Below are 72,089 nucleotides of genomic sequence, written 5' to 3'. Positions count from 1 at the left end.
ATCAAATCGGTCGGGATTCTTGATTCCTGGCTATTGAAAATTTGCAAAATTGTTGGAATCCTTGTTGGACCTCTTCAGGGAAAATTTGTGGAATCGGACCGAAATAAGTCCACCATTGGGTAAACCAATTCGGAAAATTGTAAACAGTATTATTTTTGAAGTAGATTAGCCATGAATGTTTGTATTTGTTGTTCTGATGCCAAAACACATTAGTCCAGGCATCAATATAGTCCTAATAAGTATATCATGCTGGGTCAAAGGGTGCAGAAAACTTCTTGGGCTGGCTGAGATTGGATCCGTAATGTCTAGGTTACATTACTTTTAGGATTTGTATTGTAGAATGGGTATTTAGGTTTTGGTCTTTTGGATCTTTGAAGTGTTTAATGGATACTGAGTTTGTATCCACTAAAATAAATTCATAAAACTTTCTTGTCTTGTTGAGGGATGTTGGTCTTTTGGCTTTTTGGATTTGTATTAACTGTTTTGGTCTGTTTGGCTTTTTGGATTTGTTTAAAAAGATCTATTTCAGAATCATCGTCTGATTCTAAGACCATCTATGCCCAAGTTTTCTTTGCTAGTTTTGGGATTTTGTAAGACCCATATCTTCAAGGGCTTGGAGGGTCTAGATTGACCAGGCATAGTCAGCCACAATCTGTTTTATTGTTATAGGTTTGGGGGATTCCTGAGTTGATGACTCAGATTTGTTGGTGGCTATTTGGGTCAATGACCCTTCAATTTTTTGTTTCTGGGTTGATGACCCAGCCTGGGTAGGTGACCCAGAAGATGATGATGTTGACTTTTTGATTACTGGCTCTGGTAGAGCCAGGAGAACTTCTTTTCCTTTGCTAACCGACTTTCCTCCTCTCCCGGAGGAGTTGGACGCCTTAGGTGGCATCTGGAATTTTCTGTAAATATTCACGTGTGAGGTAGTCAGGTAGAGAATTTGAGGTGCCCTTTATGTACTCAATTTGAAAATCAAAGACACTTAAAATTGCTTGCCATCTGGCAAAAATTTGTTTTGATGCAAGATTTTTCACATCTTTTTGAAGAATATCTTTGGCTGATTTACAATCAACTCTAATTAAAAAATTTTGATTTAATAAATCAGATTGGAATTTGGAAATGCACAAAACAATTGCTAAAACTTCTTTTTTAACAGTTGAGTATTTTTCTTGTGCAGGATTCCAATGCTTTGATGTGTATGCAATGACATGTTTCTGGGAGTGGATTCTCTGTTTAAGAATACCACCATATCCTATGTCTGATGCATCTATTTTGACTATCTTGAATGCCTGAGGAATAGGAAGATACAAACATTTAATGGACTGGACTTTGAGTTTGATATTTTTAACGGTTTGAGTATGAATATCTGACCATGGAGGTGGATTTTTCTTTAGCCTGTCATGTAAAGGCTTGACAATATTATTTAAGTAGGGAACAAAATCTCCTACATAATTTAGACAACCTAGAAATCTTTGTAACTGGGTCTTATCTGTTATTTGATTTGGGAATTTATTTGCAAGTTCAATAGATCTGTCAATTGGAATAATTGTTCCTTGATATATATTATGACCAAGAAACCTTATTCTGGTTTGGAATAAATTGATTTTTGATTTTGATACTGCTAAACCATTTTCTCTTATGACATTGATGAAAGTTTGAATGTGCTTGAAATGTTGATCAATATTTTGGGAAAAAATTAGGACATCGTCTATGTAGACTATGACGAATTTTGAATAAGGATTAAAAATATCGTTCATGATTTTTTGGAATTTTGAAGGGGCATTCTTCAAACCGAAAGGCATTACATTCCACTCGTACAGCCCAAAAGGTACTGTGAAAGTTGTTTTGTACCTATTAGATTCCTGGATTTGGATTTGCCAAAATCCAGATTTCATATCAAATTTTGAAAATATTTTAGCAGAATTTAATCTGTTGAGTAAATCCTTCTTATTTGGGATAAGATATCTAATCCATTGTAATGCTTGATTTAAAGGTTTATAATTTATAACTAAGCGGGGTGTTCCTCGTTCAAGCTCAGCTTGCTTGTTAACATAAAAAGCCGCACAGGACCATGGGCTTTTACTTTTCCGGATTAGACCATTGTCAGGAAAATCCGTTACTTCTTTTTGGCAATATTGAAGAAGTTCTTCATTCATTTGGATTGGCCTTGCTATGGTGGGAATTTGGTTTTCCCTGAACTATTTCTCATAAGGGAGATCGACAATGTGTTTCTTTCTGTCCCAAAAGGCATGGGGCAAATCAGAACAGACACTTGATTCAATATGTTTTAACAAAGATTGAATTCTTTCTTTTACTTGGGGTTTTCCCAATTGTATTTGAATATTATTAAAAGATACTTCTTCTTTTAAGAAGTTAATTTGATTAATCTTATTTTCTATAAGATTTATATTTCTAGAGATTGGTTTAGTAGAAAAATTAAATATAATTTTTCTTCCTAAGTAATTTGTGGTTATTCCTTCATTAGATATTTGAATAGGAAACAAGGCTCGAATGAAGGGGGTTCCTAGGATTACTTCGTTCTTAAGGTTTTTTACCAGAAGAAAGTTTGTGTTAATCCTTAGACCTTGGTTCTCAATGATTGCATTTGATAGCTTAAAATTAATTTTTAATTTTGAGTCGTTTGCCGTACTTAATTTTTCTGAGGTTTTCTCAAAGAATTTTGTAGGAATTAATCCTTCTAAAATGCAGTTTGAATCAGCCCCTGTGTCAAATAGGGCCATCGTTTCTAAAACAAAATCATTAATAATTATTTTTATGTTTATGTAAAATTTTTGGATTTTAATCTTGTTGATTAGTCTCATAAACATATCATCTTCTAGATTTTCTGGTTGGTTTTCCTCACTGTTGTTGGCACTTTTAGAATCACTATCTTCCTCAAGCTGAGAAAAAATGATTTGATGAATTTCTTGTTGTTGACGAAGTTCTTTTACCTCTTTTTAGATTGTTTATCTCTGTTTGGAGATCTTGGATTGTCGTTGGTTTGGTTAAAGAATTTTCTAATCTTTTGAGTATGTTACTTACATCAAATTTGTTGTTTGTAATAAAATCTTTTTGTCTAGGTTTTACCTCTAATGTTTTCTTGAGTTTTTCCAGAAAAACCTTCTTTTCCTGGGGGTCAGGTATGGAATTGATTGCTTCAAACAAGAGATCTTGTTCTCTCGTTAGAGTATTGATTTGCCCATCATCATCATCTGTTGATGATGGTTGGTCATCTTGTTGGATTAGGTTTAGGTTTTAATCGGAAAGCACGGAGGATGAAGTTTTTGTTTCTTCCTCCGAGGTTTCTATAAGCAAATTGTTTATTTGCTCTTCAATTGCGGGTTCTAGGTTAAGGTTCCTTAACTTCTTTTTTAGTCTACAATATTTTCTAATGTGGCCTTGTTTTCCACAATTGTAACACGTTATTTTTTATTTTATTTTTTGTTTAGGATTTTCCATTTCTCTACTGGTTGATGGTTTGTGTGAGTATCTCCTCCTTGGAAATCTCTTTGTATTTACTGGTTTATTCTTATGGATTTCTTTTCTAGAGGATTGTTTTTTTCTTTGTTTTGGACAGGCCTGTAGACCAAATTGTTTGTAGAAAGAACCTAAATCTTTCTTTGTTTGAGCCTTTTCTTTGGCTAATTGCCTCTGAATGTTGTCATCCTGACAAATTTTTAAGGCTACCTTTGGGACATAAGAAATTAATTGACCATAGCTTAAACTTTCATATGGAATATCTCCATTGGCAGATTGACTACGGATTTTATCTCTAACCTTGTCTCCTAATGATCTAGGAAGACCAGCTAGAAATTTTTCTTTCCAAAAAGGTTGTTGACTATCTTCTCTGGTGTAAACCCTAGTTAGGAAAGTATCTCTGTACCACCTAAAGTCCGCTAAGGTTCTACACTTAAGATTTGATAATAATTATGCAGATCTATCTTTCCACAAGGATGAGTCTCCAATGAAAATGTTGGGCTATTGTAAAAATTAATGTATTAACAGCGTCAGGAATCTCTTTATCATCGTCATTAGTAATGACTTTTCCATTGAGATCCGTCTTAACTGCGCTGTAAATTTTTTATTTTTCTTCATTTGTGAGATAATTATCCCACCATCCTTTCAATTGTCCAGAGAATCCTGCCACTAAAATGTCTATAATGGTTTCTTCTGAACATTCATGGGAGGTTTGGTAGGCTGTAGCTACCATGGTCATATGTTGGAGTGTATTCATGATGTTATACTCTGTTTGTGCATCTATGTTCCATTCATAGATGTTATTTGCACTAAAACTCTTAAAATTGTTTTCACCTCTTTCTTCTAATAGAAGGTCAAGGGCAGTTGGACGTTGATAATATAATTTGGAGGGTGTTTTCCAGTGTTTGGAATTAATTGGATTTATATTCTTTTCTGACACTGATCCTATCTTAGTTGTGTTATCTGAGTTTTGGTCACTATCTTCATTAATAACATTGATTAATTTGGAGGTACTTCATGTTACCATTTTGGAAGTATTTTTTGAAGTTTGGGGAGTTTTTGGGATGACCTTAAGTAAACTACCAATTTTGTTTAGTAATTCACTATGATTATCACCTACTCCTTCATTTAAGGATTTAGTTTTTCTAAGTTCCCTAATCTTTCGTTTAGCTTTGTCACTAACTTTAAAGGTTTGAATAATGGTTTTTCAATAGGAATACTTGGTGAATCTTCCTCAATTGATTTTTGTTTAGGAACTACCTTAGTTTTAATGGTTTCTCCTAAAACTTGTAAATATTTATTGGTGTAATTTGCCTGTTCCATTAGGCTTTTAATATCTTTGGAGGTTACTTCTTCATTGATATCCTTTGTCTTGAATGGAATTGCCATGATAGTTTTATTGTTACTGTCTTTGACATTTGGTAGTTGATATAATGTTGCGGAAGGTAATTCCGATTGGATTAACTCACCATCTTTTATTTGCCAATTTGTTATGACATTTGTTGATGGATCACCTATGATGTCTTGCTTCCATGGGTAATCTATATTCTTTCTGATGGTATAAGCATGGAACCAATCAAAGAAAAGGACATTAATTCTGACTCTTTCGACAAATTCATAGAACTTGTCTTGGATCTATTTTCTGTTTGTACCCTTGTAATGCTGGAAAAACCATCTCCTTTGAAGATCATTCTCCGAAGAATAAAAATCTTTCCTAAGGGTTTCCTTATCAATGTTAAAGTTGTCAGATAACGTCATAAGCTTCCATAGAAGAGTATGTTGGGGATTGGATCGACTTTTGGTCGTCCTCTTGTTCTTGGTTATAAGTTGTTCTAGGTATGCTAGAAGTAGTATCTAATCCTTGGAGATTTTCAGTAGGGAACTGGTTGTGTGACTCAGATCTGGCTAGTCCTACTGGAATTGAACGAGTTCTTACTGAAAAGGACCTTCTAGCTGATTCATATTCAGACCTAGAGGCTTCTATTCTTGATGAAAATGAATTTCTTCGGTTGAAGGTTATTTCTACCTTTCCTGAGTTGTCTTGTTTGATTTTCTCAATAATTGGAGCGGGTCGGGGATCAGACGGTGTGACCTTTTCCATAACCCATTTTTCAGGGAGAGTAACTTCATCCCATTTTATTATTCTTTTTAAAGAAACATTGACTTTTGTCATATAAGTGATAAATAAGGTTGTTTCTCCCTTTTGTGGTTGTAATAGGACTCTGGACGCATAAGTATTCATGACCTTGTATTGGATCCTATAAATTAAGGCTGCTGGAATTGATCCTTCTTTCATGTCAAGGCTATGAAAGTGGATGTTTAAGAACAGAGAGTCAAGAATATTTATGTCCATTAAACTCACTGTTTTGTTTGGATAACAATTAAAATATACTGGACCTTGTCCTAAGCTGGTTTCTACTGTTCCAATTAAGGAGTCTTCAAATTTATTATGCCTAATATCTCATAGACACATTAAGACTGCTGCATCTATGCCCATGTCAATTAAGGGCTTGATGGCTACTTGTACACATCCGATGTGTAAATATTTATACTTACGGCTGTGTTCATAAATTGAATTTTTTGAAAGTAAATGAAATTCTTCTCCTATATCCTGTCCTAGAGGAATATTGTTTTCTACTGTTTTGATTATGTAACCAAAGTTGTGTTTATCTTTAATTGTTTCGGGGACATATAGTTGATCCTGTGGAATTTCTGGAATGTTCCAGTCATCCATGTTTTGATTGATATCTTCGAATCAGACTTCCTCATCGAAGAGATTGTGTTTAGTGTTGGATCGAGTGACCTCAGAATAATTAAGAAGGGGGGGTTGAATTAATTATTCCTAAACCTTTACCAATTAAAAATTACTCTTTTAAGGCTTTTACTAAATTGTTAAGAGAATGAGGAGTAGAAGAGAATCTTAACAGAAAGTAAAAGTGGAAATTAAATTGCACAGCGGAAAGTAAAAGAGCAGGGAAGAAGGAAACAAACACACAAGAGTTTTTATACTAGTTCGGCAACAACCCGTGTCTATATCCAGTCCCCAAGCGACCTGCGGTCCTTGAGATTTCTTTCAACCTTGTAAAAATCCTTTTACAAGCAAAGATCCACAAGGGATGTACCCTCCCTTGTTCTCTTTGAACCTAGTGGATGTACCCTCCACTAGAACTCATCCACAAGAGATGTACCCTCTCTTGTTCTCAGTCAAACCCAAGTAGATATACCCTCTACTTGTACCACAAAGGATGTACCCTCCAATGTGTTGAGACAAAGATCTCGGGCTGTTAAACCTTTGATACTTTGTGAATGGGGATACAAAAGAATTCTCAGGCGGTTAGTCCTTTGAACACTTTTGTATAAGGGAATGGGAAGAATCAAAAGAATTCTCAGACTGTGTCGTTTTGAATTCTTTGACAAGGGAGAAGGGAGACACAAAAGAATTCAGGCGGTTAGTCCTTTGTTCTTTTGGAAAAGGGAGAAGAGAGACACAAAAAGAATTCAGGCGGTTAGTCCTTGGCGAATTCTTTTTGGCAAAGGGAGAAGAGAATGAAAAGATGAATAGCAAAAGTTTTCAAGGTTTGGAAAACCAGAAAACTTCAGAAAGCTTTTGGTACAAAGAAGAAGAAGAAGTTCAAAGAGATTCAAGGCTTGTAAAGGATTGTATTGAAATGATTGAAAAAGTATTCAAGATTATTGAAATGTAAAACAAAGCCTTGCTTTTATATACTCTTCATGTCTGGTCAAGAAGACCATTTAAAAGAGTTATAACTTTTAGAAAAACTTAAAACCAATTTGAAAAGTCAAAACCTTTTTGAAGAGTTACATCTTTTGATTTTTTCAGAAACAATCACTGGTAATCGATTACCAAATTAGTGTAATCGATTACACAAAGCTTTTAAGTGAAAGGATGTGACTCTTCACCTTTGAATTTGAATTTCAACGTTCATGGGCACTGGTAATCGATTACCAAAACATTGTAATCGATTACAGCCTTTTAAAATAATTGGAACGTTGTAAATTCAGTTTGAAAACTTTTTCAAACTCATTTTGCTACTGGTAATCGATTACAACAATATGGTAATCGATTACCAGAGAGTAAAAACTCTTTGGTAAAGGTTTTGTCAAAAACTCATGTGCTATTCAAAGTTTTGAAAAACTTTTTTAATACTTATCTTGATTAAGTCTTTTATTCATTCTTGAATCTTGATCTTGATTCTTGAGATCTTGAACCTTGAATCTTGATTCTTGATTCTAGGCTTTCTTCTTGAGTCTTGAATTCTTCTTGATTCTTTTCTTGAACTCTTAACTTGTTCTTGATTCACTTGAGATGTTCTTTGATTCACTTGAGTTGTTCTTTGATCTTTGAGCTTTTTGTTCATCACCTTTGTCATCATATTTTGTTGTCATCATTGTTATCATCAAAACACCTTTGAATCACATTCACCATGAAGCCTTGCTTCTACATTTAGGGGCGACCTCGTGGGTCTGGTTATCTTGATCATTTAATGAATTTGTATTTCTAGAAGAGGACGATGAGAAAGAATTGGATCAAAAAGAGATACGAGAAAAAGAGCGTAAAAGTCTAGACATGATTATAACATTCTCTAATATCTTTGCCTTTATTTGGTTCCATAGAAATATTTCTGTAAGTAAATATGTAACAAAATTCTTTGGATCTGAAATATTTTTAAAGAAAAATTTTTTTTTAGAAAATTGTTTGAACGGCATTTCTATAGCCACCAGTATATATATATATATATATATATATATATATATATATATATATATATATATATATATATATATATTTATTTATTTATTTATAATTTAAACCGAACAAGAAATAAAACAAAGATAAAGGAAATCCTGGGTTATCTCCCAGTAAGTGCTTCTTTAACGTCACTAGCTTGATGCTAGATCCCTCATAGGTCCTGAAGATAGATGACGCTAGTCAACCTTTCTAGGTGGCCCCCATTATAGACCTTCAAGTGTTGTCCATTCATGATCGAGCTCTTTACTAGTTCACTTGAAGTTGGATCAATGAGTTCCACTACTCCATGAGACTTGACATCTTTTATCACAAATGGTCCGGACCATTTTGACTTGAGCTTCCTTGGAAAGAGCCTAAGTCTTTAATTGAAGAGTAGCATTTGCTGACTAGGCTCGAAGTTCTTCTTTTGTAGTTTCCTATCATGGTACACCTTTATCTTCTGCTTATAGATCCTGGTTGATTCATAGGCGTTTAATCTCATCTCTTCTAGCTCCAACAACTGCAGTGTCCACTTCTTACTAGACAATTCATCAAAGTTTAGCAATCTGAGGGCCCATTAAGCTTTGTGCTCCAATTCCACTGGCAAATGAAATGCCTTTCCATAGACCATCTGAAAAGGTGAGAAGCCTATGGAAGTCTTGAATGCCATCTTGTAAGCCCACAAGACATCATCCAGTTTTGCTGCCCAATCTTTCCTTGAAGAAGCGACGGTTTTCTCCAGAATTCTCTTCAGCTCTCTATTTGATACTTCTGCTTGGCTGTTGGTATGAGGATGATAAGGTGAAGCCACCTTATGCCTGACGTTACAATGCCCCCAAACCCTCTGCAGTTGTGCATTGCAGAAGTGTGTGCCTCCATCACTGGTCAACGCTTTGGGAACTCCAAAATGGGAGAAGATATTCCTTTTCAAAAATTTAATCACGGTCTTGGCATCATTCTATGGAGTGGTTATGGCTTCCACCCACTTAGACACATAATCAACAACTACCAAGATGTAGACATTCTCGCATAAGGATGGTAGAGGCTTAACAAAATCAATCCCTCAACAGTCGAAAACCTCTACCTTGATGATGTTCTGCAAAGGCATCTCGTTCCTCCTTGAAATTCCCCATGTTCTCTGGCATTGATCACAACAAAGTACATGGTCATGAGCATCCTTGAAAATGGAGGGCCAAAAAAATCCAGCCTGAAGTATTCTAGCAGTTGTCCTATCTCCATTATAATGGCCTCCATAAGGTGAGCTGCGACGGTGCCACGGTATGCTTTGGGCTTCCTCATTGGTTACACACCTCCTTAACAAGTTATCTACTCCAATTTTGAACAGATAAGGATCATCCCAGATGTAGAAGCGAATATCATGAAGAAACTTCTTTCGCTAGTGCCAATTAAGATCATGTGGAATGACCCCAATAACTTTATAGTTGGTGATGTCTGGGAACCAAGGCCTTTCAGCTATAGATAAGATGGATTCATTTGGAAACTCACCCCTCACTTCTCGTTTCTGCTGCGTCACTTCTTTATTCACTAATCAGGAAAGATGGTCAACTACTACATTCTCAGATCCTTTCTTGTCTCTGATGATGATGTTGAACTCTTAAGTCAATAGGACCCATCTTATCAACCTTGGCTTTGAATCTGCCTTGGTGCAAAGATATTTGATTGCTGCATGATCTGTGAAGATGACAACCTTGGACCCCACCAGATAGGATCAAAATTTTTCTAAGGCATAGACAATGGCCAACATTTCCTTTTCAGTGGTCGCATAATTCAACTGTGTGTCGTTCAGGACCTTGCTGGAATAGGATATGGTGTGGAATATCTTGTCTTGTTGTTGTCCTAGAACTACACCCACAATATAGTCACTGGCATCACACATCAGTTCGAACTCCTTGCTCCAGTCAGGTGCAACCATTATTGGGGCAAATACAAGCTTCTCTTTCAAAGTCTGAAAAACTTCTAGGCATTCTTCATCAAACTTGAAAACTACATCCTTGTTTAGCAAGTTACTCAATGGTCTGGCAATTTTGGAGAAGTCCTTAATGAATCTTCAATAGAACCCTGCATGTCCAAGAAAACTTATGATACCCTTAGCATTTACTGGTGGTGGTAACTTCTCAATGACATCAATTTTTCCTTTGTCCACCTTGTTGCAACCTACCCTTCGACGGGGGTGCAAAAAGGCCCAAATGGATGGGCCTAAGCGTTTGTCTCCAAGGGGAGAAAATGAGCAAAGTCACCACCAACGTTTATTCGAGGAAAACATTAGAAAAACCAAAAAGACAAAGGTCTGCGGATTTTTTTGAAAAGAGGGTTCGGGAGTTGTTTATGCACGAGGAAGGTATTAGCACCCCATGCGCCCGTCACAAGGGACGGTAGCCTTTAATCGAGTGTGCAAGACATGACTTCAAAATTATGTATTTTCCATTTTTATGTTTTTTTATCTTTTCCCTTTTTTATGTTTTTTTTTTTACTTTTTGGGGTCGACAAGGGTGTTGCCCTTGCTCCTACATATCTTCGGGTGCGATGAGAAAATCAGACCTACATTGTTCTTTAAGTCTGAAATTTTGTGTGTTACATTAATTTTATCTTTTTTGAAAGATTGATTTTAATTGCAAACAAAAATCATTTAAGGCGTTGAACCTTGAAACGATCTTCTCAAGTTTGAAAAGCGAAGAGAATCGTTAAGGCGTTGGACCTTGAAACGATCTCTTTATTTTTTATGAAATGAAGAAGTTTATGAGTTGGTTTTTTTTTGTTTTTTTTTATTAACCTTCAATCCCTTAATGATAAGTTGCGGTACTAACGATCGGTTAAAACTTACTTTACAAAAGAAAAGCGATCACTGATGATATAAGAAGGAGATGAAGATGCACAAAACAATAAAAAGGACACCTAAGGGTCCATAGAGTGAATTCAAAACATAAAAATAAAAACTAACCGGACGAAGAATGAAGAACGATGTAGAAATCGATTGCAGTCGCGATTTGGCGGCGTTTTAACTTCTTTTTCTCTTCTTTCTTCTCAATTCTGGACCTTGGGACCCCTTTCTCAGCCTCCCTTCACACCTATTTATAGCAAAACAAGGCATTTGTGATGAAGGTAGCTCGCCCAAGCGAGCTAAGCCCACCCAGATGAGCTGTTACTTCATTCTGAAGCAACTTTGCTCGCCCAAGAGAGTTGGTTACTTCACCATGAAGTAATTTGGTGGCCAGGCGAGCCAGGGGTCTGAAAAAGGGTAAAAATGACCCTTTTACCCTTCCTTTTGAGTATTTTCCGCATTCTTTTCTGAAACGTGAAAAGACCTTTTGGATTGCATGGCAACTAGTGTTAAGCAACTCAATTCGGCTGGCAAGAATCCAAATGTTTGCAAATAATTGTCCCTAGATGAAATTATGGTATGACAGTTGCCCCTCTTTACTTATCTTTTATTGGAAATAAAAGGAAAGTAAAGATAAAGACACTAATTTCGTTCGAGCGATCTCACCATCTGATCGGGCAACTAGTGAAAGCCAAGGAAGTGAAACCGAGAAAACATGAGGACATTGAAGTTCTTTTTTTTTTCAAAAAAAAAAGCATAGAAACAGAGGACGTCGAGTCCTATGAAACACAAGGATAAAAGACGTTGAAGTCTTTGAGATGACTGAAGACATTGAGTGAGTCACCAGGTGTTGCATAGCGTGGTCAACCTCTTGCTCAATTACCTCCACCTTGAAGCATGGCTTGTTATTGCTGGGATGCTTAATTGCTTCAAATAGGTTGAAGGTTACCTTCTGATCAACCACACTCAGCTCTAAGTTGTCAATCCCCATGCCCACCATGCATTAGATAGTCAACATGAATGGTCGCCCCAAGATCAAGGGAATTTCCTCATCTTCTTCAATGTCCATGATTACAAATTCCACTAGAAAAGTGAAATGGTGGACTTTGACAAGGACGTCTTCTACCACTCCGAATGGTCTTGTGACGGAGCGGTCTGTGTAACACCCTGAAATATTTATAGTTATAAATTGATGTTTTTATTTATGTTGTTATTTGACTATATGGTTTACTTGAATGATTTGAGGTATGACTTGAGTTAGTCATGTGTGAATTTCTTGATGTGGATGTTGAGTTATGTGGAATTTTGTTGAGATAAGTTCAAATTATGTGATTTTAGATTTTACCTAAACCTAGTTCAGTAAAATCGCAATCCTGAATTTCTTAACCGTTGGATCGTCCTCAAATTTTGTCTGGAGCTTCCTAAGACATGTTTCCACAGTCTGTCTGTTGAGCTTTTGAAAATAACAACTTTTGGTCTCTCGCTAAGCGAGAATGGCGCGCTAACTGCAATTCCAACCAAAGAGGGAATTGTGCTGAGTGTCTAGAGGTGCGCTAAGCCAAATTCCAACCAGAGAGGGAATTGCGCTTAGCGACCAGAGGTGCGCTAAGTGAGCCCTAGTGCAGAGGGGGCAACGCTAAGCCTAAATTCTTGCGCTAAGCGCAAGAAGTGGACTTTGGCTTAGCTCGATAGGTTCGCTAAGCGAAATCTGCAACTTATAAATGCGTTCTTAGCATGAAAAACATGATTTTTCACTCTCCTTTTCTTCAAAACATAACTCAAACCCTAAAACCTCATTTTCCACCACCCAAGACCACCGGTGGCCGTCATTGCTTACCGTTGAACCCCCACACCAAGAGGAACACTTTAATCAGAGAGAAATCCTCAGAATCCTCCTCAATCCTTCATTCCAAAGTTTCTTTGAGGTAATCTTGACTTCTAAACCTTCTCCTAGTTAGTTTGAGTTCCCCTTAGTGTCTCTTATGTGTTGGGTACCGTAATAGGGTGTTTTTACACTTCATTTGAAAAACCCTAGAGAATGAGACATTGTAAAAGTTATCTTTTTATAACATTGAGGTTATTTTTGCGGCATTCACTGAACCCCCATCACATTGGCATGATCAGAATTTCAAAACGATGTTTCCTTTGTGTAGAACCCAAAATACCCCTCAGCCCTTTATGTTTTGACAGGGGTATTTGACTTTGAATGTTTTCATTGACCTTGTTTTTGATATCTATATTGTTTTTCCTTCAATTTGGCATATAGAGCCTTACGTTTGGACTGAAGAACATGAACAAGAGAGAGAGACCTTAGAGCGACGCAAATAGGAACTGAAGGAGAGATCACGATAGGTGAGGGGAGTTTATTATAAATTTACTGTTTTGATGCCACGGTTAGGGTCAGGGAACCTAACTATGGGAATATATGCCTATCCCTGTTGCATGCTGATTTTTTTTTAGAAAACAATGTTTTTGAGGAATGGGATACGATATATTTATTGTTGATGAATAATGTTATTGTCTTTATTAGACTTGTGTTGTCTGAAGACATGGGGAGTGTGAATCCCAGGCATGAAAGATATATGTATATGCGGAATGCGACTTACTGTTGATGTTGCTATTGATGACTTAAATTGATATGTGGTGATGTTGATATTTATGATGATATTGATTTGAGATGACGTTGTTAGTGATGATCAGGTCAACATGAATTGATGTTATTATTGATTATTATGTTGATATGGAATGAGGTTGTTGTTGTTGTTGTTGATAATGTCATTGAGATGAGATGATGTTTATGTTGAGAATGATGTTGAAATGAAATGTTGATGATGTTGGAAATGCATTGAGATGATGCATGTTGTGTATGTTCATGCGGGGGTGCATTGATCTTATCGAATATCCCTAGTGGGGGAAAATAGAGTGGTTAAAGAGTTTAAGCATCTCCGAGGGGATGTCTTAGGATCTTTAATTCATCCATGGTCAGTGTACTTGATGGTGCCCATGTTTCATACATTGGATGTTGTGTGTGTTCGTGGGGGGGTGCATTGACCTTGTCGGATGTCCCTGGTGGGGGAAAATAGAGTGGTTAAAGAGTTTAAACATCTTTGATGGGATGTTTAGGATCCTTAATTCATCCATGGTCTTTGTACTTGATGGTGCTCACATTCATACGTCGTATGTTGTGTATGTTCATGGGGGGTGCATTGACCTTGTCGGATGTCCCTGGTGGGGGAAAATAGAGTGGTTAAAGAGTTTAAACATCGCTAAGGGGATGTTTAGGATCTTTAATTCATCCATGGTCTTTGTACTTGATGGTGCCCATGTTTCATGCCTCATATGACAAGGGAAATAGTATAAACTATGGCAGTATGTACTTGTAGTTCCTTGTGAGGAGGACTACTTGTACTAGAAGGTGTGTCACTCAGTTTGAGAACTACCTTGTGGCCTAGGCTGATCACCATGAGGGGGGGGGAGTTACGGTGCATGATAGGTGGCCTCGACACTTACTGCATAGTTTCCCTAAGTGAGATGTCGTGGGACACGCTTAGGCTATTTCCTTGGGGATGGTACGGTACCACATTGCATCTGAGGGTTGAGGTTGGGTGCATGCATCATACTGACCAATGATTGATGGGATCCATGGATGGATAATGACTGACTCTTGAGTGTGTGTGGATCAATGAATGTTTGTGTATTCTTATGATAATTTGTTAATGTGTTTCTTCTAGTTGTGATTGTTTGGTTTTTGTGTTAATTCCTTTTATAATGAACTCACCCTTGCAATTTTGTATTATGTGATTGATACCTGTGATGATCGCGAACCATGTTCATGGGAGCAAAATGACAGCAGTAGGGTGCAGGAAGTGAGATTCTATTGAGGAGTCGCCGAGCCGACGTGATAATGTTGGGATTATTTTGGGAGAGAGTTGTGTTTTGTTAATCAACTCCTCTATAGCTGGTTCATGATTCTTTTGTTGAACTAAAGATGTAAATCACAAATTTAATTATATGTATGAACAAATGTACTTTCCATTATGTGTATGACGCGTACTGAGTTACTATTCCTATATGTATATGTATTCACTTAAGTAATGATGTGTTGTTTGGTGAATGTATATCGAGACAAAAATTACTTTCATTTTTCATAAGCAAATTAACGGAATTTTCATTTAAAATTTGAAATAATCGCGATTTAGAGTGGTGATATCATAGCGACGAGGCGGGTCGTTACAGTCTGCCAGCTAGAGCGTCATCCTTGTAGGGTTAATCTTTAGGTTCCCTATTCTCCTACACATGGAAAGAGGCATCAGGTTGATACTAGCTCCTAAGTCAATAAGAGCCTTACCTACGGACACACTCCCAATAGAACATGGGATGGTCACGTTTCCTGGATCATTGAATTTTGGTGGTAGCTTCTGGATTACTACAGTGCAATTGCCTCCCACCATAATGGTTTCACTATTGATGTACTTTCCCTTTTTTGTGAGGAGGTCATTTAGGAACTTTGTGTATAGCGACATCTATTGTAGGGCCTCTCCTAAAAGGATAGTAATCTCCAGCTTTTGGAATATGTCGATGAATCGCTTGAAGTAGCGCTCCTTATCCTTCTTCGATGGTACTAAAGGGTATGAGGCTTCCTTTGGTGCGGCTGGTGGTATCTTTCTTCTAGCCTCCCGAGCTAACTGACTCTTGGTCTTAGGGATTAGGACCTTGTCATCCTTCTCATCATCTTCTTCCCTTTTTGCATTCTCTCATTCCATTTTGCTCACGTCCTGCAACTTTCTGTCAGCTTTAGCATCCTCCTTCTTCTGGCTTTGAGTGACAACTACCTTGCATTCCTCCTTGGGGCTCTTCTTAGTGTTGACCCCAAAGGCTCAAACTTTGGATTTCTTCACTAGAGAGCTTTGAGACTCGGTGTGTCTTTCTCTTCTGCTTCCTCCACCTTATATAGGCTCCAGGTAGCTTACTTTTCAAGCTGACTTCACGCAAAGCGCGTCTTTGAGCTTCGATGTGGGCTTTCTTCGCGCTAAGCTTGAGGTTACGCACTAAGCTTGGAGTGTGTGCTAAGCCTGGAATGCGCACTATGCCTAGAGTGCACGCTAAGCGAGCAGTTCACTTCTTCCAACTTTTCTTCAAGGCTTTTCTCCCAATTTTTGCATCAATTTCCCTTCAAATCACTTGAATTATTCTTCTTTTGACTTATGCTATTCAAAAATCGCAAAGATGTTAATTTCTTCATTATTTCATTAAAAACAATAGTAAAGTGAAGAAATTGCAATCATTATTAGCCAAAATTGACTATCAAATTAGCTTAAATTTCGCAGTTATCATTTACATAATTAATGGAAGATAGGAATGAAGAATATGGGGAAGATGAACATGAAGAATCTACCTTGCTTTCCATTTTACAAGATGATATACAAGAGGCTGAAGATGCAAGTGCAATAATCAATGAGTATGCAATGACATATCTATGCAAAGAGCCATGTAGAATTAGTAAGCATACAAGAAATTTATAGATGCAAGGTATTTTGCAACACTACTAAAAAAACAGCTTTCTACATCGCCCAATTAACATCGGTTATAGCTAAAACCGATGTTAACGAAAGCGCGGTGGCATTTTTGTAAATAAGTAGACTTAGTTAACATCGGTTTTGGAAAAACTGATGTTAGTATGCCATTGTTAACATCGGTTTTGGAAAAACTGATGTTAGTATGCCATTGTTAACATCGGTTTTGTAAAAACTGATGTTATCGAGTCGATGTTAACATCGGTTTTATTATAACCGATGTTACGTAGTTGATGTTAACATCGGTTATTTTTAAAAAACCGATGTTGTTATCATTATAAATTAAACTTTTGAAATTGCACAACCCGCGCTTGAACCCTATCGTTCTTCTTCTTTCTCCTTGCGCTTGAACCCTATCGCTCTTCTTCTTTCTCCTTGTGTCAAAGTCGCCTGTGCTTCCGTGACTGCAACCACATTGTGGAGATCGTGTTTGTGGAGATCGTCTTTGGCACTTATCCATTGAGGTACGTCCTTTCGTTTTAACATTAGGTGTTCATCGTTTTAACATTAGGCGTTCGTCGTTTTAACCCAGGGCTTTATTGTTGTTTCTCCTTCTGCCTGAGTTCGTGTTTGTCGCAAACTGGGCTGCGCTTCCGTGACTGCAACCACATTGTCGAGTTCGCGTTTGTGGAGTTCATGTCTGCGCTTCCATCGAAGGTATGTCTCTGTTGTATGTTAATGATGAAAATCCATTGTTCAATGGTCTGTCTTTGTTGTGATGTTTCGAAACCCTAGTTAGGCACAAAGGGTTAATCGTAACTGAATGTGTAGTGATTTAGGACCATATGTAACTGCCTTAAGCAGTTATTGCAGAATAAATTATGGAGTAACAACAGGGGGGGTTAGGCAGTTTTTAGTGGGTTTTCAGGAAGGGAGACATGAGGTTGTCAAATTTACATAGAGGGTTTCAGGGACAAAGCTTTGATTTACACAGAGGGTTTCAGGGACAAAGCTTTGATTTACATATTGAATTTCATCCAAATTTTTTACAAGTCATTGTTACTTCCATGAATATTGATATTGTATCATGCTTAATTATATGCATTTGCTTATTCTGATCATTGTGTGTTGTGTGATTATTTCTTCCATGCAGGTACATGATTCCTATTTGTTGTGAGAGTGAAATGATGGGCAGCAACACCAACTGAGGTGAGTTTATATTTCCTTTTTTTTTGTCTTTATCTTTGTTAGTTTGTTATATAGTTTTTATTTTATATGTTTGAGTTTTAAATGTGTAAAAAATAGAAATAGAAAGGTCTGGTGATTGCTTAGGAATTCCTTGCTGTTTTATGGCATTCCTTTTGAACCTCAAAAGGTGCTTATGATGACCTTTGGTTAAATTTCTGATTATATGTATTGGGGTCCTTGTGCTGGGTTATTGTTGGGTTTGTTTTGCTTTTTGGAAGGTGGTACTTGTGTGTCTTGTATCTTTTATTTTTAGTACCTGTGGTACTGTTCTGTTTAATATTATTTTTTTGAACAGCAAAGATAATTTATATTGATAATTAGAAGTACCAGTGGTACTACAAATTACAAAGAGACATTTTTTTTTGCACAGCAAAAATAATATATTATATATGAAATTCAGTACTAGGTGTATTGAAGATACAAAGTTAAAAAGCAAGACAATTACAGTCTGCATCCCATTAGGAGAGACCGAATATAGCCCACAAAAATACAAACCCTTCCCCTCTAAGAAAGAACATCCTTTAGATTGGTTGACCAGAAATTAAAGTGCATTTGGAAGTCCTTCTCCACACATTTTATCCAGGACCAGGTGTGGAACAAGGCATCATCCATGACCTTTTCAGGAGTGAACGGCTGGTTCTTGAATATCTTGGCATTTCTATGGTACCAAATGGAGAAGGACAGGGCTAGCCACAGAAATTCCCATCTTTTGTTGGTACTATCTTTGCTATTCCACTGGGTGAATTGTAAAAAATGATTCTTTGGATCTATGGAATAGGAACCCACTCTATTAACCCATCTCATTGTCTCCCACCAAAGACTCCTAGTCTTTTCACAGTTGAACATAAGATGATAAATCGATTCTTCTTCATGGTCACATAAAGGACAGCTATAAGAAGGCAGTGTGACCTGTGTCTTTCTAAGATTGTCCCTAGTAGGAAGTCTATTCTTGAAAAGTCTCCAAGAAAAAGCACTCACTTTTGGGGGAATTTTCAATTTCCACATAATGTTAAGAACATTGTCTTCACTATCACTATGGTGAGCCTCCTGCAGCACTTTGTAGGCAGAATTTGTTGAAAAAACTCCATTAGTGTCTGGCTTCCACCAAAGGAAATCTCTGCTGGATTAGTGAATGTGAACAGAATCGATCTCAACTAGGAAATCAGCTGCCAATTGAATTTCATGATCAAAAAAAAATTCCTTCTCCATGATAACTTCCATTCCCACCTACCCTCCACAAAATCTCCCATAGAATTGATTGATGAATTCTGCTGTTTACTTATTAAATATAACTGGGGATATTTTCCTTGGAGAGTACAGTTGTCCTCCATCCATTTATGCTTCCAGAAATTGATGTTGGACCCCCTTCCCACTCTCCATTTCAAATTATCAGTTAAGCATTCATTGTGATACTACTGGAAGATACTCTTCAAATCCTGCCACCATTGGGAAGTGAAATTCCTCCTTCCACCACAAATCAACTCCTTCCACCCACCATACTTAGAGATTAAAATTCTAGACCAAGGCTGGTCTTGATTGTTAGCCAGTTGCCACCCCCATTTGCCAAGTAAAGCCGCATTAAATAAAGATAAGTCTTTAATCCCTAGACCCCCTTTGTTCTTAGGAAGACAAACTTTGTCCCACTTCACCCAAGGAATCTTGCTGGCCTCTTGGTGACTTCCCCACAGAAAATTTCTCTGGATGGAGACAATTTTTTGCACCACTTTTTTGGGGATCCTAAAGAAGGATAGAAGGTAGATAGGTAAGGCTGAGAGGACAAAATTAATAAGAATGATTCTGCCCCCCATTGATAGAGTTCTTTGCTTCTATTTTGCAAGTTTGACTTCAAACTTCCTTACAATAGGCTGCCACACGATCTAGCTCTTAGAGGACACCCCAACTGGAATTCCAAGATAAGTAAAAGGAAATTCCAAAGTACTGCAATTAAGGAATTGGGCAGCTTCCCTGCACCAACTTGCTGATTTACCCAAACAACCAAAGTGGCTTTTAGAGTAATTTATCTTGAGACCAGATGCTTCCTCAAAGCACCTCAGAACACATTTTAAGGTTCTCACATTTTGCTTAGTAGCATCTCCAAAAAACAAAGTATCATCAGCATATTGGAGGATGTTCACCTCTTCTTTTAAAGATCCCACTAGGTAGCTTCTGAACAGGTTCTTAGACACAGCTGACCTCATCAAGCCTATGAGACCTTCCGCTACAATGTTGAAGAGAAAAGGTGCAAGGGGATCACCTTGCCTTAGACCTCTCTTAGGAGTAAACTCCTTAGGTGGACTCCCATTAATTAAAATGGATATAGTTGCAGTATTTAGACAACCATTTATCCATTTCCTCCAGCTTTCACAAAATCCCATCCTTTTAAGCATGTAGTCAAGAAAACCCCAAGAAACCGAGTCATATGCGTTTTCAAAGTCGGCTTTGAAGACCATGCAAGGTTTACTTCTAGATTTGGCCTCAACTATAGTCTCATTGGCAATTAAAACACCATGAAGAATGTGTCTCCCCTTCATAAAAGTCGTCTGCCTTTCATCTATAAGGTGAGGTAATACAGCAGCCAGCCTCTTGGCCAAAACTCTTGCCACAATTTTATAGACACACCCTATAAGGGAGATGGGTCTATAATCATTGAAAGATTGAGGGTCATTAATCTTTGGAATGAGGGCTATAAAGGAAGCATTAGAAATAGAATTCATCCATGAATCTCATGATGTCTGGTTTCAAAATCTCCCAAAAGTGTTTAATAAAATTAAAATTGAAGCCATCCGGGCCAAGGCTTTTGTCCCCCCCACAATCCCAAACTGTAGATTTGATCTCCAATTCATTAAATCTGGACACAAGGCTTTCTTTGTCTCTTAGATCCAGAGAGGAGAAGTAAACACCATCCAGTGTTGGCCTGTTAGAACAATCCTCCAAAAATCTGTCTTTGAAATAAAGGACAACTGCATTTTTAACCCTGCAAGGTTCATGAATCCACACACCATCCATGAAAATACCTGGAATAGCATTTTTTCTTCTTCTATGATTGATCAATCTGTGAAAATAAGTAGAGTTGTTGTCCCCTTCTTTTAGCCACTTAATTCTAGCCTTTTGTCTCAACATAGATTCATATGCATAACCTGCCTCCCACAATTGAACTTGAAGAGATTTCTTAAGAGTGACTTCCACTTGGGATAGAGGTCTGTCATTTAGAACATTCTCCAAAGCATTTAGCTCCTTTTTAATCATAGTAACTTTTCTAGCATTAGCTTCACCATTTGTTAAGCTCCACTGCTTTATGCACTGTTTGAGGAGTTTTATTTTATGGTTCAGAACATATCCTCCCCATCCTGGAGGATGATAATTGCCCCACTGCTGCTGAACAGGCAGGTTGCAGTTTTATTTTATGGTTAAGAACATTTCAAACTTTACAGTGACTGGGTAATTAGGTTAATGGGTGGACAGGCAGGTTGCAGTTTTACTAATTCTGTTGCTATCCATGTGGTGGTATTAAGATGGGCACTGTTATTGTCTATAATTGAAATATAGTGTAATTGTTTTTTTTTTCTTCTTAAAATTTGAACCAGCGCTATCATTCTTTGAATGCCATCATCTACCTTTAATGATTCACATCTAAATTGGTCCCTGTTTAATTAAATTAATTAGTTATTGCTTTAGTTTGACTGGATAGAAGTATGATATGTATTCTTAAAAAATTGTCAATGAGCTGTTTGATAGAATGACTGAAAAGGGTTTTAAATACACTCTCAGTATAATGTCTTTTGAGAGTCAATTTATCACCATGAAGTGAGAGTCATATTGTTGATAAAAGGCTTTAAATACACTGTGGCTAATTTTTGTATGGTTTTTTTTAGGGCTATCATTTACTACTGCTAATTGGCGTTGCTGCGGAAGCGCTTTGATTATATCTTTGAAGCCTCAAAGTCAGGTATTTATATCTTTGATTCAAAAACTAATTTGAAATTGTTGTTGTATGCATTACTGGTATATTTGTAACTTATGCTATGCCTGTCTACACGACCTTTGTTTCATTGGATTGATATCTTTGAAGTATTTACTGTGATTTAAACTCTCAGAACTTGTTCATTGTTAGTGTTGAATGTTTTTGTAATTTTATTTGCTGTCCTTCTCTATATATATGTTGTGACTGCCAATGCCCTTCTCTCTCTCTTGTATTATCTTTTTTTTATCAGCAAAATTATAATTTGTATTAATAACTGTGAGTACCAGAGGTACTAAATATACAAGGTAGAAACCAGCATACTAGCAGAAGCATAGGTCCTACGAATCAGGTGCCAATCTAAATAGAATACAATAACCCTGCACTGCTACCCTAATAAAAAAAATGTTGTTGATAAATTACTAGACCAATAGTTGTAGGGCTGGGCAAAGCCTTTCTCCAGCTGTCTTGTCCGCAAATTCCCTTTTTTTTTTGCTCAGCAAAATTAGATATTATATATATTGAAAACTACCAGTGGTACTAAGATTACATTGGTAGATATAAATGTGCATTTGGTTGCTGTTTTATAACAGAACCACTTAAAACAAGCTAATTGATACATAGATTATGAATCCTCTACAACCTATTTACTAAACACTTCCTTTAGGTTGGAGGACCACTGATTAAAATGTGTTCCAAAGTCTGTCTCCATATTTCTAAATGGGTAGGCTCCTCCTCTACATCTCCACAAAATGGGCATTGTACCTCATTTAATTATCACAACCTGCCGCCTTCTAAGATTCATCCTAGTTGGAAGTCTGTCCCTAATTAGCCTCCAAGCAAAAACCAGTGATTTACTTGGTATTTTGAGCTTCCAAATGTCCACAAAGTCCAAATTCTGATTAGCTCCCATCTGTGCTTCCCATATCAAGTCATATCCGCTTTTTGTTGAGTAGTATCCAGTTTGATCATGCTTCCAACTGCACCTATCCTCCCTATTTGGATGAATCTGTTGCTGTGATAGTTCTCCAAGGAAATTATCTGCCATTTGAATTTCACTATCAAAAAGAGCCGTCCTCCAAGATAGCTTCCACTCCCATCCGCCGTTGGTGTTATTCCCCATATTCATAATGATTTGTTTCTGTTGATCAGAAATTCGGTACAGCCTTGGTTATTTGTCCATTAATGGTATAGCATTATGTGTCCAAGGGTCCTCCCAAAATCTTAACTTCTCCCCACCTCCCACCTTCCAATTTCTTTCCGTTTTGACTACCTGGTTCTGCTGTTGCTGCTGACTTGATAGCAGGTCCCTCCACCAAATAGAGTCTTGGCTTCCTCTAATGCCTTCCTCCAATGCCCTCCAGCCTCCATACTTTGAGACTATGAACTCTGCAAATTATCAACCCCTTCCATTCGCTGCAAGAGTTCCAATATGCTTCCAGCTTTTATCTTAGCTCTATCAGTTCCATTTTCTGACAACTCCTGCAGTGCTGCTTCTGCACCATGTTCTTTCGCTAGTTTTAATTGCAGTGGATCTCCGGTGCATAGTGACCACAAGACAGCAGCAACATTCTCTCGATTGCGTGGAGAGCCGGTTCGTATTACCTCAACAACAATATGAATTGGCTTGGTTCTTCAACACAAGTGTCTGTTGTCCTGTATGCAAAGGACAGCAGCATCCTGTATGCAGCAGCAGCAGAATCCTGTATGCACAAGTGTCTGCTGTGTCTTGGGGTAGGTTCTTCAACACACACACACACACACACACACACACACACACAGAAACACACCCACACACAGAAACACAAACACACACACAGAAACAAACACACACAGCCACACACACACACACACACACAGAAACACACACACACACACACACACACACACACAAACACACAGAAACACACACACACACACACACACACACACACAGCCACAGCCACACACACACACAGAAACACACACAGACAGAAACACACACACACACATACACACACACAACCACACACCCACACACACAGAAACACACACACACACAGAGCCAGAAACCCACACACACACACAGCCATACACACACATAAACACACACACACACACACACAACCATACACACACACACACACACACACACACAACCATACACACACACACACACACACACAGAAACACACACACACAGAAACCCCCTCCCCCCCCCCCCACACACACACACAAACACACACACACAGCCATACACACACACAGAAAAACACACACACACAGAAAACCCACACACACACACACACAACCAGAAACCCACACACACACACAGCCACACACACACACACACACACACACACACACACACACACACACACACACACACACACACAGCCATACACACACACACACACACACAGAAACACACACAGATACACACACAGACCCTCATTAGCCCTGTCAGTCCTTCAGCCACTAAGTGAAAGAGTAATGGAGCCAAAGGGTCTCCTTGTCTCAACCCTCATGATACACACAGATCCTCATGATACGCACACACCCACATATACCCAACTACAATATTAAACCATAAGCACCCTTCAAACCCAGCATTTGAAATTAGTTACATAAACAACTGCTGATGTCTATATTTGTCTGTAATTGAATTTGACCTTTTGTATGTTCTTGTATGTGATCAGTGTAATTTGCTATATAAACAATTGTTGTTCATGGTGAGTGAACCTTAGATTCCCGTTTGAGACTGAATGCAATGACTCTTGCAGACAGTTTGCATTAGCCATTGTATTTAGTCTTGAATTGTCCGTTTGGACAGTTTGGGGAGACTGGTATTTTTATGTTAGATTCATTCGTGAAGGTTATTATTGTTTTCATTAATTTGATTAAATTTCGGTTCATTGCATTTCAATTTGTTCTCCGAGTGCATACTTGATTATCGGGAAATTCATTTGACCGATGTCATGTCGTGTACTAGGAGACCAATGCGAAATACTGCCGAAATTTAGTCAAATTTTTGTAAATAATGGTAACCTTGACGATTGAAGCTAACATAAAAGACAGTTTTCCTAAATGGGATAGGCCCACACCTATAAATAAAAAGTGAGATTTTCATGCATGGAATTACGTAGATGGATCGAAGTTGGATGAATGAAAGTCACATGAGCCCAGAATATGAGGATGGCGTCGAACAGTTCTTGCAATTTGCTTCAGAAAGAGGTCGACCGAATGAAGAAGGAAAATATTATTGTCCTTGCATCAACTGTTTGAATGGAAGACGACAATTACTCAATGACATACGAGACCATCTATTGTGTGATGGGATTAAGAAGAATTACACAACATGGATATGGCATGGTGAAGTGACAGACATGCAGAGTGGGTCCCAATCTGAACCGTTTGATGTAGAAATGAGAGATCGGTTAGAGGACATGATCCGTGACCTTGGACAGGAGTCTTTCAAGCAAGCACACGCCCCTGTGTATGAAGGATTGCAGAGTGATTCTAAGAAGCCTTTGTATGCAGGCTGCAAGAATTCCTTAACCCTGTTGTCTGCTGTGTTAAGTCTGGTTAATGTGAAGGCCAGGTATGGGTGGAGTGACAAAAGTTTCACCTCACTGCTTGAGGTAGTGCACAATCTGCTTCCAGAGCACAACACATTGCCTAAAAGTTACTATAAGGCGAAAAAGATATTGTGTCCGATGGGTATGGAGTATCAGAAGATTCATGCTTGCCACAATGATTGCATACTGTACAGGCATGAATTCCAAGAAATGTCCAAATGCCCTATCTTTGGGATTTCACGATACAAAGTCAAGGATGAAGAGGAAAGCAATTCTGATGAAAACTCCAACAAGGGTCCCCCAGCGAAGGTTTTGTGGTATCTTCCAATCATTCCAAGGTTAAAGCGTCTCTTTGCTAACGAGGATGACGCAAAAGACCTTACATGGCATGCAAATGGAAGGATTTCTGATGGAATGGTCCGTCATCCGGCTGATTGCTCCCAATGGAAGAAGATTGATGGTTTGTATCCGGATTTCGGGAATGAGCCAAGAAATCTTAGACTTGGACTAGCCAGTGATGGAATGAATCCATATGGCACCTTAAGCACTCAACACAGTTCATGGCCAGTTCTGCTAGTAATTTACAATTTGCCTCCTTGGTTGTGCATGAAGCGAAAATACATGATGTTGTCTATGATGATATCGGGCCCAAGACAACCAGGAAATGACATTGATGTTTATCTAAGTCCGTTGGTTGAAGATCTGAGAAAGTTGTGGGACGAGGGGGTTGTAGTGTTTGATGCGTTTCGCAAGGAGACGTTTGAAATGCGTGCAATGCTTTTTTGTACCATTAATGACTTTCCAGCATATGGGAATCTCAGCGGTTACAGTGTTAAGGGTCATCATGCATGCCCCATCTGTGAAGAAAATACAAGTTACATACAACTTAAACATGGGAGAAAAACAGTCTACAGTAGGCATCGCCGCTTTCTAACACCCAATCATCCTTACAGACTGTCATACCCTAATTTCGTCCGGGGACCTTTGCTTGATGACATGCGACCTTTCTTTGGTCCTTGTGAGGTGCTTGGCACCCATCATTAGGCAATTTGTGAAATTCCAGGACATGCCGGAAAACCAAAAAATATTGATGCACAATCCGTAAGTTTCCGTGACACACCGGAAATCAAATGGAAGCATCGTTGCATAATTAAGTGAGATTCCGTAACATTCCGTAAGTCAAAAAGGGGATGATTATGTAATCCGCAAGGTTCCGTAACATTACGGAAAGAAAACAAGTATCATTACGAGATTCGTAAGTTTCCGTAGCTTTACGAAAAAAGAATCACCAAAAAAGGTAAGGGGGTGAACTTATCAAGATAGGGGTGTAAATAGCAATTCAAATCTAGGCCAGAACATTTTGGAAGTTGGGTTGCTTAAGGAGGAAGCAACTGGGCGGCAAGCTCCTCCACGTTTTTGAAAAATGGTTTTCGGGGCTTCCGCGGCTTCCGTAATACTTCCGTAAAATTTCCGAAAACCTTGGGTAAGCATATTCCACTTAACATTGGTGAAAGGGAAGAGAAAAAAGATGAAAATCAAATTCGAAAACAGTTCCGTAAGGCTTCCGTAACTTTTCCGTAAAATACGAAAAGGGGGGTGAACTTAGTAATTCGGGTGCGCTTAGAAATCTTCTTCATTAAGTCTTTGGGCGGCAAGCACCTCCTTTTTTTTCTATAAATAGGGGAGGGGGGAGCTGTTTCAAATTGTTCAAGCCCCCTTAGGCTATGCATTTCGGCTATTTTGGGCAAAAAACACGTTTTCGTGAAGAAAAATCGAGTCGAAGTGCTTCTGTAACGCTTCCGTAAGCGATTCTGTGGAAATTATTCATCGTTCTTCGTCGTTCTTCACCGTTCTTCATCCGTTCTTCGTTCGTTCTTCATTCTTCAACGGGTAAGTTTTCGAATCCGAGACTTTCAATTCATTTCTTGTTTTGTGTACTTTCACTTTATTTCGTTCATTTTCGATTTCTTTTCTTCTGTCTTTAACGCGCTTTTACCGTTTATTTAAGCCGTTTTCTCACCTAATAAATGATAAAATGAATTTCAACCGATCATTTGTGTTGTAATCTCATTTAATCACTTTTAAAACGAAATCTAACTGATCGTTCACGCTATAACCTCGGTTAAACCAAAAAAAGTAAAATAATCAAAATATCTTGAAAAATAATAATAAAATAATCAAAATATCTTCGAATAAAATAATCAAAAAAATCAATCGGACGTTTTTCTTTGGAAGTTTCCTTGAATGAATTGATTAATAACTAAAGTTAAACTAAGACTAAAATCAACTCACAAATCAAGTTTTGTCCGAAAAATCACTAAAAACCGTTTTAAGGTCCAACGCCTTAAGCGGTCCTCTTTGCTTTTATCGGTTAACATAGACCGTTCAAAAGCATAAAATCAACATGTAACTTTACCGCTTTTGCAAGAACTACGTAGGTCTGATTTCCTCATCGCAATTGAGGATACGTAGGAGCAAAAGCCCCGCTTTTGTCGACCACCCCAAGAGATCGTTAATGGTCCAAATGCCTTAACGTTTCTCTCCTTTCAAAAACAAGAGATCGTTAATGGTCCAACGCCTTAACGTTTCTCTCCTTTCAAAATCAAAAGACCGTTTAATGGTCCAACACCTTAAATGACCTTTTGTTCAATAAAAACATATTTTGCAAAAAAGACAAAAAACAACTTAACCAAACACTTTGTTCCGAAAGAACTACGTAGGTCTGATTTTCTCATCCTAATTGAGGAATACGTAGGAGCAAAGGGAAACACCCTTGTCGACCACAAAAAGAGAGAAAAATATAAAAAGGGTATAAAGGATATAAGGACATAAAAGGGAACGTAAAAATCAAAGTCATGTTTGCACATTCGATTAAAGGCTGCCGTCCCTTGTGACGGACGTGTGGGGTGCTAATACCTTCCGCGCGCGTAAATACATCTCCCGAGCCTTTCACTTAAAAGTTCGTAGATCGCGTCTTTTCCGGTTTTTCCGACGTTTTCCTCAAATAAACGTTGGTGGCGACTCCGCGCGTATTCCTTTCGTGGAACACGCATCCCGCGAGTCACGCGTCGCCCTCCCGCCAAAGGGTAGGTTGCGACAGTTGGCGACTCCACTGGGGAATGTTTTTAGAGAGTTAGGCCATTTATTCTTGTGCAAAGTTTTGCCATGACTTACTCCTTTGTTGGTTTCCCTTTATTATGTTCTTGTATATATAACTCTTTGATGCTTTTAGTGCATTTTTTGTATGCATGAGGTAAATATTTATTCATTTGATGCACACAAACACTAACACTATTTGCACACATGGTGAGTTGAGAAAGGGGCCCTATACCCGGGTTCGTGGGAACATAAGGAGTGGAGGTGAATCCGTGATCATGCTAGGTCTCCGACTTGCTTGATTACAGTGAACCCTCATCTAGAGTTTTTCTCTTTGAAAACATATTGTTGCTAGTAGTCCCTACTGCTGCAGTATGTTCTTCGAAGGGGATGATACCTCTAGAAACCATCAAGAGAGATATGACTACCTTGGGGGTTATCACTAAAAGCCTAGTTAGCTCTTTCCCTTATAGGTCCCTTAAATAGGGGCACGGAGCAAACACGCTGCGTGCCATTTTTCACACTGCCATGCATAAGTGTCATATACCCTTTTGCTTATATTCAGTGAGTATTGTCATACTATGTACATTCCCGTGTTGCGCCTTTCGCATATGCATCACACATGGGTTCTGTCTTGATCCCCTCTGTAAACAAACCAACGAAGGGTCCGTGTCACCGTTTTAAATACATACGTTGAGGCACTTTGCTACCCCTAGACGTTGTATCTAAGAAGGAGACAGTTTCTCGGGCTCCCGTATTCGTAAATTGCATCTGTGTCATATGCATTTCTTCATGCATTCATCCATTCCACCCATGATAGATGTCAGAGTTTTGATTCGCACTAGATTTTATTTCACTTTAGTAAAACATGGGATCAAGTCAAAAGCCTTCGCTTAAAAAGAGGTTCTATCAAGTCAAAATCAAGAGCTTAGAGGTCAATAGTTTAGGAGAGTTGGGGCAATTAATGGGTCAACTTCAACGGCAAGCCTTCCGCAAAGCCTATGGTAAGATTTGGGACCTAGCTAGGGTAGAAGTCTCCATGGAACCGATTGCATCCCTTTCCCAGTATTATGACCAGCCCCTAAGGTGCTTCACATTTGAGGACTTCCAGCTAGTGCCGACTGTGAAAGAGTTGGAAGAAATCCTGGGATGCCAACTGGGAGGAAGGAAGCCATATCTTTTCTTTGGGTTCTATCCCTCCACGACAAGAGTTGCCAAGGTAGTGAAAATCTCAGCACAAGAGTTGGAACGTCTAAAGCAAAACAGAAATGGAGTAGTCGGAGTACCAAGGAAGTGTTGGGAGGAAAGGGCAAAGGCCTTGGAAAATCAAGGCGAATGGGCTTTCTTTTATTGACATCTTGGCGTTTTTGATCTTTGGAGTTGTCCTCTTTCCGAATATGGAAGGGTTAGTGGACCTAGCAGCAATTGACGCTTTCCTCGCCTTTCATCATGGCAAGGAAAGCCCGGTCGTCGCCATTTTGGCCATGTATGACACGTTCGACCGGGGATGTGAAAAGAGCAGCGCAAGAATTGTTTGTTGTGCACTGGCTCTCTATGTGTGGCTGGTTTCACACCTTTTTTCTCCAAGAAGGTAGGCCCGTCTATCCGCTACAAGGTCACCGCTCGTGCGTCGAAAAAGGGAAAGGGTAATTGATTCATTGCACCAAGAGGCAACAATGTGGACGGACTGATTTGCTCTTACTTTGAACAGGAGTCAAGAACTTCCCCGATTCCTAGCCAAGGCCAAAGCAGTGGCGGACACCTACTCCGCCTCCGAGGCGATCCACGGACTTCTCAGCTATTGTCAGCATATGATAGACTTAATGGACCATATGATTGGAAACCGCTAGGAAGTTTGTATTGTCGCTCATATCTTGACTAGTTATAACTTTTTGAATAAGATGAGTTTATCCCACGTTTTTACTCCAAAAATCAGTGCGAATCAAGTCACTCCCGCTTTTTATCTCTAGCATGCATTGTATGTTGGTCTCGTCCTTTGTCACGGGAAGCCGGAAGGTCCATATCACCTTCTTAATTGTACATATGGGGCACTGCGCCCCCAAATGCGCGAGTAAGAAGAGATAATTTTCCGGGCTCTCGTGTCCGTAAAATGCATTCATATCATGCACCGCATAAACATCTCTTCAGCATCATAATGAACATATCGTTCCTGCATTTGTCCGTTATCACATTCCCATTTTGCATGAGTCATTGCATCATCATATGCGTTCAACATACTTTTTGTTTGCTCATACATGATCCTTGTATTTTCCTCTACAAAACAAAAACAAAAAAAAGGGAAGTACGAAAATTCACGCAGCATTCTTAGTTGCATATATTCCGTACCATGAGCCAACCATGTTGGGATCATAAACCCATTTCACTTAAAAACAAAATGATTGAACATGGTACCTGATGCATGTTTAACTAAGAAAGGGTGTTTCTTCGGGCATCTCAATCTCATAATTACATTTTCCATGCATAGCATGCGTATTCTCGAGTCTTTCATCCCTATGAAATGTTGTTGAAGTATTGGCGATCAAAATTGCCATTCCCTGGGATACGGGGTTGAACCAAGCTCATGCTTTTACAAAAAGGTTCATCAAGTCAAGTTGAAATATGGAAGTAACCGTCTTGCAAAATTGGGGCAAAAGATGAATCGAGTCACATCACTGCTTCGTCTACTGCCAAACATAGTTAGGATTGTTGATGTCCTTGTTACTTCCAGTTTCACCTTGACAAAGATGTCATGGATCATGTTGAAAATCTAAATTGATTCAACCCCATATCCTGCGTAAAAATTCACAATACTTCAACTGTACATCATTCACATACATCCATGCTTTTCATTGGTTGCATTACTCATTGCATTCTTTCCTTGAAAAATAAAATAAAATAAAATGAACTTAATCGTTATTAAAAAAAAAAACACGCTTTACGGCGCCCCTACCAAACCCGTGCTAGAGCTAGAGTAATGGGTGAAGTAGAGAAGGTTCAAGAGTAGATGGAGGACGTGGAGGCCATGAAAGAGCAAATGGCCGCAATGATGGAGGCCATGATTAGCATGAAGAAGATAATGGAAGCCAATGTGGTTGCAATTGCCGCTACCAGCGTTGTTGCTAAGGTGAACCTGACGTCCCCATCCGGCATCAACCAAATGAATCATCCAACCTCAGATATGGTAGGCAAAGATTTGGGAAGTACGGGCGGCCCCCATGATGTGCAAATTCAAAACGAGCACGCCTTCCCGCCATATGGCTTGCCTCTCAACTATACGCCACCCAATGTAGCGTACACTCCCAATAAGAATGTCAATAACTCCACTCCTATACCCATTAAGAGCCAACAACCCCAAACTGATCATGCACATGTCTCTTAAACTGTGGGGGAGACACATGAAATTCCCCACCACAATCTAGCCGACTTTGAGCCTTGCCTCGGATATGCCACGGAAGGGCAAGCAGTTGGTGGTATACCCCTACAAAACCCTTTGGAAGGTCCTCAGTATCACCCACAACTACCACCTCTTGCATTCCACAACAAGTAAAAACCCTCATGCTATGGCAGAAATGGGAAAGTTGGATCATCTAGAGGAAAGGCTCAAGGCCATTGAAGGAGGTGAAGATTATGCCTTTGCTAACCTAGAAGAGTTGTTCCTAATACCCAATATCATCACCCCTCCCAAGTTCAAGGTGCTGGACCTTGACAAGTACAAGGGGACTACTTGTCCCAAGAACCATCTAAAGATGTATTGTCAGAAGATGGGGGAATACGCAAAAGATGAGGAATTGCTAATACATTCCTTCCAAGAAAGTCTTACTGGGGTAGCTGTTACCTGGTACACTAACTTGGAATCTTCCCGAGTCCATTCTTGGAAGGACCTAATGGTTGCCTTTGTTAGGCAGTATCAGTACAATTTTGATATGGTTCCGGATAGGATGCAACTACAGAACATTTGCAAAAAGGGGGACGGATCTTTCAAAGAACACGCCCAAAAGGTGGAGGGATCTGGCGGCCCAGGTGGTACCCCCAATGATGGAAAGGGAGACGATGATCGTGATGGTAGACACATTATCGATACTCTACTATGAAAAGATGGTGGGCTACGCACCTTCAAAGCTTTGAGGATTTGGTCTTTGCCAATGAAAGGATCAATGTGGGTCTGAAAAAAGGCAAATTTAGTCATCCTGCTTGGACGAATGAGAAAACTGGGGCAAATGAAGAGGGTGAGAAAGAGGGAGAAACCCATGCTGTGACTGCTATTCCTATACGACCAAGTTTCCCACCAACCCAAAAATGTCATTACTCAGCCAATAACAAACCTCCTTACCCACCACCCAGTTATCCACAAAGGCCATCCCTAAATCAACCACAAAGCCTGTCTACCGCACTTCCAATGACGAAGACCACCTTTAGCACAAACAAAAAAAAACACCAACCAAGAAATGAATTTTTCAGCGAAAAGCCTGTAGGATTCACCCCAAATTCCGGTGTCATATGCTAACTTGCTCCCATATCTACTTGATAACGCAATGGTAGCCATAACCCCTGCTAGGTTCCCTCAAACCCCCATTTTTCTGAGGATATGACTCGAACGCAACATGTGCATATCGTGGGGGAGCCCTGGGGCATTCCATTGAGCACTGTATGACCCTCAGGCGTAAGGTGCAAGGTCTAATTGATGCGGGCTGGCTGAAATTTGAGGAGAATCGCGTGTAAATCCTGACATTGACAAGAGATGCCACACATGGGGCAATTTTGAAAACTGTTGTTAGATGTCTCTAATGACTCATTAGGATTTTCAAGTGCAAGCCATTGGTCAGTTTGCTCAAGCGACCTGTGCTCCTGAGTTTGGACTTCCAAGACCGTTCAATCAGAGATTACTCGTCTTGCACGTTGGTGGGGTTGCCGTAAAACAACGAGTAAAGTTCAAAACAAATAAGTTTCAAAATAAAAAATAAGTTTCAAAATAAAAAATAAAAAGGCATTTGGTTGACTGTGTTTTCAAGTAAAAATATAGACGTTCATGTGACCTCATTTTGTCTTTTTAGAAAGAAGTGAGTTATCAAGAATAAGATGTTGGACAAATGGCCTCAGTTACCTTAAGAAAAAGGGGGGTTGAATTAAGATGCAAAGACTATTCCCCAATTGAACTATCACTCTTTCTTTTTGGATTAACAATGCACCCTTAACATGAATTACTCAAAAGACAATTCAAAATAAACTTCTTTAAAGCAAAAGATAAATAGCAATAAATAAAAGAAGTTTAAAGGAAGAGAGGAATGCAAACTTGATTTATATTGGTTCGGCCACTTCCCGCGCCTACATCCAGTCCTCAAGAAACCCACTTGAGATTTTCCATTCTCTTTGTAAAACTCCTTTTACAAAGTCTGAACCACACAGGGACAACCCTTCCCTTGTGTTCAAGAATCCTCTACAATAAGAGACTCTCAGTCTCTTAATCCCTTTTCAGAAGTAAGAAGAAGAGAAGAAGAAATCTCTCTTAAAAGGGATAGATTGTACAATGAAGACCAATCAAAATTCCTTATTGAATATGCAAGTGGTTGACCAAGGAATCTTTTTGAGAGGATAAGACAGTTCAGTTCAGAAAAACTCTTAATCTTTTGAGAGGATAAACTTTGTGGGCAATGAAAACTCTCTTTAAATTCATGTTTCCAAGTCACCTTTGATGGCCATTCATAAACCATTTGAATAGATGTGACTCTTGGAAATTATTTTCTGAAAATCTCCTCTGGTAATCGATTACAAGACTTGTGTAATAGATCACAGGCTTTAAAATTTGAATAAATTGCTGGTAATCAATTACCATCCATGTGTAATCGATTACACATTATAAATTTTGAATTTCTAGTGACTGTTATAAACATTTTCAGCTGCTGGTAATCGATTACCGGAGAGCAAATCTCAATTTGAAATGATAGAATTCTTTGGTCAAACCTTTTGTTTTTTCAATTTGGAAACTTCTTCCAAAAGATTCTAGAAATCAACTTGATCATATATCTTGACTTTCTTGGATTCTTGTCTTGAATAAAACTTAGAAGCACTTGATCCTTTAACATCATCAAGACATCAAAACATCTTGCTTCTACATAGGAGTCATTTGACTTAATCCATCAGCTGAATAATCCTTCAACTATTTCTCGTCCTTGGAAAATTCTTTTTGCAAGAATCAATTGCGTCTTTCATTCTTCCTCACTACGAGGTTGTGAAAACAAGACAACAATTGGTACCTCTAAGCCCTACACTGGGGCAATGAAAGGCCCCATGCATAAACCTCAGACGAACCTAGGGGCAGATTAGAAGTTCTCACTCAATAGGTTCCCAGCTACAAGGTCATGACGAAAGACAACGATTGGTACCTCAAAGCCTTACACTGGGGCAATGAGGGGCACCGTGCATGAGCCTTAAGTGAACATAGGGGTCGATCAAAAGTTCTCACCCATCAATGTTTTTAACAAAAAAAAAGGGACAAACCCTAGGATTTCAATGGATTGATTAAACATCAAACTACTCCATTGCCGTCACTCCAAAATGGTCAAGTGACTAAATAAAAAAGAACATACACTCTGAGGGAGTTCCCGGAGAGATTTGCAAAAAGATAGGATGAGGTTGCATGAATTATCACCTTTTTCAAAAGGGCAGTCAATCTGTGTTTTCCAAAAAAAAAATCAAATCAAAATCAAAATCACAAAATAGGGAAAGAATGCCATGAACATTGTACAACTTTCCATTACATTGCATTGTTTCATATAAAGTCCGCATTTATCCAAATTTCACAACAAAGGTTGCATGCATTTGCATCCCTCAAAATCATGTTAACTGCATAGATTCCCTACATCTAAATGTCCAAATCTTTTGAATTTGGGATGACCGGCTCTCTCGATGAGTCGATCTCTTGCTTTCTCATAAGGGTGGACCCTTGGGTACTAGTTACCCTCACCGTTGAGAGGACTACACGTCCTCGCCTTGAGAGGACTACACGTCCTCACCATCGGAGGGCTGCACGCCCTCACCTCCAGAGGACTACATGTCCTCGCCTTGAGTGGGCTACACGTCCTCACCTTGGGTACTAGTACCCTCACCTTAAGAGGGCTACACGCCCTCGCCATCAGAGGACTGCATGTCCTCACCTTCGTAGGGCTACACGCCCTCACCTTTAGAGGAATACACGTCCTCGCCAACAGAGGGCTGCACGCCCTCACCTTGAGAGGACTACACGTCCTCGCCAACAAAGGGCTGCATTCCCTCACCTTGAAGAGGACTACACATCCTCGCCATCGAAGGGCTGCACGCCCTCACCTCCAGAGGACTACATGTCCTCACCTTGAGTGGGCTACACGTCCTCACCTTGGGTACTAGTACCCTCACCTTAAGAGGGCTACACGCCCTCGCCATCAGAGGACTGCATGTCCTCACCTTCGTAGGGCTACACGCCCTCACCTTTAGAGGAATACACGTCCTCGCCAACAGAGGGCTGCACGCCCTCACCTTGAGAGGACTACACGTCCTTGCCAACAAAGGGCTGCATTCCCTCACCTTGAAGAGGACTACACATCCTCGCCAACAGAGGGCTGCACGCCCTCACCTCCAAAGGATTACACATCCTCGCCTTGAGAGGGCTGCACGCCCTCACCTTTAGAGGGCTACGTGTCCTCATTTTCAGTGTGCTCCACATCCATACCTTAAGAGGATTTAAGGTCCTCTGCCCTTAAATGCTTAACCGAGACTTTCACTCTCGGTTAAGGGGCCAGTAGTTTCCTTTTAACGGTTCCTAGGCCACCCCCTGATATTGGAGGAGGGCCAACTGTGCGAGCACAACCAGAGAGGGAGGCTATCACACAGCTACTATGCATACCGGGGCAAGATTTCACCCGTGCCGCTGCAAAGAGACGAGTGCGGATCATGCGCACCAACATGACCACTCTTACACAGATATAGATGACATTGCTACTTAGCAACATTCTGCCCAGCGACCGCAATGCCAATCTCCCCCTGCAAAAGTATCAGTTGGCCTGTGTCGTCCCGACATGGGTAAGTATGCATATGGTTCAACTGATTTCTGATACCATCTATTGTTTGCAGGGATCGCACCCACAAAGACACCCAGTGGACCTGAAGAAGTCCAACAGGGCCCTGGGGTTTCCAGCTCTGGTTATGGGCCTCTGTCGACCCTACAGGGCGCCCGTTCCCCCCAGCAAGTTCATGTCGTCGTGGCATAGGTAAGTATGCACCTCCCCCAACTGATTTCTGATGTCATCTATTGTTTGCAGGGATTGTGCCCACAAGACACCTAGTGGACCCGAAGAAGGCCAATAGGGTCTTGGAGTTGCAAGCTCTAAATACGGGTCTCTGTCAGTTCTAAGGAGTGCCTGTCGCCCCCAGCAAGGTCATCAGGCCCCCCCTACCAATCGAGCTTTCATCAAGAAGTACTGCGCCCCCAGGCAGGCACAGGGTGAAACACCACATCAGCATTGGGATGGCTGGTAGCGGGCAATAGACACACCGCCACCACCTCTAGAGTTCACCTTAGCTCATCCATAAAAAGGTTAGAGCGTTGCCTACGACACATGGCCGACCAATAGGCGACCAAGTCCAAAGCCAAAGGTAAGCAAAGTACTAGGTCCATGACCGACAAATCATTAGGCGTCCAGCTCAAGACGTTAAAGAAGCGCTACTAGGAGGCAACCTAGTACCTTTTAAATTTCTACCTGCTATTTGATCACTTTTTATAGTAGGACGCACCTAGTTGCTCATGATCCTGGGAATTTAAATAAAACAAGCGCAAGCTCGGAAGGTAGTCATACCTTACAAAACATATATATGTATGTTTAGGTAGTGAAAATACCTTAGATATGCATGTATGTAAACAAAAAACACTTCACAAAATATATATATATATATATATATATATATATATATATATATATATATATGTATGTTTAGGTAGAAAAATACCTTAGATATGCATGTATGTAAACAAAAAACACTTCACAAAATATATATATGTATGTTTAGGTAGAAAGATACCTTAGATATGCATGTATGTAAACAAAAAATACTTCACAAAATATATATGTATGTTTAGGTATAAAGATACCTTGGATATGCATGTATATAGCAAAAATACCTTACAAAACATATATATGTATGTTTAGGTAGCAAGATACCTTGGATATGCATGTATATAGCAAAATACCTCATGAAAAAAAAGAGAAGAAAAAAAAACAAACAAGAAAAAGAAATAAACAAATAAAAAAAAAGAAAAAAAAAGAGAGAGAAAAAAGAAAAATAAGTTGTCTAGCTGAAAAACCAACATGCTTTTGAAAAGAGATGACTTCCAACTTTTCTTTGAAGAAAAATTCGCTGATCATAGCTAGTTTTTGGAAAAAAAATGTGTGTACACCTGAAGGGTGAATGCTGTGAAATTTTCCCGGACGCCCAAAATGGACTTGGATGAATGCACAAATGGATAAAAGAACATATTTTGGAAACATTGGGTTGACTAAAATAGAGGAAATGAATCCTGAGCCCTAGCATCACATGACCATAAAAATTTGACACTTGAGTGTCCGCATAGGTGCATGCATGACCAGTTTTGCATAAAGTTTCCAAATCATCATTTTTGCATTTGTGTCATGGAAATAATGTGGGGCACCCCTTTTATCCTTGAGCCAAACCAAACCCCGACATGTATCATGTCTAGCCATTCTACAAACCTTGAGCCAAAATCATGACTCACTATAATCCTTACCCTCGGAAGCAAAAAAGGAAAGAAGGAAAATTTCCAATCAAAGAGAAAGCAAAAAGAAAAGAAAGGAAATTCCCAATCAAAGAGTGGGAGAAAGCAAAAAGAAAAGAAAGAAAATTCCCAACCAAAGAATGGGAGAAAGTAAAAAAAGGAAGGAAAGAAAGTTCTTGATCAAAGAAACTAGAAGAAATGTGCAGAAAGGTCTTTTGACCAGACAATATCTGAACAATACAGAATTGTCACCAAATGAACAAAAGAAAGAAAAGGAAACCATGACCTAAAGTGGTCTTCTCCCTTTGATTACCAACCAAAATCCTGTGCGTCGGTGACTTGTTCGCCTCGCGCAAAACCAAAACAGAAAAGGAAAAGGGGCAAAAACACACAAAAGCCGAAAAACCCACCAAAAGAACCCATTCCCAAGGGAAGCCCTATTGATCCATGATCACGCATGTAATTTTTGATTTGATAGGAAATAATTTGCAAAGTCAAGTCATGATATATCTATGGTTCGGAATTAGGATGAAACACTTACCTGTGCGAGATTGATACACTTTGAGTGATTTTCTTCTATTTTATCGAACCCAGTGTTTCCTCTAAATGTTCATTTAGAAACGAAATGCTAACATCCAAAATCTCAGTTAAGGTTATGGGGGATTTCATCTGCAGACTCTCCTTCCCCGGTAAACGCATTGTTTTTCACTCAAAAAAGCGTATGCTGCTCTAATCAGTTGGAATATTTATCTCTTTACTAAAGCATGTTTGCATTTTAGCGGAGAAAACACCGAGACTTTTTCAAGTCTCACAAGTTATCCAGAACTACGTAGGTCTGAGTTCCTCATTGGAGGATACGTAGGAACAAAAACCTCGCTTTTGTCGACCACACTGCTTTCTGTTACCATGACCCAAGAGCTGGTAGCCTACGGAGACACCTTACGGTTATCCGCACCTCGAGTGTGATTGATAAGCGGAGGCCAATATGGTCATCTGCACCCTTTCCAAAGATGTAGGCATCTTCTGGTGGAGACTTTTTCAAGTCTCACAAGTTATCTAGAACTACGTAGGTCTGAGTTCCTCATTGGAGGATACGTAGGAGCAAGAGCCTTGCTTTTGTCGGCCGCCCCATAATCTTTGTCATACTGACCCTGAGGTCATGTGACATGCACCCTTGTGTCATCCGGAGGCGGCGGGCCCGATGACACGCGGAGATACCTTACGGTTATCCGCACCCTTTTGTCATCCAGAGGCGGCGGGCCCGATGACACGCAGAGACAAAATTTGGTCATTCTGCACCCTTGTGTCATCCAGAGGCGGCGGGCCCGATGACACGCGGAGATACCTTACGGTTATCCGCACCCTTTTGTCATCTAGAGGCGGCGGGCCAGATGACACGCAGAGACAAAATTTGGTCATTCTGCACCCTTGTGTCATCCAGAGGCGGCGGGCCCGATGACACGCGGAGATACCTTACGGTTATCCGCACCCTTTTGTCATCCAGAGGCGGCGGGCCCGATGACACGCGGAGATACCTTACGATTATCCGCACCCTTTTGTCATCCAGAGGCGGCGGGCCCGATGACACGCAGAGACAAAATTTGGTCATTCTGCACCCTTGTGTCATCCAGAGGCGGCGGGCCCGATGACACGCGGAGATACCTTACGGTTATCCGCACCCTTGTGTCATCCAGAGGCGGCGGGCCCGATGACATGCAGAGACTGACATAGTATTCTGCACCTTTTGCTCCTCCGGGAACAACGAGTCATTTACATGCAGAAATTTTACGGTCACTCGCGACTCTCGTCAACCGAGAGGAACGAAATTAGTGTCATACCCTAATTTCATCCGGGGATCTTTGCTTGATGACATGCGACCTTTGTTTGGTCCTTGTGAGGTGCTTGGCACCCATCATTAGGTAATTTGTGAAATTCCGGGAACAACAAGTCATTTACATGCGGAAATTTTATGGTCACCCGCGACTCTCGTCAACCGAGAGGAACGAAATTAGTGTCATACCCTAATTTCGTCCGGGGATCTTTGCTTGATGACATGCGACCTTTCTTTGGTCCTTGTGAGGTGCTTGGCACCCATCATTAGGCAATTTGTGAAATTCCGGGAACAACAAGTCATTTGCATGTGGAGATTTTATGGTCACCCGCGACTCTCGTCAAATCGAGAGGAACGAAATTAGTGTCTTGTCTTTACTTTCCTTTTATCTCCAATAAAAGACAAGTAAAAAGGGGCAACTGTCATACCCTAATTTCGTTCGGGGACCTTTGCTTGATGACATGCGACCTTTCTTTGGTCCTTGTGAGGTGCTTGGCACCCATCATTAGGCAATTTGTGAAATTCTAGGACATGCCGGAAAACCAAAAAATATTGATGCACAATCCGTAAGTTTCCGTGACACACCGGAAATCAAATGGAAGCATCGTTGCATAATTAAGTGAGATTCTGTAACATTCCGTAAGTAAAAAAGGGGATGATTATGTAATCCGCAAGGTTCCGTAACATTACGGAAAGAAAACAAGTATCATTACGAGATTCGTAAGTTTCCGTAGCTTTACGAAAAAAGAATCACCAAAAAAGGTAAGGGGGTGAACTTATCAAGATAGGGGTGTAAATAGCAATTCAAATCTAGGCCAGAACATTTTGGAAGTTGGGTTGCTTAAGGAGGAAGCAACTGGGCGGCAAGCTCCTCCACGTTTTTGAAAAATGGTTTTCGGGGCTTCCGCGGCTTCCGTAGTACTTCCGTAAAATTTCCGAAAACCTTGGGTAAGCATATTCCACTTAACATTGGTGAAAGGGAAGAGAAAAAAGATGAAAATCAAATTCAAAAACAGTTCCGTAAGGCTTCCGTAACTTTTCCGTAAAATACGAAAAGGGGGGTGAACTTAGTAATTCGGGTGCGCTTAGAAATCTTCTTCATTAAGTCTTTGGGCGGCAAGCACCTCCTTTTTTTCTATAAATAGGGGAGGGGGGAGCTGTTTCAAAATGTTCAAGCCCCCTTTGGCTATGCATTTCGGCTATTTTGGGCAAAAAACACGTTTTCGTGAAGAAAAATCGAGTCGAAGTGCTTCTGTAACGCTTCCGTAAGCGATTCTGTGGAAATTCTTCATCGTTCTTCGTCGTTCTTCACCGTTCTTCATCCGTTCTTCGTTCGTTCTTCATTCTTCAACGGGTAAGTTTTCGAATCCGAGACTTTCAATTCATTTCTTGTTTTGTGTACTTTCACTTTATTTCGTTCATTTTCGATTTCTTTTCTTCTGTCTTTAACGCGCTTTTACCGTTTATTTAAGTCGTTTTCTCACCTAATAAATGATAAAATGAATTTCAACAGATCATTTGTGTTGTAATCTCATTTAATCACTTTTAAAACGAAATCTAACCGATCGTTCACGCTATAACCTCGGTTAAACCAAAAAAAGTAAAATAATCAAAATATCTTGAAAAATAATAATAAAATAATCAAAATATCTTCGAATAAAATAATCAAAAAAATCAATCGGACGTTTTTCTTTGGAAGTTTCCTTGAATGAAATGATTAATAACTAAAGTTAAACTAAGACTAAAATCAACTCACAAATCAAGTTTTGTCCGAAAAATCACTAAAAACCGTTTTAAGGTCCAACGCCTTAAGCGGTCCTCTTTGCTTTTATCGGTTAACATGGACCGTTCAAAAGCATAAAATCAACATGTAACTTTACCGGTTTTGCAAGAACTACGTAGGTCTGATTTCCTCATCGCAATTGAGGATACGTAGGAGCAAAAGCCCCGCTTTTGTCGACCACCCCAAGAGATCGTTAATGGTCCAAATGCCTTAACGTTTCTCTCCTTTCAAAAACAAGAGATCGTTAATGGTCCAACGCCTTAACGTTTCTCTCCTTTCAAAATCAAAAGACCGTTTAATGGTCCAACACCTTAAATGACCTTTTGTTCAATAAAAACATATTTTGCAAAAAAGACAAAAAACAACTTAACCAAACACTTTGTTCCGAAAGAACTACGTAGGTATGATTTTCTCATCCTAATTGAGGAATACGTAGGAGCAAAGGGAAACACCCTTGTCGGCCACAAAAAGAGAAAAAAATATAAAAAGGGTATAAAGGATATAAGGACATAAAAGGGAACATAAAAATCAAAGTCATGTTTGCACATTCGATTAAAGGCTGCCGTCCCTTGTGACGGACGTGTGGGGTGCTAATACCTTCCGCGCGCGTAAATACATCTCCCGAGCCTTTCACTTAAAAGTTCGTAGATCGCGTCTTTTCCGGTTTTTCCGACGTTTTCCTCAAATAAACGTTGGTGGCGACTCCGCGCGTATTCCTTTCGTGGAACACGCATCCCGCGAGTCACGCGTCGCCCTCCCGCCAAAGGGTAGGTTGCGACACAGACGACTGAGAAAAGCTTTTAATGGAAGTCAAGAGCATGATATTGCGCCGATACCGTTGACTGGTGAGCAGGTATATCAGCGGGTTGAACACCTGAATACTGTATTTGGGAAGACCCAAAAGAAGGATAAAAGTCAAAGTTGCATATGGAAGAAGAGGTCCATTTTCTTTGATCTTCCGTACTGGTGTGATCTTGACGTTAGACATTGTATTGATGTTATGCATGTGGAAAAAAATGTTTGTGATAGTGTCATTGGGACGCTCCTTAACATTCAAGGCAAGACGAAGGATGGCTTGAATACCCTTCAAGATCTAGCTGATATGGGTATACGATCACAGTTGCATCCAAGGTCTGATGGGAAGAAAATTTACTTGCCCCCAGCCTGCCATACTTTGTCCAAGAAGGAGAAGATAAGTTTTTGTCAGTGTCTTCGTCGGGTGAAGGTTCCACAATGATAGTCTTCAAATATTAAGAGCCTTGTGCAGTTGAAGGAGCTTAAGCTTGTAGGGTTAAAGTCTCACGATTGTCACGTGCTCATGCAACAATTGTTAGTTGTGGCTATACGAGACATCTTGCCAAACAAAGTCAGGTTAACGATAACTCGCCTATGCTTTTTCTTCCATTCTATATGTAGCAAAGTCATTGATCCAGTCATGTTTGATGAGTTGGAAAATGAGGCCGCAATTATACTGTGCCAGTTGGAGATGTATTTTCCCCCTGCTTTCTTTGACATCATGATTCACTTGATTGTGCATCTGATCAGAGAAATCAAATGTTGTGGTCCTGTTTATCTACGGTGGATGTACCTGGTTGAGCGATACATGAAGATCTTAAAAGGGTATACAAAGAATCTATATCGTCCAGAAGCATCTATTGTTGAGAGGTACATTGCATAAGAAGCCATTGAATTTTGTTCAAAATACTTAGAGAAGGCTAAAGATGTTGGGCTTCCTGAGTCTCGGCATGATGACAGAGTGGGTGGTAAGGGTTCAAGAGGACTGTAGGTGATCACTCCAAGTGTAGAAGATTTGTTACAAGCTCACTTGTATGTCTTGAACAATAGTAATGAAGTTTTGCCATACATAGTTAAGCATGAAGCTTTAGTCAAACAGAATAATCCAAAAATGTCAAAGAATTGGGTGTTGAAAAAGCATAACAAGACTTTCTATGATTGGTTTAAAGATACAATCTTTGCATATGAGAATGCTTCAGAAACATTAAGAAAGCTAGCAGATTGGCCTAAAAGAAATGTTATAACCTGGCAAGGATACGACATAAACAGGTATTCATTTTACACAAAAGCACAAGATGATAAAAGTACAATGCAGAACAGCGGGGTCACCCTAAGGGTTGAATCTCAACACTTTGCAAGTGTCAATGACGCCAATCCCTGTGTAGCTTCCATCCCTTACTTTGGGTTCATTGAAGAAATTTGGGAGCTTAATTATGTGAAATTTACAGTATGTGTATTCAAATGTAAATGGGTTGACAACAACACCGGTGTGCGCACGGATGATATAGGATTTACCCTGGTAGATCTAAAGAAACTTGGTTACCTCAATGACCCTTTCATCATGGCAGAACAAGCTAGACAAGTATTTTACGTGCAAGACCCTTATGATGAAAGGTGGTGCGTGGTTCTGCAGGGCAAAACAGTTAGTGTTAATGTAGAAGATGATGATTCATACATGGACACCTATGTTAGTCCTTTGACCGCTCAAATCACTGGTAACATTGTGGGAGAAGAAGAAGCTGATGACGTTCATGCTAATCGAAATGATCATGATGAAGGAGAATTGATTAACATCCTCTAATGTAATTTTCTGCAGAGACAGCGGTCACCAAACCTAGTAAGTGGCAGCTACATTTTTCTCTGATTGAGGCATCAGTTTTTTGTTTCAATTTGCCTCCTTAGGACTTCATCCAGCTCATGTTTGTCGCCAATTTCATCATCCACCACCCTTTTCTTCTCTGGCTTCTCACATTCATTGTTGTTAAACCCATATTTATGCTTTCTTCCCTTCATGTCTTGTTTTATCACAACTTTAGCTGAATCTCCCATCTTCAGCATAGTTGAATCTCCTGTCTCATTCTCCAATGACACACTTTGATGGCCTGTATCTCTTTTCTTCGTATGGTCTAGTGCTTCAGCTTCAGAATGCATAAAGCAATCAGAATTTTCCAGTGATCACCAAAGGCTTCTGCATCATCATTGACACTCTCCACCCTCTTTAGTTTATGCTTCTGTGTTTTCTTTCGTGCCTCCTCGTTATAAATCTCAGCTTTATTCGAGGTTGCACTAGAACGATCACCACCAATCTGTGCTTCTTCCTCATCTATCAGGTCAATATGTTTCCTTTCAACTTTTGTTTTGTAAATTACAGTGTAGTTTACAAAAGCAAAGGTGAAACAAAAGATATTGAGCTGATAGAGGAGGAACAAGCACGGATTGGTGCTGATCCTTCTAGTGGGACCTCCAATAAATCTGAGAATTATAAGGAGGAAGCACGGAAGAAAACACAGAAGCATAAACCAAAGAGGGTGGAGAGTGTCAACGCTGATGCAGAAGTCTTTGGTGATGACTGGAAAATTCTGATTGCTCTATGCATTGTGAAGCTGAAGCAGTAGACCATATGAATAAAAGAGATACAGGCCATCAAAGTGTGTCATTGGACAATAAGACAGGAGATTGATCTATGCTGAAGATGGGAAATTCAGCTAAAGTTGTGATACAACAAGACATGAAGGGAAGAAGGCATGAATATGGGTTTAACAACAATGAACGTGAGAAGGCACAGAAGAAAAGGGTGGTGGATGATGAAACTGCCGACAAACATCAGCTGGATGAAGTCCTATGAAGATCCTCCTCATTCTCAAAGAGGGGAACGAGCAACAATTTGAAGGTTGTATATTCAGGAACTAAAGAATTCAAAATAGCTAGTAATAAGAAGGATTTGTTTTTGGGATTTTCTAAGCACCAAGAGCGGCTACGCAAGAAGCTTGCACTTGAGGAGGGAAGGATATTTGCAGCTAATGAACAAGTTTCTTGACTATTTGTCCTTAAGATTTTACTGTTTCTTTTTGCTAATATGTAAATATAAATGGTATAAGGTTATTCCATAAAAACATGGTCTATATTTACTTCTAAGATTGTTAGGGGTAAAAATGACCATGTCCCTATGGCATAGCCTTATATTATTTATATTTACATATAAGAAAAAAAAACAGTAAAATCTGAAGGACAAATAGTTAAGAAAGTTGTTCATTAGCTGCAAATATCCTTCCCTCCTCAAGTGCAAGCTTCTTGCGTAGCCGCTCTTGGTGCTCAGAAAATCCCAAAAACAAATCCCTCTTATTACTAGCTATTTTGAATTCTTTAGTTCCTGAATGTACAACCTTCAAATTGTTGGTCGTTCCCCTATTTCTTTTCTGCAAAATAGAAAATCAAACGCTGTGAAAACATGGATGAAGTCCTAAGAAAATCAATATCAAAGAAAACATGGATGAAATCACAATTAAAAAGCACAACTATCTATCTTTTAGAGTCCTTTGGTTAATTTGTCTTGTCTCCTTATGTGGTGGGGTTTTGTTTAATAATGTTATACTTTTGCCTTCCAAAAAAAACTTATGACTAATCCTCTTTTCATTAATCCAATTTTGTATGTTATTGTATAAAAGATCATGGGTTCTCCACCTGCCTCCAGTACTCCTCCTCCTCCTTCTCCTCCTTCTCCTCCTCGTCCTCCTCCTACTTCGGACGCATCGGCTTCGACGTCTGCCGTGAAGCGGACACGCAAAGCCTCACGCCTACGATCGTTGTCCACTAGACCACCTGGTGTTGAGAGACCAGTGGTGCATGTTGATCCTGCTACAGGGAAGGCTGACGGTCCCCACAAGAAGAAATTAAGAACATATTTGGGGATTGTGGCACGTGATAAGGTGGACATCACCTACAGAACTGGAAGGAGGTCCCTACTGCTCAGAAGGACCTGATTTGGGAGGATATTAAGGTATTTCTCTTTTCTTATTTGATTGTGTGTAATTAATAGCCAAAAAATTTCATTATTGTAACAAATAAACTTTGTTTCATGTTGTCAGGTGGAATTTGATATCCCAGAGGCTTCTGACAGTAGGACAAAAAGGAAGTTACTACAGACCGTGGGGGAGAGATGGAGGCAGTTTAAATCAGACCTCACGAGGAAATGGGCCCTTGCAGCCGATCAGGACGGTGTCGAGGACACTGTCTGTGACAAATACGGCATCAGCAAGGAAAAGTGAGCCCAGTTTTGCCAGACTCGCAGAGACCCTTCTTGGGAGGCATGTTCCTTTGCCATTTAAGTTGTTTTTCATATTAAACATGATGTTGTTATACTTCATTCTACCCATTTCAAACATTATTGTTTAATTTTTCCAGGATGTGCGCATCAAGGCACAGGCCATCCAGAAGCAGAATACTGCCCCCCACGTTTTGTCTCGTGGGGTTATGATTATTTGGAGCAGAAGCTCCTGGCTGAGAAGACCAAGAAGAAGATGCAGGAAGCTGCACTGTCAGGAAGCGTTGATGTCGTCATCAACCCTCCATCCCTGGTCAGACGCCACGTGAAGTGGAAGATGGCCCGCACGAAGAAGACAGGGGAGATGACGACTGAGGCCGCAAAGGAATTCGCTGAGAAGATTGTAAGTCATTTTCAACTAACCATTACAATTATGTTTGAATATTTTGAGAATGTCATGTACCACTATGTGTTTTCTGTGCAGGATTCGTTTGAGGAGCAGGCCACACAGGGATCGTTCGTCCCCCATGGACGTCAGGATTTTCTGGCCGCTGCTATTGGACGTCCAGAGCACCCTGGACGTGTTCGTGCTGCTGGAGCCGGTGTCACCATCAAGCAATACTTTGGATCGGCTCCATGGACGTCCCACAGCGCTTCCTCCCTGCCTCCTGACGAATTACAGCAGCTGACTCAGCAGATCAGAGACCAGCTAGAGGAGTCCATCACAGAGAAAGTGACGAGGCAGGTCATGGCATCCTTCAGCCAGCTTCAGTCACAGATGCAATCTCAGGGACCTCCTGAGCCTCTGGTTGGTCCTGGTCCCTCCGGTCCTCGGGTGAGCACAAAGGGGAGTTGTGTTGATCCCTCAGGAAACGATCCTGAGACGGGTGACTCTGACAGGTGCGGCTTGTACATAGAAGCAGATCCTGCCCGCCTGGTTGTCGTGGGGAGAGTTTATAAGGGATCCACTCTTGTTCATAACACTCATTTGTTGCCTGGCCAAATAAAGGTGAGTGTGGACGAGGTTAAAGATGCAGATGCTGCATTTCCTGTACCCACTGTTGAGGTTTCCTTAGTGGGGCAGGCACTTCACACCTTCCTTGCATGACCGACACATCTGATCAAGTCTTTATCAAACCAGGTACTTATTGTCCTTACTATATGTTTCTTCTTTTTAAATTAATTCATTAAGCATGCCTCAAATTTGGCTATTTAACTTTGTTTCATGAACAGGTAGCTGTGTCTCCACCAAAACCACCTCCGAAGCCCGATCCGGAGGTCGATGATCCGCTTTATCTGATGACATTGACCATCCCATAGCTTTTCTTGAGGCCTTATCAGGTTAGATGGGATGCCACCGTGTTCGAGGTAGTTAATCCAGATTTCCCCCTGTACATAAAGCACGAAGACCTCTCCGAAATCCCACACGGTGGTCAATGTCTCAGCATATCAGTGTTACAGTTGTGGATTCTGTAAGTCTTTATATAAAAGGCTTTTATTTACCCAAGTTATGGCTTTCAATTCATAAATATTTAACTTTGACTTAACATAAACAGGCATCTCACTGAAACATGTATGCGAGCGGGGAATTCTGATATCTATGGATTCCTCGAGCCTCAGTCCATTCAGAGGTCTGGGCAATCGCAGTTTGAATCTGAAAGTTACATAAAGAGTTGGATGTAGAGTTCACAACGCGATGTGTATCTTGGAGCCTACATAAATGGGTAAGTCACAAAATAACAAAATTTAATTAATGTTTACTAATGTACTAACCCATTTTAGGTTCCACTGCAGCGGACATTGGCAGATGGTGGTCATCCTGCCCAAGGAACACTTAGTTGTCTGGTTTTGTTCATTGCATAATAGGCCAGACAACTACCTTAAGGGGATTATTAATAGGTTAGTGTTCTTTTCAATACAGTTGCATTGTAATACCTCAACGTACAACACCAATTTTTAATTGTTACTCATATGGAACAGTGCTATCAAGGGTCTTGATGATGCTCCACAGCCTAAATCAAAGGCTCCTGTTAGGTGGATTGTCGTCAAGGTACGTCATTTACATAAAACTTCCACTTATATATATTTCTTTATGTGTCTATACACTAGTTGTTTAATTAATATCCAAATTTCATTATGTATTTAGTGTAATAGACAAAAAGGAACTACTGAGTGCGGCTACTATGTCATGCACTGGATGTCCACCATCATTTTTGGAAGTTTTAGAAATAATTGGGAAGCGGTAAGTTTATTTCAAACAAAATCGATTTATTTATAATTTGTATTACATTATTAACTTAATATGATTTATTTAATCATGCAGTATTTTAACGACCCTAGACCATTGGAGCCTGAGAGATTAAAAGCATTGCGGATCCAGTGGGCACAGTTTTATCTCCGAGTTAGAGATTAGGCCTAGGATTTAGGGACATTTTTTTAACATTTTTGACATTTTCTATGTAACATGAACATTGAATTCATTTGTTGATTGTTCTTTATAATATATAAATCTGCTATTTGATGTTTATTATCATTAAAACTGCTTGAAAGCAGAATAAAATGTTTCTTTGTTGTGAATTGAGACTCCTGAAATTGCATTTGACAGGTACAATTTTGGGTTTACTGTAAAAACAGAAAGTATATATAAAAAAAATATTTGAAAACAACATCGGTTATTAACAAAAACCGATGTTAATATCATTACCAACATCGGTTATAATACAAAACCGATGTTAACGTTTGTATATTAACATCAGTTTTTGGGGAATAACCGATGTCAGCGTTTGTATTTTAACATCGGTTATCTGTAGATAACCGATGTCAACTAGTGTACATTAACATCGGTTAATTATAAATAACCGATGTGAATATTTGAATATTAACATCGGTTATTTATAATTAACCGATGTTATACATAAAGAACTACACCAAATAAGTGTATGCATCATCAACGTTGACATCGGTTTTCTAGAAAAACCGATGTTAAGGGCATATATTAACATCGGTTTTTCTCAAAAACCGATGTTAAACTAACATATTAACATCGGTTTTACTGGAAAACCAATATCAACGTTCATCATGCGTACACTTTTTTTGCTGTTGTTCATTGTGTTTAACATCGGTTATTTAGAGAACCGATGTTGTCATATGTATGTTAACATCTTCATACATTCAACATCGTCACTTTCAACATCGGTTTTAAAACTGATGTAGAATGTTCTAAATAACCGATGTTGAAAGTGTATTTTCTAATAGTGCAAGGACATCCCATTAGCTGTTATGAAATGTTTCAAATGGAAAAACATGTCTTTAGTCAACTTTGCATTGAATTGGTTGGAAATGGTTTACAAGGAACTAAACATATAGGTGTTGAAGAAATGTTGCAATGTTCCTAGATATGATCGGTCATGGATTAGGCAATATGAACATACAAGAAAGGTTTCAACATTCAGGAGAGACTACAAGTAGGCATTTTCATAAAGTATTAGTTGCTTATTTTAAACAAGCCTTCAAATACATCAAGCCACTAGATTCTAGGTTCCATGATGTCCATTGAAAAATTGAAAATGACCAATGATATTGGCCATTTTTCAAGAATGCTATAGTAGCAATTGATGATACTCATATCCCTTGTGTGGTTAACTCTAGTAAGCAACCTAAATTTATTGGAAGAAGAGGACAACCAACACAAATTGTAATGTCTACTTGTGATTGTGACATGTGTTTTATGTTTGCATCAGCATGATGGGAAGGCACTGCACATGATGCACGTGTATTTGAGAATGCCCTCATAACTCTTAGCATGAATTTTTCACATCCTCTTTTAGGTATGTGTTGTTATAATTAAAATTTATTTATATAATGGAAATCAAAATTTACATGACAATATTGTTTTACTAATGGGATATGAGGTCCATATAGTTGTGCACGTTATCACCTTATATATTTTAGGCGCAAAAGTGGATTTGATAACTTAAATGAGGCATTCAATTATTGCCATTCAAGTTTAAGATGCACAATTGAAAGAACTTTTGGGGTATTAAAAAATAGGTTTACAATATTAGGTCATATGCCTAATTTCAAATTTGAAACACAAGTTCAAATAGTTAGTGCAACAATGATTATACACAACTTTATTAGAATGAAATCAAAAACTAATTATGAATTCATGCATTATGAAGATGAAAATATTGTTGAAGATCAAAGTGACGATGATATCCGTGAAGATCAATTCTTACCTTTAACTGTGACCTCTTCAAGAGAGATGAATCTTATTCGGAATTCAATTATAGATGAAATTATAGAACATATATCCTGTAGTTAGTCATGTAATTATATTTATAAAGTTGTGCAATAATTTTGTATCTTTTACTTAATTTAGACCATACACAATTATTCATTATTGTTTGGTTGGATGTATTTTATTTTATTTTATATACTAATATTTATTTCTAATATTAATTAAAAATGTATTTTTATATTTACATATTTTAATAATTTTTTTGTAAACTTGATATTTTTATTTTATAATAGGCTAGCAATTTTTAACAAGATGTAATAATATATTGTCAATGCATACTTAAAAAATAATGAAATAAATCATAAGATTATATTTTAAATTCTAATCAAATTTGATGTCTGATTTAGTAATTATATGATCAATGTATTTTTCATCCAAATCATTCAAATAAGTTTCATTTTGATAAATATATTTTTTTATAATAAAATATCCAAACAAAATAAAACAAATTACATTCAACTTACTTTTATCTAAACTTAAGTTAAAACATCACTTTATGTTAAACTTTTATAAATTGTAATCCAAACACACACTATCGAACCATCGAGTACGTAGGTAAGGGGTTGTTGGTTCTTGGCTTGGTTTAACAGTAAACCCTAAAACCCTAGAAGCCGCTTAAATTTTTCTAGACCCTCCTCTTTCTTTTCATAAACCCCCACCCCACGCACACTATCTTACTTCTCTCTCTTTTGCGTTTGCATTGCTTCCTGCATTTTCTTTACCTTCCATACTCACATCATGTATCGCTTTGCTTCTAACCTCGCTTCCAAAGCAAGGTCACCCTCCAATCCCACTCTTATTTTTACATGTTCCCTTTATTCCTGTCTTGTGTGGGAGTGAAATTGGCCATCTGGGTCACCCGGAAAATCTTGCATAATGGATCAAAATTTGAACTTCTTAATTATTGCCTCATTCGATATTGTGTGTTTGATTCTTATGGGTGCTAACACATAATTGGGAAAAATGAACTTGTTTTGACTTTGAAATTTGAATTGATGTTTCTTTCGTTGCAGGATTGCTAGGAGTAGCAGCCACCAGGTGGAACGCTAATGCTTTAAATGATACTCTTTCCTTTTTTAGTATTGTAATGTTTGCGTTTGAAAATGTTTTGGTGATTAGTAAGGGCGAATCCTTATAGTGTGTGTGTATATATATATTATCTATTTTCTTTGTTGCATGCTGTAGATTGGAAGTAGGCTGAGTTCGAGCAGAAACTATGCGGCTAAAGACATTAGATTTGGTGTGGAGGCTCGGGCACTGATGCTTAAGGGTGTTGAAGAGCTAGCTGATGCTGTCAAAGTAACCATGGGTCCCAAGGTTATCTTTTTTCGTAAAAAATGAAGTTTCAGAATTTTTTTTCATACATGTCAAAATGATGGAAAAGAAAGAATATCTTTTACGTATCCACCAAATTTATCAACTTTTCGTAAAATGATGGAAACCCAATTTTATCTCTTCACTGAATGGATTGTTTACTTTTTTACATTAATTGTTGATAGTGTTAGATGGGGAATATTATTATTAGTAATGGTAAGCAGGGTTTTTAAACCGTGATTCAAATCTTGAATTGCCAAGCTATTTTTTGAATTGTGAAGCATAATTTGTATTAAATCATAAGATTCAAAGACATTGAAAGAATATATCATATATGATATTTAAATTTAAACTAGAAGTAGATAAAACAACTTAAGCAGAAGTCGTATAAAACAAATTTATTAGTTATATTTGAGTTTGTAAAGCCCTATTTTTGAAGAATGGAAACAAAGCAATTAAATGAATAAATAGAGTACCTGTGTTGAATACGTGAATGACAAATAAAGTAGTGGAATAATCAAATTGGATAAGTTCACAATTGTTCCTTCTATTCCTTTTCATTTAAAAATTAAGCTCACATGAATTTTTCAATTTTTTTTTCATGAGAATTGGTGAAAAGGTAAAAAATAAAAATGAATCATTGAATAGTGTGAATCCTATCGATGATACAAAATTGCACGAATGCATTTATGTATCATAAGATACAAAGTCATTTAAGATTCATCTTATGATACAAATCAGTAGATAGTCAAATTATATTGAATCCGACATAAAAAAAATTATATTGAATCATAGGATTCTGATAACTATGATGGTAATGGAAAAGTTTTGGAATTTGAAAAGAATGGCACTATGCAAATGATTGTGATGGCTGATTTCAGATGTCTATGATGTCAATTCTTGCTTTTGAGGGACAAAAAGTAAAAAAAACCAACTATCTAACAGTCAAAGATGTTAATGCTGGACTGTTGAGTTTGTGTATTGCCATTGTGCAATAGGTGTTGTCTGTGTTGGTTGATGTTGAGTTTATTCTCTTTTAGGGGCGTAATGTTGTGATTGAGCAAAGTTTTGGTGCCCCTAAAGTAACCAAAGATGGAGTAACTGTTGCAAAGAGCATTGAATTCAAGGATAAAGTTAAGAATGTTGGTGCCAGTCTTGTAAAGCAGGTTGCAAATGCTACTAATGATGTGGCTGGTGATGGTAAGCTGATATATCCAAAGAAGATTGTGCTTAATAGTCAACTTTTCTCTATTAGTTACTTTGTTACTTGTACAATACTAGATTGCATGTGGTTGTTAAAAAAATAGTTTGTCTTTCATCTTAGGACATGATATAGATGTTTGAAGACTGTAAACCAACTATCAGCTTGCTGGTATTATCTAATAATTTAGGTGCTGTTACCATGAAAGAATATTGAGGGAACATTTCAATTGTTTTGCAGGAACCACGTGCGCTACAGTCCTTACACGAGCAATATTTACTGAAGGCTGCAAATCAGTCGCGGCTGGAATGAATGCAATGGACCTGAGGCGTGGTATAAGTATGGCTGTCGATGCTGTGGTGACAAACTTGAAAAGCAGAGCAAGGATGATTAGCACATCTGAAGAAATAGCACAGGTTTGTCAATCAAACTTTGCTAGAGCCTCTTGTATATTGCAGGAGATGATAATAAGGACTCTGAGTTTTAACTTAATTTATGTTTTTGAATTTGAATTGATAGGTAGGGACAATATCTGCTAACGGAGAGAGAGAAATTGGTGAGTTGATTGCAAAAGCTATGGAGAAAGTTGGCAAAGAGGGAGTAATCACAATTTCAGTAAGTTTTTATCTGATCATCCTATTGATCAATGCTTTATGTCCGTTTTACTTGTGGAAAGATTTTTGTTTCCTTCCTTTGTTTTGCTTTCTTTGTGGAGGAAAGTGTGGGGGTTCTTTAATGGTATTATCTTGATAATGAAATGCTTCTGGAAGCTTCCTCTGAAGTATTCTTATTTTTTCCTTTCTTTTTTACCCCATGTGGCTCCTGATTCCATCTTGGTCGGTCATCCAGGATGGAGTCATTTCTTCTCCTGCCATTATCCCTGATTCCAACTTAGTTTGAATTTTTACCCATTGTATTTTGTATTTTACAAGGCCTGATTATTGGAACTATTTCAGGATGGCAAAACCTTATATAATGAGTTGGAAGTTGTTGAAGGAATGAAGCTCGACAGGGGCTACATATCTCCTTATTTCATTACAAATGATAAGAACCAGAAATGTGTATGTTCTCTCTTCTTCTCTCTACTTCACAACATTAGAATATATAGAAGAATTGCATGAAGTCTCCTGTTCGTGGACCTTTCTTTTGCTTTATGCATACTTACCCTTGCCATGTCTTGGTGCCTATAGGAACTTGAAGATCCCCTCATTCTAATTCATGAGAAGAAAATCTCGAGTATAAATGCTATAGTTAAAGTCTTAGAGTTGGCTTTGAAGGTGAGCAGTGGCATCCACTTTTGCATTTGACTTCTAAAATAATTGATATTGGCTGACACCTACTTATCTCCAGAGACAAAGATCTTTATTGATTATTGCCGAGGATGTGGAAAGTGATGCACTTGCAACTCTTATTCTAAATAAGCTTCGGGCTGGAATTAAGGTTTGTTTTGTCTGTCTGTAGGTTAGGATTTTTTAGGTTCCTAAAAATTTGTATTATTGGTTTTGTGGAGTTGATGTTAAATATGAAGCTTTGCTGTAGGTATGTGCTATTAAAGCCCCTGGTTTTGGCGAAAATAGGAAAGCCAATCTTCAAGATCTTGCAGTTCTCACAGGAGGAGCAGTAAGTTTACCTTTTTGAGGTTACTGCTGCATTAAATGTTATTTTGTGAACTTATTAATGATACCTTTTCCGTATCCTAATAGCTTATTACTGAAGAGCTTGGCTTGAAGCTTGAAAAAGTGGATTTGGATATGCTTGGCACCTGTAAAAAAGTAAGAATTTAGCTTTATTTGTAAAGCATTTGAATCCAATGTAGAATTTTAGTACCTTTTACCAGTTAATGTTTTTTACTGGTTCTGGTAGAGGATGTTGACTTTCCTTGAGCAAGTATCTTGTTTGATATTGGAATATATTTTCAGAGTTCTTCATTTGTATCCTGATACGTCATAGGGTTATCGTGGACAACTAACTTAGGTTCATAATGTTGTAGATAACAGTTTCTAAGGATGACACTGTCATTCTTGACGGAGCAGGTGACAAGAAAGCACTTGAGGAAAGATGCGAGCAGGTTTGAGTTGATTTATAGATTTGGTTTTCCCATGGTATTCTATTTCCACCCTAGGATCTGTAAGGTTTAATGATGCACCTGACTTGTTTGTGATGAATTTTGATAAACAGATTAGGTCTGCAATTGAAAACAGCACCTCAGATTATGACAAGGAAAAGTTACAGGAAAGATTAGCCAAGCTTTCTGGTGGTGTTGCCGTGCTTAAGGTATGCCTACTTACGTCATTTTGGTTGTTAATGATTTATCCCTGGCATAGTTGTCAATACCGGCATAGCGGAACGGAGCGGCCGACCCCAAAAATGAGATAGCGGGATGACCGCTATTCTAATGTTTTTAATATATGTTAAATAATTATATGTATATATATAAAAGTTCAAAAAACAGAAAAATAACTCAAAACATAGTTAATTAAACAAAAGTCACAAAACATAAAGTAGAAAATTTTAATGAAAATGATAAAATACCCTCCAAAACAAATTTAATAATTATGCTTAGAGGAACTGAGTTTGTAGCACTTGCACCCACTGTTACATATAAGTTTTTAGTTTTCCTACTAAATAATGTATAAGAAAAAATAACGTACTTAAATATAAATTATTTTATTTTATTTTATGTTATTTAAAATATTTTTTTATTTATTTTTATTTTTAATGATTTTTTTTGTTTATGATATCAAATTTTAATATTTTTTTTTTAAAAATAATTATATTTTTTATTTGAGATTAATAAAATTAAATAACATTAATTCTTTTTTTATAAATGTATACTCGTCTTATCTTTCAAAACATTTTTACTCAAGTCATATGACAATTAAGCTTACAATAGATTTTATTTTATTTTTGCTGAATAGCTTGCAGTAGATGTTACCTAAGTAAAATTAATTTTTTTGCTGGCGGGTACACTTCCCTCTACTCTCTTCTATGCTTTTTTCTCTTTCTCCTCTTAAAGCTAAAATTAATTTTTTTGCTGGCGTGGACACTTCCCCCCTACTCTCCTACGTTTTTTTCTCTTTCTCCTTTTAAAGCTTCTCCTCCAAAAAGTTCCAAAACCTCCCACCAGGTCCATCATCTCTCTCCATAATCGGCAACCTCCACCACCTCAAGCGCCCCCTCCATCGCACCTTCAGAGCCCTCTCCGAGAAGTACGACCACGTCATCTCCCTATGGTTCGGCTCCCGCCTCGTCGTTGTTGTCGTCTCCTCCCAAACACTATTCCAAGAATGCTTCACCAAAAACGACGTCGTCCTCGCCAACTGCCCCCGCTTCCTCTCCGGAAAACACATCTTCTACACTATGGCGAGCACTGGCGTGTGAGGGGGAGGAGGACGGAGGGTGGCGGAGGAGGAGGAAAAGGTGGAGGCTTCGAAGTAGCGGCGTGAAAAACTGTTCCAGAAACCGTGCCGCTCCGCCCCGCACCGCCGCGATAGCGGCCGCTCCAGTCGCGAAATGAAACCGCTCTGCTACAGAGGTGTCCGTCGCGGATGGGGGCCGCTACGGCCGCTATTGACAACTATGATCCCTGGTGAACATCCCTGTGGGGTTCTGCAATGGCAAAATTAACATTTGAAACTGCCCTTCTGCAGATTGGAGGAGCCAGTGAAGCTGAAGTTGGTGAGAAGAAGGATAGAGTGACAGATGCCTTAAATGCAACTAAGGCTGCTGTAGAGGAAGGCATTGTATCAGGTAAAATATCAATGCTAATAGTTCAATGGTTAGTTTTACAATCTCAAATCAGATCCGACTTTAATTTGTTCTCGCATTGCAGGTGGTGGTGTTGCTCTTCTATATGCGTCAAAAGAGTTGGATAAACTTCAAACTGCTAACTTTGATCAGAAGATTGGTGTCCAGATTATCCAAAATGCTTTAAAGGTTAGTTTTCTCTGAATTTTTTCTGATTTCCTCTTTAGCTCCTCTAAATTGCATTTTGATTACATTATGGATCTTGTGGAAGGAAAACCAGCACCAGATTTTTTTTACCCTAATGTTCATCTGCAATATGGTGGATATGGATTGCATTTTCCTTGATATATTATAGTTTAACCTAGATTGTTATTTTGGGTTGTAATATTTTATTACCTGTTCTAAAAATAATGCAGACACCTGTGCTCACAATTGCATCAAATGCGGGTGTTGAGGGTGCAGTTGTTGTTGGCAAACTATTGGAACAGGAGAATCATGATCTAGGATATGATGCAGCCAAAGGTGCGTGATTTTTGTTTTCTTTTTCCCTAGTTGTGTTTTCATTCCATGTCAGAAGAGATACTGATTCTGCTGACATTTTTTGCAATTTTTTTTTCTGCTTCACAATTAGGTGAATATGTTGATATGGTTAAAGCTGGAATCATAGACCCTTTGAAGGTGATTAGGACAGCCTTGGTTGATGCAGCCAGGTAGGATGTTCAGAAATTTGCTGTAGATATTGATGCATTTTAATTATTTGTTTGTTATGTAACTTGCTTATAGCCAAATGATGTGTGATCTATATAGCCTACCTCTCCTTATGAGATAAAACCTTTTTTTGTTTATTATGTAACTTGCTTATGACCCTTTTTGTGCAGTGTATCATCTTTGATGACAACAACTGAAGCTGTTGTGTCTGAACTTCCAAACGATGATAAAGATACTCCAGCTATGGCTGGTGGCATGGGTGGCATGGGTTATTAACCAGCTTCTATTGATTTGGTTGCACCTGAAAACAAGGATTAGTGCTGAATCCACACTTACTGTCTTTTTTTTTTTTGGGTTAAATTATTTGTTGTGTGAGGCATCACTGTAATCATAGTGAGAGATCAAGATGTAGGTAAGGAAATGTAACTGCAATAAATAAGATATTTGGAGCAATTTTCACCTCCCAAATCAAGGCCATTGTTGTTCCCTGAAAAGTTGTCAGTTTGAAGGATATTCTTGATATATTTCTAACATAGTATGGTCCGTTCACATTTAGTACGTAAATTTTGTTTTGGAATTCATAACAATAATCACTAAAAAGGAGAAAAATAGTGTATATAGTAATAGAAGTGATATGTTTTGTTGTTTAGTTTAAGAAAAAATAGGTGAAAAATAAAATAAAAATAATATTGTAAAGTTGTTTGATTTTTTGAGAAAATAGGTGAGGAAGGGAAGGATCAATTTTTTGTGTCTATTTAATTCTTTCCTCCTTATCTCATCTTGATTGACAAATGTTAATTGTTTGTTAATTTTTTTGTTACGGTGGAATCAAATGGGTGATCTTTTCCTCTTTTTTCTTAATCACTTAACAAACCTATATCTTTCACATAGATTAATTGATATGTGAACCTATAAGATTTGATACAATTAGTAATAACTTATCTTTTAATCAAATAATTCAGAGAGTTCGAATTCTGGTTGATTATTAAATATAAAATAAATTATATTAAAAGAAAAATTTGATAAAAAATTATAATGAAATGAATGAAGTATTTATTAGGAGGCAATTTTACTAAAATATTTGACGAAAAATATAATGGAATGGATGAAGTATTTATTAGGAGACAATTTTATTAAAATATTGTTACTCTTAATTTTAATAAATATATTATTAAATCTTTCAAGACAACATTTATTGGAGGAGAAAATTAAAATAGATGTCTAAATATTTCATTGAAAAGAGAAAAACATATACCAATTTGAATTTTTTTAAAGGCTGAAACTACAATCATTTGGGACGATGATTACTATAACAGCCGGGGATATGCTAGGTGCACCCAACAATATTGCTGATGCACCCAGCAATTCATTGAAAGGTCAATTTTACCCTTCATTTAAAAAAATAAAAAGCATTTTTTTTCCCTCTTTCGGAAGCATTCTCTCTTTTCACTGAGTCTCTTCCGCAAAAGCTTCTTGTCTTCTCTCTTCCCCGACGAGCTTCTTCTCCGCGAGCTTCTCCGGCAGCCCTTGGACCCATTTGCATTCGAGGTAGGTGGCCTTCTTCTTAGCTTTGGTTTTGTTATGCACTACATTAGGGTAGGTTAGTGGAACCTTAGGGTAGAAGACGAAACCTTAGGGTAGAAGACGGAACATTAGGGTAGAAGACGCCGGAAAAAATGGCAGCTTGGTGACGGTGGCGGCTTCCGGAAGAAGGTCTTCCGGAAGATTTCCGGAAGAGTAGTTGTTCCGGAAGTACTGGTCTTCCGGAAAGTTTCCGGAAGAAGTGGTTGTTCTGGAAACATTCCGGAAGAAGGGTTCTTCCGGATGACCTTTCAGTGGTTCCGGAAGCACTTTCCGGAAGAGCCCTTCTTTTGGAATATTTCTGGAAGAACCACTTCTTTCGGAAGTTTTTTTTTTTTTTAAATATTGTTTTTTTTAATTAAGTTTGTTATTTTTGTTAATTGTTTCAATTTATTTTTTACATCATTTTAGTTGAGTATTTTACTAATTATTTAATTTTAAATTACTTATGTATTTTTTATAAATGAAGTAGTTAATTTTTATAAATAAAGTTGTGTATGTTTGGAATTATTTTTTTCCCATTTTTGTTTTATTGTTATATATAATTTAAGTTGTGTATGTTTACTAATTATATATTTTGAAATTAGTTGTGTTTTTTTTGTATATAAATAAACTTTTTTAATTTATTATAAATAAAGTTGTTTATTGATTATAAATGAAGTATTTTTTTTATAAATGAAGTTGTTTAATTTTTTAAAAAAAATTAAGTTGTGTATGTTTAATAATTAATTATTTGTATATTAGTTGTGGTTTTTTAGAAATGAAGTTTTTTAAAAAAAAATTAAGTTGTTGATGTTTAGTAATTAATTTTTTTTATATTAGTTGTGTTTTTTTTTATAAATGAAGTTGTTTATTTTTTTTTAAATTAAGTTGTGGATGTTTAGTAATTAATTATTTTTATATTAGTTATGTTTTTTTTTATAATTGAAGTTGTTTATTTTTTAAAAAAATTAAGTTGTGGATGTTTACTAATTAATTTTTTTTTTACATTAGTTGTGTTTTTTTTTAAATGGAGTTGTTTAATTTTTTTAAAAAAAATTATGTTGTGTATGTATTAAAATAATTTGATTTAAGTTAGTTTTATTTGTTTATAAATAAAGTTATTTTTTTATAAAGAAAATTGTGTATATTTTGACCGAAAAAAATACGTGTTCGACATGATTTGCAGATCATGGCCAGAACACGAGGTTTAGGTCGTGCGATAGGTAGAGTTGTAGGCAGAGATAGACCTGCTGATGAGGATGCTGCTGATTGTTAGTGCTTAGCTCTACTGAGTGTTTAAAAGGTTGGCTAAGATTTTGTTAAAACATAAGCACTTAGACAATGAAGGAAAGCTGGAGTTGCTGCACATGATGTCCAACGTTATGTCAAGGAATCAGATCGGGCTGCACAATGCACAAGGCAAGATAAAATGTCAAATGAAGAATTGAAGCTGCAGGATCCACGATGTCGGATACAATGTCCTGACATCCTGCCCGAAAATACTGGACACATAAATCTGTTATATCTTTAACAGAGTGTGCAGGATCCACGATGTCGGACACGATGTCCTGACATCCGGCCCGAAAATACTGGACACATAAATCTGTTATCTCTTTAACAGATTATTGTGCAGTTAGCAACAGATAAGAAGATCTATCTTTAGGAACGAATTAAAAGATAATTAAAGTTCGAATTACAAACTTGAAGAGTTCGTTCAGGGATTAAAGATTAAAGATAAAAACTAAAAGATCAAACTGTATCTTTTAGATCTTTAAGTGCAGATTTTCAGGAAAATGATAGATCTCATCCAGCACAAGTAGTTGCAGCCCAGAAACGCACACTGCTATATAAACATGGAGGCTGCACGAGTTCTGTACCAAGTCCGGGATTGAAGAGTTATTTTGTGAGTTTTGGGACTTGAGTGTTTTGTGAGCCACCTTGATGTTATCCTAACATCAAGTGTTGGACCTGAGTGTGTAGAGTTGATCTCTATAGTGTGTGGAGTTGATCTCTATTGTTCAGAGAGCAATCTATGGTGTGTATTTGAATTAATTGTAAACACGGGAGAGTGTTTGAGAGGGAGTGAGCGGGGTTTCTCATATCTAAGAGTGGCTCTTAGGTAGAGGTCGCACGGGTAGTGGTTAGGTGAGAAGGTTGTAAACAGTGGCTGTTAGATCTTCGAACTAACACTATTTTAGTGGATTTCCTCCCTGGCTTGGTAGCCCCCAGATGTAGGTGAGGTTGCACCGAACTGGGTTAACAATTCTCTTGTGTTATTTACTTGTTTAATCTGTTCATACAGTCAAATACAATCTGCATGTTCTGAACCGTGATGTCGTGACATCCGGTACGACATCTGTCCCCAGTATCAGAATTTCAATTGGTATCAGAGCAGGCACTCGAAATCACTGAGTGAGATCTAGGGAGATAAATTCTGATGAACATGGAGAAAGAAGGAGGACCAGTGAACAGACCACCAATTCTGGATGGAAGCAACTATGAATACTGGAAAGCAAGGATGGTGGCCTTCCTCAAATCACTGGATAGCAGAACCTGGAAAGCTGTCATCAAAGGCTGGGAACATCCCAGGATGCTGGACACAGAAGGAAAGCCCACTGATGAATTAAAGCCAGAAGAAGACTGGACAAAAGAAGAGGACGAATTGGCACTTGGAAACTCCAAAGCCTTGAATGCTCTATTCAATGGAGTTGACAAGAATATCTTCAGACTGATCAACACATGCACAGTGGCCAAGGATGCATGGGAGATCCTGAAAACCACTCATGAAGGAACCTCCAAAGTGAAGATGTCCAGATTGCAACTATTGGCTACAAAGTTCGAAAATCTGAAGATGAAGGAGGAAGAGTGTATTCATGACTTCCACATGAACATTCTTGAAATTGCCAATGCTTGCACTGCCTTGGGAGAAAGGATGACAGATGAAAAGCTGGTGAGAAAGATCCTCAGATCCTTGCCTAAGAGATTTGACATGAAAGTCACTGCAATAGAGGAGGCCCAAGACATTTGCAACATGAGAGTAGATGAACTCATTGGTTCCCTTCAAACCTTTGAGCTAGGACTCTCGGATAGGGCTGAAAAGAAGAGCAAGAACTTGGTGTTCGTGTCCAATGATGAAGGAGAAGAAGATGAGTATGACCTGGATACTGATGAAGGTCTGGCTAATGCAGTTGTGCTCCTTGGAAAACAGTTCAACAAAGTGCTGAACAGAATGGACAGGAGGCAGAAACCACATGTCCGGAACATCCCTTTCGACATCAGGAAAGGTAGTGAATACCAGAAAAAGTCAGATGAAAAGCCCAGTCACAGCAAAGGAATTCAATGCCGTGGGTGTGAAGGCTTTGGACACATCAAAGCTGAATGTCCCACTCATCTCAAGAAGCAGAGGAAAGGACTTTCTGTATGTCGGTCTGATGATACAGAGAGTGAACAAGAAAGTGATTCTGACAGAGATGTGAATGCACTCACTGGGAGATTTGAATCTGCTGAAGATTCAAGCGATACAGATAGTGAAATCACTTTTGATGAGCTTGCTATATCCTATAGAGAACTATGCATCAAAAGTGAGAAGATTCTTCAGCAAGAAGCACAACTGAAGAAGGTCATTGCAAATCTGGAGGCTGAGAAGGAGGCACATGAAGAGGAGATCTCTGAGCTTAAAGGAGAAGTTGGTTTTCTGAATTCTAAATTGGAAAACATGACAAAATCAATAAAGATGCTGAATAAAGGCTCAGATATGCTTGATGAGGTGCTACAGCTTGGGAAGAATGTTGGAAACCAGAAAGGACTTGGGTTTAATCATAAATCTGCTGGCAGAATAACCATGACAGAATTTGTTCCTGCCAAAAACAGCACTGGAGCCACGATGTCACAACATCGGTCTCGACATCATGGAACGCAGCAGAAAAAGAGTAAAAGAAGTAAAAGAAAGAAGTGGAGGTGTCACTACTGTGGCAAGTATGGTCACATAAAGCCCTTTTGCTATCATCTACATGGCCATCCACATCATGGAACTCAAAGTAGCAGCAGCAGAAAGAAGATGATGTGGGTTCCAAAACACAAGATTGTCAGTCTTGTTGTTCATACTTCACTTAGAGCATCAGATAAGGAAGATTGGTACCTAGATAGCGGCTGTTCCAGACACATGACAGGAGTTAAAGAATTCCTGGTGAACATTGAGCCCTGCTCCACTAGCTATGTGACATTTGGAGATGGCTCTAAAGGAAAGATCATTGGCATGGGAAAGCTAGTCCATGATGGACTTCCTAGTCTGAACAAAGTACTGCTGGTGAAGGGACTGACTGCAAACTTGATCAGCATCAGTCAGTTGTGTGATGATGGTTTCAATGTAAACTTCACAAAGTCAGAATGCTTGGTGACAAATGAGAAGAGTGAAGTTCTAATGAAGGGCAGCAGATCAAAGGACAACTGTTACCTATGGACACCTCAAGAAACCAGTTACTCCTCCACATGTCTATCCTCCAAAGAAGATGAGGTCAGAATATGGCATCAAAGATTTGGACATCTGCACTTAAGAGGCATGAAGAAAATCATTGACAAAGGTGCTGTTAGAGGCATTCCCAATCTGAAAATAGAAGAAGGCAGAATCTGTGGTGAATGTCAGATTGGAAAGCAAGTCAAGATGTCCCACCAGAAGCTCCAACATCAGACCACTTCCAGGGTGCTGCAACTACTTCACATGGACTTGATGGGGCCTATGCAAGTTGAAAGCCTTGGAGGGAAGAGGTATGCCTATGTTGTTGTGGATGATTTCTCCAGATTTACCTGGGTCAACTTTATCAGAGAAAAATCATACACCTTTGAAGTATTCAAGGAGTTGAGTCTAAGACTTCAAAGAGAAAAAGACTGTGTCATCAAGAGAATCAGGAGTGACCATGGCAGAGAGTTTGAAAACAGCAAGTTTACTGAATTCTGCACATCTGAAGGCATCACTCATGAGTTCTCTGCAGCCATTACACCACAACAGAATGGCATAGTTGAAAGGAAAAACAGGACTTTGCAAGAGGCTGCTAGGGTCATGCTTCATGCCAAAGAACTTCCCTATAATCTCTGGGCTGAAGCCATGAACACAGCATGCTACATCCACAACAGAGTCACACTGAGAAGAGGGACTTCAACCACACTGTATGAAATCTGGAAAGGGAGGAAGCCAACTGTCAAGCACTTCCACATCTTTGGAAGTCCATGTTACATTTTGGCAGATAGAGAGCAAAGGAGAAAGATGGATCCCAAGAGTGATGCAGGAATATTCCTGGGATACTCTACAAACAGCAGAGCATATAGAGTATTCAATTCCAGAACCAGAACTGTGATGGAATCCATCAATGTGGTTGTTGATGATCTAACTCCAGCAAGAAAGAAGGATGTCGAAGAAGATGTCAGAACATCGGGAGACAATGTAGCAGATACAGCTAAAAGTGCAGAAAATGCAGAAAACTCTGATTCTGCTACAGATGAACCAAACATCAACCAACCTGACAAGAAACCCTCCATCAGAATCCAGAAGATGCACCCCAAGGAGCTGATTATAGGAGATCCAAACAAAGGGGTCACTACAAGATCAAGGGAGATTGAGATTGTCTCCAATTCATGCTTTGTCTCCAAAATTGAGCCCAAGAATGTGAAAGAGGCACTGACTGATGAGTTCTGGATCAATGCTATGCAAGAAGAATTGGGGCAATTCAAAAGGAATGAAGTTTGGGAGCTAGTTCCTAGACCCGAGGGAACTAATGTGATTGGCACCAAGTGGATCTTCAAGAACAAAACCAATGAAGAAGGTGTTATAACCAGAAACAAGGCCAGACTTGTTGCTCAAGGCTACACTCAGATTGAAGGTGTGGACTTTGATGAAACTTTCGCCCCTGTTGCTAGACTTGAGTCCATCAGATTGTTACTTGGTGTAGCTTGCATCCTCAAATTCAAGCCGTACCAGATGGATGTGAAGAGCGCGTTTCTGAATGGATACTTGAATGAAGAAGTCTATGTGGAGCAGCCAAAGGGATTTGTAGATCCAACTCATCCAGATCATGTATACAGGCTCAAGAAGGCTCTCTATGGATTGAAGCAAGCTCCAAGAGCTTGGTATGAAAGGCTAACAGAGTTCCTTACTCAGCAAGGGTATAGGAAGGGAGGAATTGACAAGACTCTCTTTGTCAAACAAGATGCTGAAAACTTGATGATAGCACAGATATATGTTGATGACATTGTGTTTGGAGGGATGTCGAATGAGATGCTTCGACATTTTGTCCAACAGATGCAATCTGAATTTGAGATGAGTCTTGTTGGAGAGCTGACTTATTTTCTGGGACTCCAAGTGAAGCAGATGGAAGACTCCATATTCCTCTCACAAAGCAAGTATGCAAAGAACATTGTCAAGAAGTTTGGGATGAAGAATGCCAGCCATAAAAGAACACCTGCACCTACTCACTTGAAGCTGTCAAAGGATGAAGCTGGCACCAGTGTTGATCAAAGTCTGTACAGAAGCATGATTGGGAGCTTACTATATTTAACAGCTAGCAGACCTGACATCACCTATGCAGTAGGTGTTTGTGCAAGATATCAAGCCAATCCTAAGATAAGTCACTTGACTCAAGTAAAGAGAATCCTGAAATATGTAAATGGCACCAGTGACTATGGGATTATGTACTGTCATTGTTCAGATTCAATGCTGGTTGGGTATTGTGATGCTGATTGGGCTGGAAGTGCAGATGACAGAAAAAGCACTTCTGGTGGATGCTTCTATTTGGGCAACAATCTTATTTCATGGTTCAGCAAGAAGCAGAACTGTGTGTCTCTATCTACTGCAGAAGCAGAGTATATTGCAGCAGGAAGCAGCTGTTCACAACTAGTTTGGATGAAGCAGATGCTCAAGGAGTACAATGTCGAACAAGATGTCATGACATTGTACTGTGACAACATGAGTGCTATTAATATTTCAAAAAATCCTGTGCAACACAGCAGAACCAAGCACATTGACATTAGACATCACTATATTAGAGATCTTGTTGATGATAAAGTGATCACACTGAAGCATGTTGACACTGAGGAGCAAATAGCAGATATTTTCACAAAGGCATTGGATGCAAATCAGTTTGAAAAACTGAGGGGCAAGCTGGGCATTTGTCTGCTAGAGGATTTATAGCAATTACTGTTATTTGAATGTGCTCAAACGTTGAAAGCACATTCATTACTGGGCCAAAACAGATTCGACCGTTGCTTCACACGCCTCTCTACATTCCTCATTCAAACTCATATTTTAGTGGCAATCTCGTATTCAGCATTTCCCAACAGCTCTCAAATTTTCACGAAACCATTTCAAAAGCTCTGCGTTTTCATGGCTACCGCACCAAAAGAAACTTCAGCTCCTGGTTCATCCTCTGTACCATCATCTCCATCATCCACCAAAGCACCATCACACCAGGAACGACCTGAATTCAATATCCAACCCATCCAAATGATTCCTGGTTCAGCCCCTGTTCCTGAGAAACTGGTTCCCAAAAGACAACAGGGAGTGAAGATTTCTGAAAACCCTAGCCCTGCAACAAGTCCTAGGGAAGTAGACCAGGAGATGGATAAGAAGATCCGCAGTATTGTGAGTAACATTCTGAAAAATGCTGCTGTGCCTGATGCTGGTGAAGATGTTCCAACATCCTCCACCCCGAATGTTTCTGTGCCTGATGTTGATAAAGATGTTCCAACATCTTCCGCTCCAAATGCTGAAGCCCTCCCTTCACCCAGTGAAGAGGAATCAACAGAAGAAGAAGATCAAGCCACAGAAGAGACCCCTGCACCACGGGCACCAGAATCTGCTCCAGGTGACCTCATTGACCTTGAAGAAGTAGAATCTGATGAGGAACCCATTGCCAACAGGTTGGCACCTGGCATTGCAGAAAGATTACAAAGCCGAAAGGGAAAAACCCCCATTAAGAGGTCTGGACGAATCAAGACCATGGCACAGAAGAAGAGCACTCCAATCACTCCTACCACATCCAGACGGAGCAAAGTTGCAATCCCTTCCAAGAAGAGGAAAGAAATTTCCTCATCTGATTCTGATGATGATGTCGAACTAGATGTCTCGACATCAAAGAGGACCAAGACTTCAGGGAAGAAGGTGCCTGGAAATGTCCCTGATGCTCCATTGGACAACATTTCATTTCACTCCATTGGCAATGTTGAAAGGTGGAAATTCGTGTATCAACGCAGACTTGCTTTAGAAAGAGAACTGGGAAGAAATGCCTTGGACTGCAAGGAGATCATGGACCTCATCAAGGCTGCTGGACTGATGAAAACTGTCACCAAGTTGGGAGAATGCTATGAAAGTCTAGTCAGGGAATTCATTGTCAACATTCCCTCTGACATAACTAACCGAAAGAGTGATGAGTACCAGAAAGTGTTTGTCAGAGGAAAATGTGTTAGATTCTCCCCTGCTGTGATCAACAAATACCTGGGCAGACCAACTGATGGAGTGGTGGACATTGCTGTTTCTGAGCATCAGATTGCCAAGGAAATCACTGCCAAACGAGTCCAGCATTGGCCAAAGAAAGGGAAGCTTTCTGCAGGGAAGCTAAGCGTGAAGTATGCAATTCTGCATAGGATTGGCGCTGCAAACTGGGTACCCACCAATCATACTTCCACTGTTGCCACAGGTTTGGGTAAATTTCTGTATGCTGTTGGAACCAAGTCCAAATTTAATTTTGGAAACTATATTTTTGATCAAACTGTTAAGCATTCAGAATCTTTTGCTGTCAAATTACCCATTGCCTTCCCAACTGTATTGTGTGGCATTATGTTGAGTCAACATCCCAATATCTTAAACAACATTGACTCTGTGATGAAGAGAGAATCTCCTCTATCCCTGCATTACAAACTGTTTGAGGGGACACATGTCCCAGACATTGTCTCGACATCAGGGAAAACTGCTGCTTCAGGTGCTGTATCCAAGGATGCCTTGATTGCTGAACTCAAGGACACATGCAAGGTGCTGGAAGCAACCATCAAAGCCACCACAGAGAAGAAAATGGAGCTGGAACGGCTGATCGAAAGACTCACAGACAGTGGCATTGATGATGGTGAAGCAGCCGAGGAAGAAGAAGCAGCTGAGCAAGAAGAAGAAGCAGCTGAGGAAGAGGAAGACGCAGCAGAGGATACAGAATTGGATGATGATGATTCTGAAGCCACCCCATGACCATCAGACCTTTATTTTTTGCTTTTTACTCTTACTACCTATAGGGGCATGTCCCTTTGAACAATTGATTACTATTGGTCTGTAATATTTGCATGCATTCTACTTTTGTCAAATTCTGTCTAAAAAGGGGGAGTAATAGTATGGCATGATTTATGATTCTGAGTAGTAGGACCCTATGTATGCAATAGTAGTCATGATTTATGATGTTGAGTAGTAGGATACGATGTATGCATGATTCATGATTTTGAGGGGGAGTTGTATGATACGATGAATGCATGATTCATGATTTTGAGGGGGAGTTGTATGTATATGATCTTGAGGGGGAGACTGCTGCTGATGATGACTGATGTAAGCTACTGTAACTACGAGTAGCTGATGGAAGATACTGCAGCTAGAGCATGGAGACAGGGGGAGCAGAAAGCTGATGTCACATGAGATGTCTTGACATCCTGGAAAAGACTAGAAGATGCTGCAGTGAACTGCTTCACAGCAGTAAGAGCATGGAGACAGGGGGAGCAGAAAGCTGATGTCACGTGAGATGTCTTGACATCCTGGAAACGACTTGCAACTTGCAGAATTTTGCTGTCGCCATTACCAATTCCGCTGTGCTTGATTACTCTGAAAGTTGCTGATCCCACTTGCATAACTGCTCATACCTGCTCAGGAAGTGTCTAAGTATGTTTTAGACAAAATTTGCCAAAGGGGGAGATTGTTAGTGCTTAGCTCTACTGAGTGTTTAAAAGGTTGGCTAAGATTTTGTTAAAACATAAGCACTTAGACAATGAAGGAAAGCTGGAGTTGCTGCACATGATGTCCAACGTTATGTCAAGGAATCAGATCGGGCTGCACAATGCACAAGGCAAGATAAAATGTCAAATGAAGAATTGAAGCTGCAGGATCCACGATGTCGGATACAATGTCCTGACATCCTGCCCGAAAATACTGGACACATAAATCTGTTATATCTTTAACAGAGTGTGCAGGATCCACGATGTCGGACACGATGTCCTGACATCCGGCCCGAAAATACTGGACACATAAATCTGTTATCTCTTTAACAGATTATTGTGCAGTTAGCAACAGATAAGAAGATCTATCTTTAGGAACGAATTAAAAGATAATTAAAGTTCGAATTACAAACTTGAAGAGTTCGTTCAGGGATTAAAGATTAAAGATAAAAACTAAAAGATCAAACTGTATCTTTTAGATCTTTAAGTGCAGATTTTCAGGAAAATGATAGATCTCATCCAGCACAAGTAGTTGCAGCCCAGAAACGCACACTGCTATATAAACATGGAGGCTGCACGAGTTCTGTACCAAGTCCGGGATTGAAGAGTTATTTTGTGAGTTTTGGGACTTGAGTGTTTTGTGAGCCACCTTGATGTTATCCTAACATCAAGTGTTGGACCTGAGTGTGTAGAGTTGATCTCTATAGTGTGTGGAGTTGATCTCTATTGTTCAGAGAGCAATCTATGGTGTGTATTTGAATTAATTGTAAACACGGGAGAGTGTTTGAGAGGGAGTGAGCGGGGTTTCTCATATCTAAGAGTGGCTCTTAGGTAGAGGTCGCACGGGTAGTGGTTAGGTGAGAAGGTTGTAAACAGTGGCTGTTAGATCTTCGAACTAACACTATTTTAGTGGATTTCCTCCCTGGCTTGGTAGCCCCCAGATGTAGGTGAGGTTGCACCGAACTGGGTTAACAATTCTCTTGTGTTATTTACTTGTTTAATCTGTTCATACAGTCAAATACAATCTGCATGTTCTGAACCGTGATGTCGTGACATCCGGTACGACATCTGTCCCCAGTATCAGAATTTCACTGATGTTCCTGAGAGGCGTAGGCCTACTGCCTCAGCCCGTAGGCTAGGCGTTCATCAGATGATTACGGAGGGACGTGATATGGCTGAGGACGTCGCTGACATGACTGATGATGTCCCTGAGCAGGCTACGGAGGCACCTGAGATGCGTGCGGACGCATAGGGTGCTGATAGTGGTGAGGGGTCAGATGGTGATGATGCTGCTGAGGGATTCCCTGGTGGTCCACGAGATCCGTCAGTGCTCACATCATTTTCCGAGCATGTTGCACATGCCGTTTGGAGTGGACATGTATTTTAATTTGTGAATTATTTATCATTGTTGATTTATTTGTTTGTGATTAATTTTTTTTAATAATTGTATAATTTGTACTTCAAATCAGGAACGTCCTGATTTGAAATTAGTGTCACATGGGAGGAAGGTGACACTGATTGGGAGGCCAGTGCCTGAGATTGAAGGCCTGGTGGCTGCCATTAGATTAAGTCTACTGATAGATTGTTCAGTTATTACTGGCGATCCTGGACATATATCCGCATTTGTGGAGAGGTGGCACAGTGAGACTAGCACCTTCCACCTTCCTGTAGGAGAGCTGACGATCACATTGGATGATGTGTCGTCAATCCTACATTTTTCCATCACTAGCGCCTTGCACAATTTCCACGCCCTTTCTACGGAGGAGGCCAGATTTTTTCTTACGGAGTTGCTGGAAGTGTCTGCGGAGGAGGCCAGAGCCGAGATAGCACTCACACGTGGAGCATATGTACGATTAGGATGGGTTCGAGACATATATGAGACGAGATGTCAGGCCCGGCGGTGGATTGTCGCAGCTCGCGCTTATCTGCTGCACCTTGTCAGTTGCACTCTTTTTGCTAATAATAGTGCAACATACGTGCATGTGGTCCACCTTGACGCTTTCCGGGACCTCGCTCATAGTGGTGGTTACGCTGAGGGAGTTGCCGCGCTGGCTCATATGTATGACCAGTTAGATGAGGCTTGTAGGACCACCACCCGACAGCTTGCGGGGTACTTGACGCTACTTCAGGTAAATTTTGTGTTTATTAATATGTTACGTTTGATTATGATTTAAACATGTTTTTATGTTATGTTAACCTCAATTATTGTGTAGTGCTGGATCTATGAGCACTTCCCTAGTGTGCACCAGTGCGTGACTAACGATACATACCAGGAGACGTCCCCACGTGCTTCCTGGTGGTTGACGTCGAAGGCGCACATGAAGGGAATCACAGGAGCACCCTACAGGGCACGTTGTGATGGTTTAACCGTCACAGATGTGTCCTGGTTTTCGTTTTTGGAGCATCGGGGGGATAGGGCGTTTCAGGAGATTTC

General features: G+C 39.2%; 3 protein-coding genes across 3 annotated transcripts; 2 read left to right on the top strand and 1 right to left on the bottom strand.

Moving 5' to 3' along the window:
• Positions 1 to 19,707: 19,707 nt before the first annotated feature.
• On the bottom strand, positions 19,708 to 22,911 carry LOC114371687. The gene is made up of 3 exons (XM_028329046.1): positions 22,573 to 22,911; positions 20,641 to 21,205; positions 19,708 to 20,513 (listed from the first exon to the last, which is right to left on the bottom strand). The coding sequence occupies exons 1-3, from the start codon at positions 22,909 to 22,911 to the stop codon at positions 19,708 to 19,710; spliced, it is 1,710 nt and encodes a 569-aa protein (XP_028184847.1).
• Positions 22,912 to 24,913: 2,002 nt separating this feature from the next.
• On the top strand, positions 24,914 to 50,616 carry LOC114371686. The gene is made up of 2 exons (XM_028329045.1): positions 24,914 to 25,322; positions 50,612 to 50,616. The coding sequence occupies exons 1-2, from the start codon at positions 24,914 to 24,916 to the stop codon at positions 50,614 to 50,616; spliced, it is 414 nt and encodes a 137-aa protein (XP_028184846.1).
• A 1,109-nt stretch (positions 50,617 to 51,725) lies between these two features.
• Positions 51,726 to 58,696, top strand: LOC114372561 (chaperonin CPN60-2, mitochondrial-like). Its single transcript, XM_028330190.1, has 18 exons — positions 51,726 to 51,947; positions 52,185 to 52,209; positions 52,357 to 52,488; positions 53,526 to 53,685; positions 53,927 to 54,102; positions 54,206 to 54,301; positions 54,643 to 54,747; positions 54,877 to 54,963; positions 55,037 to 55,126; positions 55,226 to 55,306; positions 55,390 to 55,458; positions 55,677 to 55,754; positions 55,865 to 55,960; positions 57,337 to 57,436; positions 57,519 to 57,622; positions 57,850 to 57,955; positions 58,065 to 58,143; positions 58,312 to 58,696. The coding sequence occupies exons 1-18, from the start codon at positions 51,910 to 51,912 to the stop codon at positions 58,415 to 58,417; spliced, it is 1,728 nt and encodes a 575-aa protein (XP_028185991.1). The 5' UTR covers positions 51,726 to 51,909; the 3' UTR covers positions 58,418 to 58,696.
• Positions 58,697 to 72,089: the final 13,393 nt, after the last annotated feature.

Source organism: Glycine soja, chromosome 10 (assembly GCF_004193775.1).
Source record: "Glycine soja cultivar W05 chromosome 10, ASM419377v2, whole genome shotgun sequence".
Taxonomy (NCBI): Eukaryota; Viridiplantae; Streptophyta; class Magnoliopsida; order Fabales; family Fabaceae; genus Glycine; species Glycine soja.
Note: the sequence above shows the minus strand (reverse complement) of the source record. Positions and strands in the feature narration are given on the sequence as shown.

Excerpts from the sequence above, each read along its gene's own strand:
- LOC114371687 (XM_028329046.1), bottom strand. The coding sequence starts at position 22,911 with ATGGGGAATAACACCAACGGCGGATGGGAGTGGAAGCTATCTTGGAGG. Across the intron at positions 21,206-22,572 it reads TGAATCTTAGAAGGCGGCAG|CAGCAGTGGGGCAATTATCA; the intron begins GTTGTGATAATT and ends CTGCCTGTTCAG. Across the intron at positions 20,514-20,640 it reads CAAATCTACAGTTTGGGATT|CCCTCATTCCAAAGATTAAT; the intron begins GTGGGGGGGACA and ends CTTCCTTTATAG.
- LOC114371686 (XM_028329045.1), top strand. The coding sequence starts at position 24,914 with ATGGATCGAAGTTGGATGAATGAAAGTCACATGAGCCCAGAATATGAG.
- LOC114372561 (XM_028330190.1), top strand. The coding sequence starts at position 51,910 with ATGTATCGCTTTGCTTCTAACCTCGCTTCCAAAGCAAG. Across the intron at positions 54,748-54,876 it reads ATGATAAGAACCAGAAATGT|GAACTTGAAGATCCCCTCAT; the intron begins GTATGTTCTCTC and ends TGGTGCCTATAG. Across the intron at positions 57,956-58,064 it reads AGGATATGATGCAGCCAAAG|GTGAATATGTTGATATGGTT; the intron begins GTGCGTGATTTT and ends CTTCACAATTAG.